The sequence below is a fragment of the Lolium rigidum genome, chromosome 4, assembly GCF_022539505.1.
Source record: "Lolium rigidum isolate FL_2022 chromosome 4, APGP_CSIRO_Lrig_0.1, whole genome shotgun sequence".
Classification (NCBI taxonomy): Eukaryota; Viridiplantae; Streptophyta; class Magnoliopsida; order Poales; family Poaceae; genus Lolium; species Lolium rigidum.
The window spans coordinates 138,182,470-138,253,250 of NC_061511.1; the positions used below are offsets into that span (position 1 = coordinate 138,182,470).

At 47.9% G+C, this 70,781-nt stretch overlaps 4 protein-coding genes and 2 long non-coding RNA genes across 11 annotated transcripts; 1 reads left to right on the forward strand and 5 right to left on the reverse strand.

The window, feature by feature from the left end:
• Positions 1-18,249: 18,249 nt before the first annotated feature.
• LOC124705777 lies at positions 18,250-19,995 on the reverse strand. Its single transcript, XR_007004161.1, has 4 exons — positions 19,890-19,995; positions 19,772-19,807; positions 19,512-19,645; positions 18,250-19,166 (listed from the first exon to the last, which is right to left on the reverse strand). It is a non-coding gene; the product is annotated as an uncharacterized LOC124705777 (long non-coding RNA).
• Positions 19,996-20,876: 881 nt separating this feature from the next.
• LOC124705776 lies at positions 20,877-24,389 on the reverse strand. Of its 5 annotated transcripts, XR_007004160.1 has the most exons (4): positions 22,709-24,389; positions 22,111-22,444; positions 21,952-22,012; positions 20,877-21,747 (listed from the first exon to the last, which is right to left on the reverse strand). It is a non-coding gene; the product is annotated as an uncharacterized LOC124705776 (long non-coding RNA). The 5 variants fall into 5 exon arrangements; XR_007004159.1 differs by having other exon boundaries at positions 20,877-22,012; XR_007004157.1 differs by having other exon boundaries at positions 21,952-22,444.
• A 3,620-nt stretch (positions 24,390-28,009) lies between these two features.
• On the forward strand, positions 28,010-44,867 carry LOC124649547. The gene is made up of 3 exons (XM_047189157.1): positions 28,010-28,228; positions 28,332-28,537; positions 44,543-44,867. Exons 1-3 carry the CDS (start codon positions 28,136-28,138, stop codon positions 44,793-44,795), a joined length of 552 nt encoding a protein of 183 aa, XP_047045113.1. The 5' UTR covers positions 28,010-28,135; the 3' UTR covers positions 44,796-44,867.
• Positions 44,868-50,742: 5,875 nt separating this feature from the next.
• On the reverse strand, positions 50,743-51,811 carry LOC124706229 (dof zinc finger protein DOF1.6-like). The gene is made up of 2 exons (XM_047237876.1): positions 51,299-51,811; positions 50,743-51,259 (listed from the first exon to the last, which is right to left on the reverse strand). The coding sequence occupies exons 1-2, from the start codon at positions 51,789-51,791 to the stop codon at positions 50,994-50,996; spliced, it is 759 nt and encodes a 252-aa protein (XP_047093832.1). The 5' UTR covers positions 51,792-51,811; the 3' UTR covers positions 50,743-50,993.
• Positions 51,812-57,163: 5,352 nt separating this feature from the next.
• On the reverse strand, positions 57,164-60,242 carry LOC124708440 (1-acyl-sn-glycerol-3-phosphate acyltransferase LPAT1, chloroplastic-like). The gene is made up of 6 exons (XM_047240120.1): positions 60,164-60,242; positions 59,890-60,066; positions 58,834-59,240; positions 58,427-58,528; positions 58,017-58,334; positions 57,164-57,407 (listed from the first exon to the last, which is right to left on the reverse strand). The coding sequence occupies exons 1-5, from the start codon at positions 60,240-60,242 to the stop codon at positions 58,107-58,109; spliced, it is 993 nt and encodes a 330-aa protein (XP_047096076.1). The 3' UTR covers positions 57,164-57,407; positions 58,017-58,106.
• Positions 60,243-62,137: 1,895 nt separating this feature from the next.
• On the reverse strand, positions 62,138-70,272 carry LOC124705779 (wings apart-like protein 1). Of its 2 annotated transcripts, none has more exons than XM_047237473.1 (13): positions 69,636-70,272; positions 68,406-68,505; positions 67,619-67,952; positions 67,249-67,361; positions 66,500-66,628; positions 66,295-66,388; positions 66,147-66,191; positions 65,294-65,955; positions 64,137-64,447; positions 63,840-63,978; positions 62,991-63,088; positions 62,822-62,903; positions 62,138-62,651 (listed from the first exon to the last, which is right to left on the reverse strand). In XM_047237473.1, the coding sequence occupies exons 1-13, from the start codon at positions 70,139-70,141 to the stop codon at positions 62,568-62,570; spliced, it is 2,697 nt and encodes an 898-aa protein (XP_047093429.1). In that variant the 5' UTR covers positions 70,142-70,272; the 3' UTR covers positions 62,138-62,567. The 2 variants fall into 2 exon arrangements, with proteins under 2 accessions (XP_047093429.1, XP_047093428.1); XM_047237472.1 differs by having other exon boundaries at positions 65,294-65,958.
• Between the last annotated feature and the right edge of the window lie 509 nt (positions 70,273-70,781).

Below are 70,781 nucleotides of genomic sequence, written 5' to 3' on the forward strand. Positions count from 1 at the left end.
GAACGTAGCCCATTTCAAGATGTAACCCAAGAATCTGCAAATGAAAATAATGGAGCAAAACAAGGCAATGGCAAGAAGCTGAGTTGGTATGCTCGATTGTCTCCTGAGGCAAAGCAAGAACACCTAAAGAAGTTGCGGATAGCTCGTGAACAAAAAAAAAATGCAGCTACAAGCATTGGTAAATTTATCATCTAATTTTATTATCTGATGCATCTATGTTGATCACTGACAATGCTCTTTTATCAGGAGAGCATACCACTTTCAAATATAGGACCATGCATCTTATTTATCATCTTATTTTATCATCTGCCGCATCTAGGTTGATCACTGAGCATGCTATTTTATCAGGAGAGCATACCCCTTTCAAAGACATGACAAACCGATATACTGATGAAAATGGAGAGCCGGTGCAAGGTATAAGACCATGCTCTCTTAAATTCACCGTTTTGTATTCACAATTACCATTGACCATGCTAAACTTACCACATCAGGAGGCATGCAAAACGGTGCGGCGAGCTTGGTTGACGGAGTTTCGCCATCGCCGATAATACAGGTGGTCTCTTGATCATCTAAACAAACAAAAAATTCTGGGAATATTGTCAGCTTTTATATGTTTTGACCTTCCTTGTCTCCTTCCCAATATTTCAACCAGATGAGGAGTCTACATCATGCATCTGATTCAACCAACTCGGAGCTTACCCCAATTACAAACAAAACCAGTGAACAGATGGGAGTTCTAGGCAGCAGTCAATTATCTGGAGAGAATAATACTTTCAAAGACCGGACAAAGATATATAATTATGACAAGCCAGAACTAGCACAAGGTAATTATGAGTGGACCATACCAGATTTAGATGCACCATTTTATATTTAGAATGACCATTGACTATGGAAAACTGAAAACATCAGGGAGCATCCAAAAAGGTCAAACATGTCCTGAGAACAATGCTTCGAGCTTTGTGGACATATTTTCACCATCTCTGATGCAGGTAGGTCAGAATAACAGTGATATGTCAAGTCTCTTTATAACATACTGTAACACTTACCTTCTTTGTCTTCTTCCCTGTATTCCTACTAGATGAGGGGTCAAGATGATGCATCTGAATATCCTCTCAGCGAGCTTACCCCGAGTTAGAGATCAAACCAACGAGTTGTTCAGATACAAATAACAGTGTCACGAAGCAAAGTTGGTACCGTCGATTGTCTGCGGAGAAGAAACAAGAATACCTGTTGAAGCAACGCAGATACCGCCAATTAAAAAAGATTTCACCCCTAAATTTTGGCAGTTTAGAAGAACCAAAACATCTTCCAGAGCAAGGTAATAAACATACTATCCAAATCTTTCTTTATAATAATAGTAAAGACTAGGATGTACTGCAATGAAACTAAATCAATAACCACGTGGGCATTCTTTTAGGTACGGCATGCTCTCACAAGATTGCGGCGAGCTTTGAGCACAGAGTTTCACCATCTCCGACTCACACTGAAAGTGACACAGATCGGGCAAGGCAGACACCTAACATATCACGTCGGAATATGCTCACACCTGATGAAAGAGACGTCATGAATGCCCAAAGAAGAGCCGACGAGCAAGAGTTAACTATTGATCAAAGGAATGCTAGCCAAAGAGCTCGAAGACAGAGGGATAGGACGACTTTACTAGCTAAGCGGAATGCAAAAGCCTTGGCTAAACGGAAGACCCCATGCGCTGAATCCATCGCAATGATGTGCCCACCTGGGGTATCCTCCATATCGACATATCCAGCTATACCAAACACATCACCCGCCATGGATGCAGACGATTCACCTCATTCCTCACCTTCAGCAGTCACACATAACTACGCCATGGAGACAGACGGTAATTATTCATCTTTGCTTCACTTCCTATTTTCCAGTCAACTACTTACCGGCACCATACTGTTGCAGGTGAATACCTTAGCAGGACATTTGACAATAACCTCATTCACGATGACTTGATCAACGACACACAGCAGACCAACGAGCAAGGTAAGGAGAGCAGATCTCATCGAAGGTCTCGAGAACGAGCAGAAAAAAAATGGGTGGAAGGGAACGAGACGCGAGAAAGTAGTGCACATCGAAGAGCAAACAGACAAAACATACCACATGGGGAGAGGCATGCACATCAGCAACGTTCTAATGCTCGGTTTGCAACTAAGCAGACCAGCCCATGCGCACAGTCAATAACAATGTCATGCCCCGATGCATCTACCTCGTCTGCAAACAGCCCTGTGCCAAACGGGCAATCATCACCTCATGAATCAGCATCGGCGAGCACACAAACTTACACCATTGGGACCGACGGTAACTTAGACGCATCTTTGTCAGATTATTATTTCTAAACATATTATATTAATTATTTTACTTACCGACTCAAATAAATTTTAAAGGTGACATGGAGACGTTCCTATCCAGGCTCATGGAGGATAATCCCACTCCAGGCGATCTCATGGATGATGAGTATTATCTATTCGCCGGTGAAGGTACACCTTCACGCCTATATATGTTCTTCTTTCCTCATTGCGTCGAGCTAACATATATTGCATAACTCAATAATGACAGAAGGTTCCGCCGCTGGTGACATGGACTTTGATGAACCAGAGTCAAACGTCAAGGACACCATCAACCTGGATCCTTTTGAATTTGTTTACTCAAACATGCCTGACAGCACGCACATCCTGAAGCATGCCGAGAACTGCGAACACTGCAAGGCCAAGAAATTCCAGTACGAGACTGGCGGTTTCTGCTGTCGAAATGGGCAAACCGAGTTGCTTGAACCGGAGCCTATACCGGAACTCATGAGGCTGTGGTCTAGCTCCGATGCGGACTCTCGTCATTTCCGTGATAGCATCCGGTTCTTCAACGGACACTTCTCCTTCACAACCCTTGGGCGATTCTCTCAACCAAAAATGACTATGTCGATGGTATAAACAAGACCATGATAGAACGTTTTAACGGCAAGGAGAAGATATACCACAGCTTCGACAGTGCAGAGGATGATCCGCATGGGTACTACGCTGAAGAGTTCTTGCACTCGCTAACTCCTAATGGGCTGCCCCCGCATGAGCTTAAGTTGAAGATAAATTGTCCCGTTATACTCCTTAGGAACATTGATCCTGCTAACGGACTATGTAACGGCACGAGGCTTGTCGTTCGAGGGTTCCAGAAGAACGCTATCGATGCGGAGATCGTGGTAGGACAACACACTGGGGAGAGGGTGTTCCTGCCTCGGATACCTCTCTGCCCGTCTGATGACGACATGTTCCCATTCAAATTCAAAAGGAAACAATTCCCGATCAGACTCAGCTTTTCCATGACGATTAACAAGGCGCAAGGGCAGACTATCCCTACTGTCGGTGTTTACCTACCAGAACCCGTATTCTCCCATGGCCAGCTGTATGTCGCGTTGTCTAGAGCAACTGCAAAGGTTAACATTAAGATCCTCGCCATCAAAGATAAGCGCAAGGGCAAGGAGATCGTCATAGGTCCATTAGGCAAAGGTAAAGACGAGGGCACCGACCAGAACAATAATTCCAACAAGCGAAAGATATCCGAGGACTTGGTAACGACCATGAAGAACATTGTCTACAAGGAATTCCTTACCACTTGAACACGTCAGAGACAATTTGATCATCTTAAATGATGAGGATTGTAGAGAACATCAGTACCGGCTTCTTGAAATCTGTAATGGTTATATGAACGTTTCATAGTTAACTGTCAATTTATCTATTTGAATAAAGCAGCTAAAGTTTATGGCTGGCAGTGTTGTTGCTGTCAACCTTCACCAGCTGCGTCGGTACAACGAATCCTCATCGGCAAGCATGGACGAGAGGTGCGCCGCCAAATCCCTGTACCATTAACGCCGCGCCCTCGAATTCGTCCGTCAGCGCCCCGCACCTAGGCCTTCCTCTCGGCCAGGTTACCGACAGCTGCCGCTGCGGCATAATGCGATAGGGGGGGGGGGGGTCTGCGGCAGCGCAGAGGAGCGGGCGCGTCTGGACCAGGGTGGGCGGGGTTCAGCGCGGGCTCCGGCGTGCAGGCGCCGAGCAGGCCGGGAGGAGGAAGGCCGCGCTGGCACCGGCGTGCAGGCGCCGCGCCGGCGAGGCGGACGACGGCCGCAAGTGCTCCGGCGTGCGGGCGCCGCACACGCGAGGCGGGTGACGGCCGCGCGGGCTCCGGCGTGCGTGCGCCGCGACACGCGAGGCGGGAGACGACCGCGCGGGCTCCGGCGTGCAGGGGCCGCGGTGCCGAGGCGGGAGACGGCAGCGCGGGCTCCGGCGTGCAGGGGCCGCGGTGGCGAGGCGGGAGACGGCGGCGCGGGCTCCGGCGTGCAGGGGCCGCGGTGGCGAGGCGGGAGACGTGTGCGGCGACGGGACGCGGGCTCGATGATTGGGTCGGCGGGGTTGAGGGAAAGGGAGGAAGAGGAGGACGGCCGGGCGGGCGGACGGGCTCAGCAGTGGTGGCGCGGAGGACTGCCGGCCGGGCGGGCTCAGGCGTGGCGGCGCACCTCTCGTCCGGGCGGCTAGAGGATTTGGGCAGGATGGGGACTGGGGAGGGAATACGATAGAGACAGTGAGAAGGGTTTTTTTGAAGAGATTGTCACATGTATACTTATCATTTATTTCAGCTATTTCCATTTTTCTAACTTTGTTATATGTTTTTTAGATCACATAAACACATGGAGACAACAAATCCTGACCGGATGATGTTTGACGGAAACAAAAGCTCACCGAATTTGACACATTCAAACGAGGTGCAATGAAAAATTATGTTTAAATGCATTTTTCATATTTCGGTATGTAGAGTTTTTATTTGATAATATGTTTCACCTTTGTAGATCATTGCCGGGGCCAAAACAGATATTATCGATACTCCGAAAGAACACACCGCCATAGGGACAGATCCAATGTTGGTAGAAGAGATAAAAAACTCATCGACTATTAAACAACCGAATAAGGTGATAGTCTTTATTTTCTACGCATGTTGTTTCCATATGCCAATGTTTTAAGTTTAATTTTGTTCCATAAATTTTGCACATAAAAATGTTCCACTTTCGCATGTCATGAACAATATAGATATGGATGTCATCCTTGTTCCAGAACAAGGTACCATCAAAGAGCCAAACACGATGTTTTTGGAAGAGACTTCACAGGCTTATACACAGTCAAAAGAGATGCATTCACGGCATAATAAGCCCAAGAAAGCAAACACACATGTTATACCTGAAGGTACTTAGTTTCGCTCGGTTGTCCTCATTTCCTTTATGCTTGATTATTTTTACCGAACTTATATATCATGGCAGACTACGTCTGCACCAGTGAAGATTTTGCTATTATTGAATCAATCATGTCTGCGCCTAAAGATACTAAGTTCGTCGACATTGGTGATTCTTTATTATCTAATGATGACTTGAGATGTCTTACACGTGATGATGCATTCTTGCCAGGCGACGTAAGTCAACAACACAAAGACCACTACTTACACATTATCTAAAATTGTCTTGAACTTAAATATCTTTTATGTGTTCGATTATAGGTTATAAATGCATATATTTATTGTATAAGCGTATGTGATCATCTGCGGGAGAGACCGGGTGGAAAGGTATATCTCGATACCACATTCGCAGCTGCCGTACTGAAAAAATCAGAACATCACCGTGCCATGAAACGGGTGCATCTTTATCTAAAGCATGACATGGTAAGAATTATGTGATCTCCCTATGGATCTCATTCATGTGTTTTGAATATGGTTGTTTCTTAGTATTATACAATATTTACTTCAGGTCTTATTTCCTATAAATATAAGTAAGACGCACTGGTATTTACTGGTCGTAAATGCAAAAAAGCGTGTGATACAAATATTGGACTCCCTTGGTGATTCAATAGGGCGGAGTGACATCAGTGGTTATGGTAAATACCTATTGATTTTGATTCGCTTTTTACATTATGTTTGCCTCAATATCTAATACATTTTGTCTCATATAAAAGTTGCAGGGACTTGAGAAGCATTTGAAAATCGCATCCCAAATGAAAGATTTTAACAAAGGTGATAGGTGGATGGATCTCAATGTCACAACATGGCCAGTAGTAGAATAATTTCAACAACGTATGCAAACTGATGGGCATGTTGACCTCTCTTTTTTAGATGGATGGGTTTATACGTGTACCAATGGTACAATTAATTTTATACATGTTCAAATGTATTTACGTTGATTTTTCTATATGAATTACTGAATTGGTGCCTAATAATCTTGTAGCGCATCGTGCGGGTTATTCATGCTTAATTATATGGAATATTGGACAGGTGATGTGTTGTCTGATCAGTTCACTCAGGTGTGTTATTATTTTTTAGGAAAACATTAGTAGCCGCTTACATTTTCAATAGTTGTCTTAAGGAGATGTTTTTAAATATCATATTTTGCAGAAGGATATGAAAGAATTTCGCCGAAAATTAATCGTTGTACTGGTGGAGTTTGAATTGAATAAGATAAAAGGAAAGCCAATATACTATAAACCTACCAATGAAAAAAATGTGTCTACTTCTGATTGTGTGATTGTGGAGGGTCCGAAGCAACTATACTTGAGTGATAAAGTCCACATCATACCCACAAACCCACGCAAGTTAGTTGACGAGCTTTTGCAACACATCATGGCGATTCAAGACCCCAAATTATTGGAGTAAGTAGTATGTTAAAAAAATACGATAATATGCATTGCTATTGTTTTATCATTTTTAACATTTTCGTGATAGGCAGGAATGGGTGCGGAGCTTCAAACCGTATCCAATAGGCTTGAGTCTTAAGAAAATCCAGGACATACTTAGGATGGACCAACATATGGACAATGACTGCTTCAACTTGGGAATTCGTATAGTGGCATGCGACGAGATCCTACAGATAGCAGAGACTGATGTGCACTACATGGATCTACGCTTTTGTGTAAGTTACTTCAATCTGGCATTTTCATTGTTGTCACTATGTTTCTAAACAGTTTTTTTTCTCAGGCGGCAATGGTGGATTCCGCACGAGGTAAAAAATACCGAGTAAAGCCAAATGTACAGTCCCTAGCAACATTGTTCAATAGTTGGCCTGGGATAGACTACAAAATCGCATCACGCAACTTGGTAAATATATTCACTTATCCAACGGTGTCACATTACATGTGTTTCTAATGGTTGTTCTTTTGAAGGTTTTTCTCCCTTATGCATCTGCGGGTCACTTTAACTTGTTCTCCATCGATAAGCATGAATGTACTGTGTCTGTTATTGATCCTTGGTCCATGCCGTCATCGTCGGAGGGTAAAATGGTTCGGTCGCATAAGATGAAATTGATCTTACAAAGAATTGCAATCTACCTAACCGACGTACTTGCATTAGCACAACTCTGGTTGGGATGCCGATATATTTTTCTGGCCACGCACGTCGCCAATCGATATTCCGCAAAGTTCAAGCATGTGAGTATCTCTAAAATAAAACCTATATGTTTTAATTTCTTCGGTAATTAAGATAATAACGAGTCATTTATCTACAGGAAAGCGTCTGGTTATTTCATTTTTTATATTATGTTCTCATGGAATGGTAAAAAGTTGGTTCATCCAATATGCACGGTGGGTACTTTACGCTACACTTTCTATTTTTTCACTAAAACTATACATGCTAATGACAAGTATTGTTGTGCAGAATATTATCGACCTGAGGAAGAATTTTTTGGTACGCTTGCTCAAGTACCATCAAAATGAAGCACTCGAAAATATTCCATACATTGTACAACATACTCTAAGGAGTATCGAGGAGAACATTTTTTTAATATAAAATAGTTAATTAGTGGAGTACTTATTGCATATTCAAACGATGTCAAATATATGGTTGTTAAATATATTTCAGACTGGTTAGAATCTTATAATTTTTTCTAAATATCTTGTGATTTTGATACACGTGATTTTTTACAACTATTGTATTGACACAATGTGAGAAAAAAAGAAGCCGTAGCAACGCACGAGCATTCAACTAGTTTTTCTAAAGTTTGGATCTTTTGATGGTATGGATCCAATTTTCCCTACCTTTTTTGGTGTGTCGTCGAGCAGGACTCTCAGGCTCCGCACCGTGAGTATCGTCTGTGTTCCCATTTGGGCCTGTTGTTTCCTGGGCCGCCGCATTCTCATTACCGCGCGCTACAAGAGGCCCTTTTTGGGCAACCGCTGGGCAATTCGATGTTTCGGAATTAGTATTTCGTGTGCTTTCATTTTTTTTCAAGCGAATACACTAGGTTTAATGCTTGAAAAATACTTACTACCTACTTCTCCACTGAACATTGAAATGTTTGGTTTTTTAACCGGTTTAAATTGTAATCAACCTAATTTAATGTAATTTTACCTTCTCACTTTTTTGCTTATGGCACAATTGAAGCAATGTGTTGGCAATTTGATGTATCAAAATAATGAAAAGTCGAAGATAATAATTGTGATGGCTTTGGAGGACCGGCTCCATGGAGCCTATTTTTGACTTTCTTGAAATAGACATTTTTAATATTCAAAAAGATTAAAATGTTACATATGTTGACAATGACGTATTCTACGGTCCCGCAAAATCATAATGCAAAATAATTAGTAGTCTGGCATACACAAAAATGACAAATAGTTTTACAAATCTGATGGTTTTGAATACACCCTAGAATACATAGTATTTCACATTTGTATTTTGCACACATAGGTAGAAGTCATCATTACCTACATCTAAGTTTTTTCGGATTTTTTTGAACTTTGAAATGTTGGGTAGTGAAGTTTACTTATGCTTGAGCCGGCTATACCAAACATGTTATAAAAATGTACTCCTTCTGAAATGAGATGTTTTAGATGGACAAGATACAGGCCGAAATAAGTTACCTACACATTGAAACACATCTAAGTATATACATTTTCCAAAAACCTAAAACATCCTATAATAATAAATAGAGGGAGTACAAAGGTTGTACTGAACATGATAGAGCTATTTATCTAGTATTAAAAAGCTAAAACATCCTACGATAATGCATGAAGGGAGTACAAAGGTTGATATTCTACTGAACTATTTATTTTGGAGAAAAAAAATCCTATAATAATTAACGAAGAGAGTACAAAGGGAGTACTGTACTACCGAGTTGCTTCTTCAAAGGAAAACGCTTCCAATCCACCGGGGGATACGGGCCCACCGCACCCTGCGTTATCCCTTTCTGACTATTTCTTCTCCACACGTTGTGCTTCACGATTTCTCCTCTGTCGCACATCCCGCCGAACTGCAAGGGCGCCTGCCGCAGTTCGCCGGCCGCCCATGCCCCTGTCGCTCGCCGCCGAAGCTCCGGCGCTCTTCCTCGGACGATTCCCCACCAACAAAGCCCCAATCGATGTGGCGCCATGGCCGCACCTGGGAGCTCACGTGCAGCCGCATCCCAGTCCTTCCTCTCTCACTACGGCCTCCTACCGCCGCCTTCCGCGCCGCCAGACATCTCGCTGCCCCCGCCATGGAGTGGGCGGCTGAGCTCGCCTGCAGCTCATCCTCCCATAGTCCCATACGTAGCAAGTCCTCCGGTCAGTGCTGGCCCCCTCGTTCCTGCCGTCCCTCCACCTCATCCCTGGTGTACCTCCACTCCCTGCGCTTATAATCCCGCACAAGACTATCGTTTTGCTGCTGGGATCTGGCGGTGCTGCCTGGGCCTTAGGGTGCGATTTACACAAAAATAACCCAAAACTGAAAGAAAAGCACAGACTAACCCTCCGGCGAAACTATTTCACCAATCTAACCCTTTTGTGTGGCGCCCCTCCCACGGGCGCCACACATGCCCATGTGGCTCCCCTCCGCCGGCGCCACACACCCAGCCCGACGTGGCGCCATCGACGCTGAGCTGGTGCGCCCATCCGACGTGGCAGCATGTGTGGCGCCCCTCCCAACGGCGCCACACATGCACTTGGAATCCCCCAAACATACTATGAGACAAATCCTCTGGGACTTAGCCGTTTTGCGAGGCTCGATGTGTGGCGCCGATGCCACGGGCGCCACACTAGCCTGTGTGGCGCCGATGCCACGGGCGCCACACATAGAGGCTCGCGAAAACGGCTAAGGACTTATCGTCCGGAGCCCCTGGATGTTTTCGACCCAATAGTTCATATAAGTTGGCATGTGTGGCGCCGATGCCACGGGCGCCACACTAGCACTTGTGGCGCCAGTGGGAAGGGCGCCACACATGGACTTGTGTTGAAAACATGAAAAATCCTACCAAACTCCAACAGTTACGAGTACAACATTGGACACAACAAGTATCAATTTCATGACATACACATATAACACTTCATAGGTCACATTGTAGCACGTAGATTCAAACAACAAGTAGCATTACAGACCATGGTTCGAAATGACATAGGGTTCACAAATCGATACTTATGAATATAGAGTTCACAACAACACGTAGCACATCCTAGTAGCGTCCTCGACGTGCCGTCCTCGTGGGCTGCTTCCGGACGGCCATCCTCTTCGTCCGCTGCCTTGGCTGTTGTTGCTGCTGCTCCTGCTGCTCCTCCTGCTGCTCCTGCTCCTCCTCCTCCTCCTCCTCCTCCTCATCTGAAGAGAACGGCTCGTCGTTCCTCATCCTCGACATAGCTGATCTCCGCGGCGGCCCGTCATCCTCCTCAGTGACAACCTTCTTTCCTCGGTTGACATAATCTTCCGGAGTGTACCGGTTTGGAGCCTTGCCCCTTGGCTTCAACTGGTAAGCTGACCGTGGGGCTTGCTTGGAGGTATGCTTTGGAAGTATGCCTTGACTCATAATTAGGTCGTCCTCAGGAATCTTCACAAACATGAACACATGAGATTACAAATGTTGAAATTAGTAAGTACATGTTTGACAGCAACAAAATAGTCCATACCTCCCGCTCTTCTGAAGAAGAAGATGTAGCGATTTCGCCTTCCCGGCAACCTAGCAAGCTGGCTAACCGCCGCATCTTTCGTGCAGTGTTCTGCGTCATGCCGTTAATGGTTACAAAGCCACCACATCATAGTACCGTACATTCAAAGTTGGTGATCATACCTTAATGAAATTTCGCCACGGTCCGACAGGCTTTTCATCTCTCCCGCTCTGCTCCCACATAACCTCGCACTCCTCAGCTGTTTTTTGGATCTCCTCCCGCTGTGACCAACATAGCATACACAATTTAAGCGAGCACATGGCAATCTAGATGATGTACTAGTTAGTGAGAGAATCCATTACCACGAAGTTCAGCTCGGAAGCAATAGAAGTCGATCTCCCTCTCGCGAGCAAAAGTGTCGTGTCTGGCTTTGCCCAACCTCATCGAACCGGATGGGGTCGTCCAAGATCTCCTCACGATACGCGCGCTTCACTAACTCGATACGCGTGTTCCGATGGAACCACTCGAGGTAGTTGTTGAAAGCGGTGAAGTCGTGAGGCACAATCCGCTCGTGGCCAGCATTCCGTGCCGCTTCCAAGCAGTGTTGGAACGCCGCGATGTGGCCGCTATGATGGACCGGCCAATTTGTGATCTTCCTCCGCCGCCGCCTATCAAGCCTCGCAAGAATCAACAAGTTAGTTTGTACCTCTTCTATCAAGAATCTTCCATCGCATGATTCCGTAGTTTACCTATGAAGCGCCTTGTCCGTGTCTTGCCACATTGGTGGGCACTCCGATACAGCCCAAACTGTCTCATCACTCTTTGCGGCTGGTGGTGTTCAACAAGCCACATGCATATGAGTGGGCAGCGCATACGCCAGAACCGCGCCTCCTCCGTGCACTTGTGGTTGAGGTCAGCCATCCCCGCGCCAATATGGTAGTAGCTACCATATGGCTCCCATTCCACCTGCAGCATACAAATATTTAGAACATGCCAGTAGAATCAATCAAAACTAGGATTGCAACTCCGCAGATGATCGGTTACCCGCTCAGCCGGTAAGAGTGTCCAACTCCGCAGTGTACTCGCCTCGTACATGACCATTGGATCGCTCGTCATCTCCGAGACATTGTCCCAAAGGTATGCCCAAGTGGGCTCCCGATCAGGAAAGTGAGGGTGATGAGGCCATGGCGTCTCGGTGAGTACCCCGGGACGCCCAACCGATAGGCGGTCCCAGCTCCATACGGAAAGTAGGAGCATGCATCCACCAATACCGCCGCTCCCAGTCCTGCGACAAGCTTCGTCCAACTGCGTACATAAGATATTTGGTTACTACTTTGTCTAGCACACTACTATAGGAAAATAGTACATAGAACAAATCATCACCTGCCGGTAGAGGTAGGCAAGTGCCGCTGTTCCCCAACTCCACCGGTCATCCAACACCGTAAGCGCCTTCAGCCAACACCAATGGGCCAGCTTCCCCCACCGTCGTGAAGGAGAGTCCTCGAAATCATGTACCATAAGTACACGCGGGCGTACGTCCTCCGAGTGTCCTCGTTGGCCTCTTCCGGGCATTCTCCAAAGTTAGTCCTGATCCATTCGAAAGACGCGCCGGCGGGAACTCTCTTCTTTGGTTATGTTGGCAGCGGAGGAGCTCTGCCAATAAGCGCCTCCATCTGCTGGCGCCACCCATCAGAAGTTGTGTTCATACACAGTGGCTCGCCCTGAATAGGTAGTGCAAGGATCATGGAAACATCCTGGAGAGTAGGGGCCATCTCGCCGGCCCTCAAGTGGAAGGTGTGAGTCTCCGTCCTCCACCGGTCGACAAGGGCGGTGAGTGCCGAGGGGTTCATGTGTGGCCCCCCACGGCTTACAAGGGATATGAACGGCATAAGACCGGTAGGCCGGATGAACTCCGTGTACCTCTCGTCATACGGTATATCCGTTGTGCCATGGTAACGAATCTTCAAAGGGTGAAGATCCGTTCCCCTCTCCGTCATATGAACAGCCCGGTGCATCCTGTCGTACTCTTCATCCAGAAGCCACACCATCCTACATGTTTACACAACCATATTATGAGTCATTCCGCTAACAAAAATGAGCAACACATACATGAGAGTTCATATCCAAATACATGAGTTATTCCATCACAAATAGTAGACATTTCAAGACATACATACATAGAATTTGAACACATACATAGCCATTTTATATCTACATAGCCAAATCTAGGGTTCATATCCAAATCCACCAACATATCCAAATCTAGGGTTCATATCCAAATCCACTAACATATCTAGGGTTCCTACACATACACATTCAACACTTACATAGCCATTTTATATCTACATAGCCAAATCTAGGGTTCATAGCCAAATCTAGGGTTCATATCCAAATCCACCAACATATCCAAATCTTGCTATTTTCAGAGCCAAATGCACTAACATATCAATGGTTCATATTTAAATCCACCAACATGAATTTCCATGTCTAGGGTTCATACCCAAATCTACCAAATCCACCAACAATAGTGGACGAATCAGAGGGAATCGAAGGGGAATACCTTGAGGAATGGAGGAGGAAGGACTTGGCCGGATAGATCTGACGATTCCTTGGTCGATTTGGTGGGGGGGCCGAAGGGGAGGCGGGCGGCGGCGGCGGTTGGGGAGGAGAAGCAGAGAGAAGAGAAAGAAGAAAGAGAGGGCCGGGCTGGGCGCGGGCGCCACACTTAAGTGGATGTGTGGCGTCCGTGGCATCGGCGCCACACAGGCTGGTGTGGCGCCCGTGGCGTCGGCGCCACACATCGAGCCTCGCAAAACGGCTAAGTCCCAGAGGATTTGTCTCACAGTATGTTTTGGGGGATTACAAGTGCATGTGTGGCGCCGTTGGGAGGGGCGCCACACATGCTGCCACGTCGGATGGGCGCACCAGCTCGGCGGCGAGGGGGCCACGTCGGCTGGGACAGTGGCGCCGGCAGGAGGGGAGCCACATGGGCATGTGTGGCGCCCGTTGGAGGGGCGCCACACAAAAGGGTTAGATTGGTGAAATAGTTTCGCCGGTGCTTTTCTTTCAGTTTTGGGTTATTTTTGTGCAAATCGCCGCCTTAGGGTGTCAAAGTGGGATCCCGGTGGGATATCATTTTGTACTATGTAGTTCAAATTTTGACATCAAAATTTGTACTAAAAAAAATCAAATTATACTACAAGTGGGACAAAAGTGGGATTCCACTTGACACCCTTACTGGGCCTTGTAGTGATGTTGTCGGCGTAGCTGCTACAAGCCCACGGCGGCGCTGCTACAGTTGGCCAGCGACGCTGCTACAAACGACAGGCCGCGCTACTACTGTCGACATGCCGTGCTGTACAAGCCCCCGGCAGCGCTGCTACAGTCGACATGCCGCGCTGCTACAATAGCCCGGAGGCGCTGCTACAATAGCCCAGCGGCCCTGCTACAAGCCCTGGCGGCGCTGCTACAGTAGCCCAGCGGCCTTGCTACAAGCTCCCGGTGGCGCCGCTACAATCGACATGCAGCGCTGCTACTATAGCCCAGCGGCTCTGCTACAAGCTACGAGTAGAGACAACAACGCTGCCAGCGGCAAGTCGCTGGGATACGCTGTCATTTTTTCTGTGAGAGATCGAAGAAGACGAGAAAATGGGGAGTGTATTTCCGTGGAGAAGATGGGACCAAATCGAATTTAATAATCGAAAGGAGGGGACGAAAACGACCTGAACTGGGTCCATCTAGTTGGAAATCGGGAAAGCAACTTTGACCGGTTCGCTTTGGTTGATCACACGCCATCGGACGGCTGAGGACCCTGGGGATAGGGGAATTTGATCCCCCGGGGGGACGCTCAGCGCTGCCCTTCTTCAAATTCCACTAGATTTAGATGTGCGCCTTGGCGCACGATCCCGTGAAGATCGTGCCAATGTACTTCATACAACGGCGATAAATATTAAGTGCTAACATGATAATACACTTCTTAGGTTTCACAAAACAATGTCGCTAGGATAGAATTAGGATAAATCACACGAAACTACAACCAGAGCAGCAAACCAAGTATACTAAATAGGCGAAATATCTTATAGAAGGATACTTATTGGTAGAACCATTGCGAAGTTCAAAAGTAGTAGCAGAAGGCAAACATATAAATATACAAATAGATGCAAAACTATGTGGAGCTCAATGCAGTGTGCAACCAAAATAAAGTAAAAAGCATAAGATCTATGCCTTATATTTTTTACTATGGTAGTGGGCTAAAGGCGCATCTGGGCATGTGGCCTCCATATTCCGCATTGACGAACAATATGTCAAACACTTTATATCGAGCTTAGAGAATAACACGGCAGAAATCAATGCAAATTCATTATTTAAGTAGCAAAACGTGTATACAGAAGTGACCTTTGTTACACAAAAATGGATTTTGTTATCCTCACTTTCTCCTTGATCTTTGCTTCATATTGATCCACTGGGAATCAAATTTTGAAACTGATATTTATCTGGCCTGCAAGGTGAGATTTGTAGATTATACAAAAAAAAAAATCCTAACAGGTGATATTTATATATTATAAAAGCTTCTCTTTTCCTGTAAAGTGATATTTGTAGATTATACAAAAGCTTCTAAATTTGTCTTACCATCAATACAGGGGAAATGTTGATATCCCGTAATAGCTTATAAGTTTCTAAATAGAAACATTCAGACAATATCCCGTAATAGCTTATAAGCTTCTAAACAGAAATGTTCAGACAACATCCTGTAATAGCTTATGAACTATAGACGATTTAGGGGTGCACCTTGGCACATGTCCCTCAACCTGCGGACTGATAGATGTATTGCAAACCACTATATTAATAGAGAGTACTTTTCGTCAACATATAAACATAATTACTGGAACCAGTGAAATACATCCAGACAGCAAAGCAGAAGAATGCACTACACATAAGTAGCGAAAAAAACGGTGCTTGGATGGTGATGCTTCTTCAGCATAGGTTCCATCATGACACTGGCCGGGATCCCAATGGTTTCCATCAAGCTTCAACCATAGAGTGGGCAAAATATTATTTTGGTGGACCTACACAGATGAAGGCAAAACAAATAAAGTAACAGAAAGGAGAATTCTACGATAGTAAACCATTGATAAACCTAGGATTGGCAAACAGCTATAACAAAGGAGAAGAATAAGCACACTATAATATCTCCAATCCTTTCTAGCCAGCACTATAATATAAAGGAAGCAAAGGGCTTGCATCATACATAACCCTATTTACGCAGAGAAACACCATGAGGCTACCTTAAAATAACTGGTACATAAAGGAGGATAACACTATAATATAAAGGAAGCAAAGGGCTTGCATCATACATAACCCTATTTACGCAGAGAAACACCATGAGGCTACTTAAAAAATAACTGGTAAAGAAAGGAGGGTAATACTACTGAACAACAACAATGAAGCATCCATATGAAGCAGACACATTAGACATTGTACATAATACACAATAAACAAATTGCGGCTACCTCCACATGTATCAGAACCGGAAGCAAGAACTTGAAAAGGAGGGAATACACAATAAACAAATTGCGGCTATCTCCACATGTATCAGAACCGGAAGCAAGAACTTCAAAAGGAGGGAATACACAATAAACAAACTGCGGTTATCTCCACCCAGCTTGACATCTGTAACACTAACCAGTAAAGAAGCATTATTACATTAGGTTCAGTTTTAGGCAAATGTGAATACAATAACCTTGATACCATCTAATCAACTCTGAACCTTTATGACACTGAAAAGGAAATCCTCCCTGTCTATATAGCCTGTTTTCAGCTACCAAATCTTTTGAAAGCTAGACATCTACTATTTATATTGAAACCATTGTACAATCTGGTAGGCATGTAAATCATCCACAACAGCGGGAAATTGGTAGAGTAATACAACTGATAGTTATTCAAAGCTGATATGAACCAAATGTAAAACCAAGCTAAAAGCTACTCATCCATTCTTGAATTGTGAAGGGCCCAACACCAAGGAATAGTGTGCTTAGGAAATAGTCGTTGGATCATCTGATTATGGAAAGACCAAAATAGAAGAAACAAATGTGGCCGTGGGATGAGATGGCAGAAGCAAAGAGCAGAAATATCATATAAAACATAACTTATTTGCTGCACTTTATAACAGAAATAAGATTTTTTAGGAAACGTAATACGTCTTTTTTGTGAGATCCCAACCCTCATTTCGACAACCATATGTGTACATCCAGAAAAGGCGAGCATGGCAATACCATGCCACAAATGAAGAACAAAATGGTCATTAGCTAGCTACTCGAAGCACAATGATTGATAATTCATGAAATTGTAAGCCATATGAAACTTCCTATTATTAATGGAAAATATGCAGATAAACAATGAAATTCAAAGACAAAAGAAAGCAAGTAAATTTACTTGTGGCAGTGATTAAACTTCCAGCAATAACTCAACAGGATGGGCATAGTAAAATAGCCCCTGATTTGTGTCTTCTTGCCAACACTTCAAAAATTCAGAGCCCTCCTCCAAAAATAGCCCCTGGAAGTTTTCGCACAAAAAAAAACGCTGGGTAGAACAAATAAAATCAAATATACACACTGATTTAGCTACTAATCTAACATCTTTATTCACCTAAATGAAAGTTATGCTTGGAGCTGCAGTTCTAAACCAAAATGTCAACAACTAAACTGAAGTCCAACATATGACCATCTGACCAAAACAGAAAGCACATCTGGATAGTTCTGACACTTGTTGGCTGCCACAAATACAAAAGTAGCAGGCTACCGATAAATACTAATAATAATGTCAAATATCCTCCAAACTTCTACGCCTTCAGCTGTAGAAGACAATATTCATCAGGTGATGGCCCATCATTTCTTTGAGGCGCTTCACCTTAGTGCAAAATAGAAGGTTCCACCTCCTTCCAAAGAAACATGTCACAACTTTATATAGATAGGATTGTATCTAGGCGCAAGACACATTCGTATCTAGACAAAGTTGCGACACGTTTTTTAAAACCAAGGGAGTAATATTCATTATTAGATGACACATGACAGAAGTTTCTTGTAAGCTTTATCACAAAAATAAAGGAAATGTGGAATTACAAAATCAAATGCTAACAAAGATCTATGAGGGCCTCAACAGAAGAAGCGAGCTCGTCTTCCAGCTCAGCCTGCTACTGCACTGTAGAAGGCAATATTCATCGAATGAATGAAATTCCTTGCAAGCTATACAACAAACAACGCAGAAAATCAGATTTTCTGAAACGAAATATTAACAAAATATATCAGTACGTCAACTGATGAAGCGAGCATTCCATCCAGTATATTGAAAAAGTATCCTACAATCTTGACATAAACTACTAAATACCAAAGAATGGTCTATTATCAGCAACTAAAATTCATAAATTTCCCACATAATTCTTTTCCCCCCACACTGAACCAGACATCGGTAGGTATAGTGCAAACATAGAAACATCGCAATTTGAGGAAAGGAGGCAAGGAATGAAGACTAAAACTGCAAATACACAATAAGGGGGCAAGAAAGAAAATTTCTGGAGAACACTTAAAACTCAATATCACTATGACAGACAAGAAATAACTCTTATTCAGTACCTTGATTCCATTACATGAGAACTATTTCTATCTATTAATTCCATACACTTTTTCCCTCCATTAATCTCTAAGACCCATCGTTAAGCACCCAGATACAATCAATAAAAGAATTAGATAAACCAAACGACATGACCCAAAGGGACTTTACCACAATGTTTCCTCAAACTATGTCACTTTTTCCATGCGGGCATGTTCAGACAGCTCATCATTGTGACTGGAATCTGCACACATCAGAGGACAACAAATTCATAGAAAAAATTACCTACACATTATAACTTAACTGATGAGAGAATGTAGATTATAAATAAAAACAGCATGAAGATTTCTATGCGTATAATGCCTTGAGGCCACCTATAACGTTAGCATATACATAAGAAAAACTAAACTCGAATAAGGCCTTGAGGCCACCTATATGAATTATCAACCATCATTTCAACACTCTGCGAAGATACAGGACGGCATTTACACAATAAATCTCACTGTAATGGTATAGCTATGCACATCTGAACAGAAATCTTTGTATACACATTAACAAATATAAATACCCTTGTAGTTTTACTTTCCAAATGTCAAATTCAAAGGCCTGCCAGCAGCTGCAATCTTAGTTTTCCGAGGGCCCTATGAGGTGAACTTGTCTCCATTTGTGCTTCTGCCACAAGATTTGCAGAAATGACTAATGAGCACATCAATGAGATATAGTCTATACAAAACCATTGTAAAATCAGGTAAATAATAAGGGAAGCCAAACTTAAGATAACATTTGTTCGTAACTGAATTATCTCAAAGCTCTCCTTTTTTTTGTCTAGCACAAAACTTTTAAGATTTAGACTGCAATTTCGTGAAACAGTTCAAATGTGGTTCAGCTACATCTTTCGCGTATTTGTCAGAGTAAATGCATTAATGCATACAATACAAATAATTAATCAACTTATTCCTGCAGGCTTCTCGAACAACCAAAAAAGACATGCAAAGACGATGCTCAAGTTTGACAAACCTTGGTCAACATCACAGGCCGCAGAAACAATGGGTCGGTGAGCCATTCAGCAAAAGTGATTACCCCAAGAACCTCCTTGTGAGGTGCATCATGGCCACGGCTGAGCTGAGCTTCCCCATGTCCTAGCGTGCAAACTGCCATAGGATGGTGGAGTGCTAATCTGAATCAATATTGGATATGAGCAAATAAAAGGAGAGCAGAAAATTAAGGGGCGTTGGACTAATGCAGATCATGGATGGGAACTCTGGGAAGATGTGTACCTAAACATGCCCTTTCTCTCTTATCTCGACCTGCATCTGCAAGATGTATCTCTTAGAAGAGAAAATGTGTGATGGGGACCTAAGCCCTGGCAGCAGTGAGATTGAGAGAGAGAGAAACCTGGGATCTTGTAGTCTTGCCGCTCCATCTCCCTCTTTGTGTCCTCATCCTGCTAGTTCTCACCGGCGGCAGTACGCCACCATCAACCCAACGCTGAGCACCACGAAGGTGAGCCCCTGGAAAGGCAAGAGGATGCAGGTGAGGGGCTCAGATCAACATAAATCTGATGAAAAAAACTAAAGAGTGACCCGAAGGAAGAATCAAAAAACGAAAATACAAAACATATCTAGGATGAAATAGAGCACAAGAACGACCAAATCTCAGGAAAAGCAAAGGAAATCTCAAAACAACCGAAATCAAGAACCAAAAGTGATGGAGGGAGAGGATTTTGGCATCGGGAGATGCGGCTGAGCCAGAGGCGTGAAGGGCGGCGAGGGAGGGCTCTTCCCGGCAATGCCGCATCTCGTGGCAGCAGCACGAGCGGGGCCGACGGCGGGTACGGGGACTGGGGAAGGCGCTGGTGGCGGCTGCCGGGATTGAGGGAGGGCGATTGGCGGTAGGGTTTCGGTACCCAGGCTGGTTTTGTCTCTCAGGCCTCACGTGACAGTGAAGCGCTTCCAATCGCAGCATGCCATGTGGCCCAAGGGCCAGCCCAGTCCGTGCGCGCCTAGTGGCATATCGTGGATAGCCTCTCCATGGCCCATGGGGTTGCAACGTTTATACCTTTAGATTGTTTACTAGGAAAAGTGCCTGTGCGTTGCACCGGACTTGTAAGAAACAAATATTCAAACGCTCTCATAAACCTTTCATGTTGACATTTCTCCAAGTTAGGCATCCCTTAATTGGTTAATCCCGATCGTGCTCACACTTAATTGATCAATAAGGGTGGCTAGCTAGTAGGAGAGCCTTTTTCTCTCTTACAGAATTGGAGAAGGCAGTATTTACAATCTCATAATCCAATCCACCTCCATATATTCCGTGGTAGTAAACCTTATGACAACAATCCAACAAGCAAAGTGTACATCTGGTAAACAAGAAAGACGCAAGTTTGTATGATGTAAAACAATGTATATTTCATTCCAATTTGACAATTCGTTTCCAACTTTGAAGCCTGATATTTGTATATCATACACCCTTTTTTTTAAATTATCTTTTCAGCCTCAGCAACTGTCAGTACTCCATCCTCCATCAGCTGAATTTTATCATTGGTCATTCTATCTCTAGTAGTTTCTTCTCATTAACCTTTAGCAATTTCAACCACTCGTACAATCTTGGAAAGAAAACTTCAGACCTCAAACACCATGCTTGAAAAACAATAAAGGGAACAGTCCAATTAGCATGAATCCTTTCCGCCCCACCATTACTAAACATTGGGTTCCAGGGAAATTCTAGTGAATATCAGCTTGTCTACTCCACTTGCCACAACTCTCCATACTGTTAGAAAATATAGCACATTTAGGCCACCTTCCAGCTTACATAGCATCCCTTGCTTGTAGCCCGAAGATTCTATGATGGCCCTGGATATAGCTGGTTTTTCTGAATGCTCCTGCCACTGCATATTGTTCTTCAGAAAATTCCAAGAGCAAGCATCAAATGCTATAAGATTAACAATAGAAATCTAATCAACCCATTCTAATCTAAATTTTCTCTGTTGATCTATCTCTTGCTGGAATACACACCTACGTTTGCGAAGTACATGTAGATTTTCCATTCCAAGAAAGAAACGCGTTCTCGCATCATTGTGTCAATGTGGATCCAATGAACCGAGCTGCACTAATGGACGCTTTTACTTCCATTAAAGCATTATCATCTGCCAGCGCAGTTAATACCTCTGCTTGTTGACACCTTGAAACATGGAACCGAGGAATTCTGATATTATAGGTGATGAAGCAGAACTCCTAATAATGGTAAACCAAGCCTGCAATAAAATCGTAGCATTCCAAGTAACAACTTGATCAGACATTTCCAATAAGTACACTGGGACCAACACACTATGTACCGTTTAGTTCATTATTATGGAGCTAAAATCTGACTAATCATATCCGCAGCCCACATTATCAATTCTTGCAGCAGTAGAATAATTGACCAATTCAGTTTAAGAGGAAGATGCCGAAATACCAACCCAAATATGCCACCATGCGCTTCAATTAGACGATAGACCAATCACTGGACAACCAAAGCTTCTGCATTGCAAAGCAGTACATCATATAAATTTATCCACAATCAAAGCCATAGAAACAACCGTGAAGCATAAAATCACTGGAGGACCAAATTTCATAACCTGTAATATCGCCCTAGCTTGTCGAATGGCCGGGAGCAGCCTGGCGGTGTTGTGGTGGTGTTAATTCACGGTTCGCCGAAGGGGGCAATGCATCCTCCAACACACACCCATGGACACTCCCCTGGGTACAAGACAGGGCGACACATGCATCACCACCTAGACAGAGCTCCCGGTCCGCACGGGTGCGCTTGGGCTCGACCGCAGCTGAGTCCATGATAATGTGTGACATCTAAATTTCACAATAACATGTGACATTCAAAATCCCGAAATCAGTGATGAATTAATGTACTCTGAGGGCTTCTTTCCATCTCAAATCTGACATACGTGCAAGCTCCTGGTTTTGCAAGAAATTAAGAACCAATATATAAGATCTTTTACTTAGTCAAACAAATGTACATGAGAAATTTTGAAATTTCCCTTGCCGACTGCTAACAAGACTTGTGTTCACAGAAATAATTTGGACTATCAATAGCATTCAGCAAAATCCACTCCACAAATTTGCCCCATAGCATAAAGGACCTCAGTACCTCACAGAAGCAGTACAACGAGCATGGATGAACCAAAGAGAATATCAGTACTTGTTGATAAACATATTCACCTGAGATCTTCAATATTCCTCGGACCCAATGTACGCCTTCATGGCGTCAATCGCTGTAGCGTCGAGGATGCGCTCATCCCTGCTGTACGCCTTCACGGCGTCAATCGCTGCAGCGTCGAGGATGCGCTCGTCCCTGCTGCTCCTCAGTTCTGGGCTGCAAACAGGAAGCAGGGATTTGTAAAACACTTATAGATTCCTCCATAGCAAATAGTTCAAGAGTGTTTGAGCATTTTACAGTAATTCTGTGCGTTCAGGTATGAAAGAAATAAGGAACATTGAGATACGATGCTCTGATGGTACTTTACAGTAAGGGGCATAGAAGAGTGAATCATTTTTGGTGGAGAAATCTTCTGTGGGAGATCAGCAGTAGCACTGTTAGATGGCATTGCAAGAAATTATATATTGGTGGTATTCCGAATGCACCAATTTAGTAATCGTGCACTGCAGTCAAACCGATTCGTTGGTAAAGGCAAGAGCGGCCGCGAGATGAACGTTCGCGAGGGTCGCGCACTTCACGACGCGGACGAAGGCGACCAATACCAATAGCCTTGGACAACGGCTAGAATAAGCTAAATTGTTATGGTTGTTCACAAATAAGAAAGTTTATAAGATAACTGCAAAAAACGAACAAAAAATGCATAGGTAGTGAGATGGATCAGGAACAATGTTCATTGCCTTTTTCGAAGCTCCAGTCATAAAGATAAAGATGTATTCACATAGCAGTCATCATAAATGATTGAAGTGTTACAAAAACCAAGTTTCCCAAAACTACCTTTGTGTCAAAGAAGAAAATAATTCGTTGGGTGTTTGAAAGCTAGTACCTGGCATCTGAACTATTAACTGTGACTTTACCCACAAGGTGTTTATTTAGTTCCATATCAAGCATTTAGCACCAGACCGATCTGTTGACCCTATTCAATCACAGAATACAGATGAACCCATATTGTAGAGCGTAACAAAACAGGGTGGAAATCTAAAAATCAGGGAGAATTTGCTGAGATTCAGAATAAAAAATGTGGTACAACAACTACGAGATTCAGAATCAAAACTTAAGCATTTTCATCCACTTCCAAATGCACACAAACACACAAATAAAAATCAGACTGTGAGCTGAGGCAATATAATTGGACTCCCACTCGTAGGCAGTGGCATTCCCATGAAGTGAATATAGTCAGTGAATTGTTTGTGGTAGTAGTACATCGGGAGAGATCTAGGGTGAGGGCAGGAAAGAGATATGGATGACCAAAGTGATGGGAGAGTACATATGTTGACAGGAAGAAGATTGGCATTTAGTTAATGACAGATATCAGGGCAAATGACTTATGCTCTCTAATAAGACAATGGTGTCAAGATAAAGGTGCATTAAAACCAAGTGAGATAAAATTAAACATTGTGGAAATTAACACCAACTGTCTGCTCCAGCTTGTGCTTCAAAACACTCCCAGCATAGTGAATAAAATTAACTTGATGTTACATTTGTGTGGAGATCACCAACGAAAGTTGATCCCCCTCCTACTCTATCGTTCTAGCTGTTGTTACTCGATACACAACACCATCTGGCCAAAAGTTGATTGAGATTATGCGATGAAGTCTGAACCCGGACTATCATGTGATCCTTTATTCAGATAAAAGAACTTGAACGGGCTGCAGCAAGTAAAGCAGATATGTAAATGCATCTCCCCTTTACCTCAGGATGCAGACGGACACGTCCGCGCCATCCGTCACGTCTGCGTACTAAGCCGTGTAGCTAATTTTCGGTGTCCGTGGAATCCGCGTAATCGCACTGAGCTGTTCACGGAGTCCGCCGGACAATACGGACATGCGCACACTAGCCAGCTTGTTTGATTAGGAGTAGTATACCCGGAAAAGTCCGGTTTGAACCTGTCCACTAGCTAGTTTGATGCACAGTTTGAAGTACATGCTCTATATTATCCCTGTTGCTCTTGGATGGCTAGGTGCGATGAGGCATGGAGCAACTTGGGTGCATAGTAGCCGTAGTATTTTGGGGTTATTGGCTAAAATGGTCTTGCACCCACGCGTCTTAAAAAGTGCCGACGAGTTTTGAGCCCAATAGAAGCACCGGCCCTTTTGCGAAGAGCGAGAATCGGACGCGCCGACACCTCCCGTCACAACGGTTTTCACAGGTGGGGCCGTCTTGGCAGCGACTCGAAGCGACAGGTCACATTAAAAATGACGCGTGTCGGGTGGTCGTCGGCGTCAATAGCTCAGTTCGAAAACTGAAGCGGTGACCACCCACCTCACCCACGCGCCTTCAATGCGCGTCCGCCGCCCCCAAGGAGGAGGACGTCGTGGGCTCGCCACCACTTCCGCCGGCGAAGAAGAGGTGGTGGGAGATGGAGGCGCAGACGCAGGCGGCCCTCCGTGGCGGCGACGACCCGGCGTCGCCGAAGGTATTCCCCGGGTAGCACTTCATCATCGGCCACTCCGTCGACGAGGACTACTGGCAGATCACGCTCACCCCGCGGCAGGCGACGGTGTTGTCCACCAAGGACCACGACGAGAACTTCGTCGACCTCGCCGATCCTTCTGAGCCGCCGGTGCCAAAGGAGGAGGACGACTAGTCCTTCAACTTCTCTGACGATGACGACGACGCAGACAACCTCGACTATAAAGGATGGGACAGCGGCGCCGTCGACCTAGAACTAGTTAAAGTCGCTGTCCATGCAGCCCTAGGCTAGTGCCTATCTAATATACACAGAATGATTGACAAAATTCATACTTCAGTACTCTGCCATAGACTATAAAGAAATAGAATAAACTCTTTGCATTATCTTCATTTTGTTGCAATTCACTGTATCAAATACAAACCAGAACTCAGTATGCAGTAGCTGAATTATTACTCGGTACAGTAATTCAGATGCAAAGCTCATACTTTCGCCATTCATTGTACTTTATCTACCTAAATGCCACCTACGCTAATCATCAACTTCTTTGATCAAGCTACACTAATCATCTGCTTCTTTGATCATACAAGATTCTTCTTCTTTGATCACCAGTTTCTTTGATAAAGCTACAAAATATAATTTGGTAAATGAGCATAGAACACTAGAAAATTCAACTAACTTTTAAGAATAAATGAGCAGATATCCTATTTACAGTGAACAAATGAGCAGATAACTAGTAGTTGAGCACTAAAAGAGAGCACTAGCATCAGATAGAACTGCTGTGGTGAGTTGTTACTGACTAATAAAGAGGATTAGAACTGTAATACATGCACACCAGATCCTATTTACAGTGTGTATTGACTGAACATGTGTCTCGTGTTGCATCCTTGAGCACTCAAACTGAAGAATAACCATGCATTAAAGCTCAGAATAAATATGGAAACAATCAAACAGTTTCAGTATGCAGCAGGGCATAAACATATTTTATGCAACTAACCTGGAACTACACAATGACACCTGACCATATTCTATGCAGCAGGGCATCACAAGCATAACATTTACTTACAGGTTCTTACCTGAACATTGCTTGGATCATAAGTTCATAACATGGAGTAGTATATATAATTTCCATAAACTGTAAGATCAATTTCCTTACACTTTCACTAACCAATAGGTACAAACAATACAGTATTCAGTCCTTGAAGAAACTGGTGCTTTTAAGCTATAAATATGCAGACGGCTTGAAAGATCAGAAACACAAACAAGGAAACTGGTGAGATTCTGTCACCATCCACGCCAATTTTCTTCTTAAACAAGGAAACTGGTGAGACGGATTGCAGTATAAACAATCTTGCTTAGTTTATACCAGAACAAGTAGGGCACGAGATTGTAGTTTCAGTAGGGCACGAGATTGCAGTTTCAGTAGAGCACGAGATTGCAGTTTCAGTAGAGCACGAGATTGCAAAGGGGGAGGAATCAGACCTGCTCCTTGCCCTCTAGGTTGGCGCCGATGCCGCCGCCCTCTCTCGTCGAATTCTTGTCAGTTTCCAACGCCGGGTTCTTCTCGTCCTCCGACGCCAGATTCTTGCCCCACTCCACCGCTGCATCTTCTATCCGTACCTCCACCTTGCTCGACATCTTGCTCAGCAGGCAGCGACGGGAAGCGCACCAAGGCCGAGGGCGCACGGGTCAAAGGATCATGGCGGATACGAGCGGGAAACCGGGCGGCGGCCGGCGTCCGGGCGCTCGGCGGCGAAGACCTTTTGAGAAATCCGACGAGCTCCTATCTAGGGTAGAGTGGAGGCACTGGGACAAGGGGGTGGAGGGCGGCAAGGAGCTGGGCGCAGGCTGCCGGCGAGGAGCGGGGCGCCGGCCCAGCGGTGGCGAACGGCGTGGCGGCGTGCGCCGTGCCCTATCGACGGGATGGAGAAGTGGAGGTACTTCGTTGGTGTTTCGATTTTTTTTTCCGGGAGAGACGAGATTAGCAGGCTCCGCGGATGGTGTCCGTGAGTCCGTGTGAAATACGCGGCCCATCCGCGAATCCGTTTGGCCTTTTTAACGGACACGGACATAAAGAGTCCACGGACATCCGTGTCCATTTGCAGCCTGACCCAGCCGGCTGGGGAGAGGCGTCTTGCTCACCGCGGCCTGCCGCACTGGTCGGCTCACATGGCTTGGGCAGCCATCCTCCGCGGATTAGGGTCCTCAACGCGACGCCGAAGAGGAGGAGGGTCCGGTCTACTCCCCACGCCACCAAGAGGACCGATCAAGGAATCCGAGACGCTCGATAAGCGGAGGCGCGTCCCGCCGCCTCGGATCTCGCCGTGTTGTTCCCTTCTTCCGCTCCGGCCTCCAACCCTTCTCCATCGGCGTTCCCCAACCGCCCCCGCCGCCGGGAGGACCGGTCGAGGAAGCCGATACGCTCGCGAACCGGCGGCGCATCCCGCCGCCGGGCGCCGAGCTGCGCCATCGCCTTGTTCCGCTGCGGCTTCCATCCCGCCGGCCGGAGGGCGCCGGCGGGCCGGCGAGGTCCCGGTCGGGCCGTCGCTAGACCGGGGGGCGCTGGCGGTCGATTGGGTTCTCCCGGGCGACGATTGCACGCGATGGCACCGCCGGTCGCGGGACGCAGCGGCTTTCCTCGAGATTGAAGCGCACGGGGGAGGAGGTGGATTGCGTTGTGCGATGGGCGGGGGAGAGAGAAGGGGGCAGGGTTTCCTGGTTGAGTAAACGAACTGATACGGTGGCAATTGTATGTATTATTCGGTTTGGTGGGAGGGTAAAATCGTCCAAAGAAATATTGGACGAAAATTTTGGCAGAAACCTTAGCTCCTTTATTATTAGGTATAGGTATAGATTTATGCTTGAGCCTGGCTAGACCAAAGGGCGAATTAAGACACCATTTCTGCCCGGGATCCTCTCCGCGTCTTCTCCTGCCCCGAAGCGCGACGCGACAGGAACACGCGCTAATCTGAAATTTCGGACCAAGCAATCGGTGAGCTTCGTGGCGCCAGCCAACCCCGCCATGGCCGGCTCCACCACGGTGCTGGCCGCCATCCTGCTCGTCGACCTCGTCGCCTTCGGCCTCGCCATCGGCGCCGAGCAGAGCCGCCCCACGGTACGCCCCGCCCGATCTGCCCCGATCCACCCCCTCTCCATCTCTCTAATAAGCTCTCCGCCCGACGCGGCTGTGCTGACGCTGCTGCTTTGCGCCGCCGCAGGCGAGCCTGGAGACGGACGCGAGGAACGAGTGGACCTACTGCCGCTACCACCCCGACGCGTCCACGGGGATGGGCGGCGCCGCGCTCGCGCTGCTGCTCGTGGGCCAGGTGGTGGCCGCCGCCGCCAGCCGCTGCTTCTGCTGCGGCGCCGCGCTCCGCCCCGGCGGCGCGCGCGGCTGCGCGCTCATGCTCTTCCTCTCCTCCTGGTTGGTGCTCTCGATCCATCCCCCCCAGCATCCTCCCTTCCCCAGTTCCTCTCTCCTCCCCTGCCTGCTCGCCGCGCCGCCTTGACTTCCACGTGACGCTGACGTGGGGGCCCCGCTAGTCGGAATCTTCACCTTTCTCGCTGTTGTTATTTAGTAGTACCATGTTTAGATTTCCAGAGGCGAAAAGGTCAGAGAGTCGGGCGTAGGAAAGCGTGTCGGAACAACAACTACACCCACCCCCTCCATGTTCTTGGCCAACCAAACCCCCATTGATCAGACAGGAATCCTCGCGGGGCTTTTGTGATGATTTATGCTTAAATTGAGGTTTTATAATCTTGTTAGTGCTCCAGTCACGTACGGCAACCTCTGGGGCCGTTTCAAGGAAAATGAAAGGTCCTTCTGGGAATTGGGACGATGTAGACGCAGTTAGGAGTACTTGCGTCGAGCTATTCAAGAAGTACATGTGCACATTGTGCTTTTCACATGTAAATCATGGTGGGATTTTGTGGAAGTTGCTAGTCATTACTCAGCAGGTGGCTGTTTTTGCGAGGACCGTTTAGTTACACCTAGACCTAGCTTTGTGCACTTCATTTAGACCACTTGACCAGCAAACCTTTTAACGGTTCCTAGGTGGCCCACGTTTTTGTCAAATCAAATTTTGATCAGCTTTTTTTGGGGGGGTTTGATCAGCTTGTAGAGTTCAGATGTGAATTTAGGGCCTGTTTGTATCGCAGAAATGGAAAATGTAGAAATAGAAAAGGAATGCAAGTGCAAAATAAAGGTGTGCAAAAGACACAAAAAAATACAGTAATAACCGCTTTCATAGAACAGAGGAATAATGTCTGAAGTCTCAACCCAAAGCATATGGGTCGGGTGTGGAAAAGAGGCTGGAGTGGGTGCCTTGGGCCATAGGAAATCAAAACGCAGGAATTTGTAGCACCATTCCTTTGATCCAAAGGACACGTGTATGAAAAAGAATCCAAAGGATTGGATTCCGATTGTGATAACCAAATTGAGATTTTGTTTAAACGTTTATTGTTTTGATAGGATATTCGGGGAGTGTCGGGGGGAAGACCCCGGGTAGGGCAATGGACGGTGAGCAGCCGGCTGGCCACTGGCCGGCTCGCGGCAAAGGCCGGCTGAGGAGCAGCCGGGCCGGCGCCGTGGCCGGCTGGTCCGGAAGCCGGCTGGCTCTAGGTCCTAGTCGGCCCGGCTACGGCCGCCAATGCCAGTAGCCGGGCCGGCTTCTACAAGCCATATCCGACCGGGGGTCCGTACCTCGGACCGACTCGAGGCCGGCGAGTCTTGCACCGGAAGGAACCGGGTTGGTGATCCGGGTTCCCAAAGTCCACGCCGACTTCATCTTCCGTAAGCGCGGGGCACCGTGGAGCAACGGTGCCACGCGCCGGACGGGCCATCATGGCTTACGACGCGCCGTACGAGGCTACGGTGGTCGACGGCGGCAGGGACGCTTCCTCTCCATACCGCCGACCGTGGCGGCCGGATGGGACGAGCCATGACGCCTCAACGGCTCCCGACGTCACCACCTCGGGAAGGAGCGGAAGCCGAAGCCGGCCAAGCCGGCTAGTAGACTATAGGGTCTTATATGTAAAGTGCTCGGTGCCTATATAAGCCGCACTACCCCTCTCGTGCGGGGAGGATCGATCATTTATCGCTTTCACCTACCTACGGAGCTGCCACCGTGAGAGAGACCATCGTCTCCCTTAGCCTCTCGGGGCCGGCCGGACACGGCTCTAGGAGCACCATTGTACTTGTGTGATATCATATACACTCTAGCAGGAGTAGAGGTTTTACCTCCACCGGAGGGCCTCGAACCCGGGTACGTCGCCGTGTCGCTCGTGCCCATACCCGCTTCCGGATACCGCCGTGAGATCTCTCGAGAGCCCCTTCGATTAGCCACCCTATGGCATATGCCGTGACGATACCACGACATTTGGCGCCCACCGTGGGGCCTTCGAGCATCCTCGGCCGGTGTCTTCATCCGGACGGGCCTCACCATCACCACCGGCGAGCGAGTCGCTTCGGGCTTGATCCGGAGATTCGGCTCCTCGGCTGCGTCGGCGACAACGCTCGGCCGCTTCGCCGACCGGCCCTTCCCGGCCGGCGGCGGCGTCATCTCCTTCGGCGGCCACGACGCGTCTGCGTCGCCACCGTCGCGCCCGCCGCGCTACCCGCGGCGGGTGTTGCGCTGCGCTAGCCCTCCTCCGCGAGCCGGCGGCAGCGCTCCCGCCCGGCCCCGCCGTCGTGCAAGTCATGATGGGCGGCAAGGAAGTCACCAAGAACCCGCGCACCCGCGGCCCCAACCTGGAGCGCAACGTCGACCCCAACGCCTCCGGCTCGGGCCCAAAGGCGCCACCACCACCGTCCCGGCCGGAGCAAGTCCGGGCAAAGCCGAGCACCCCGCTCACCACCGGCGCCGGCACCGACGCCGCCGCCGTCGAGGCAGACCCGGAGGCGCACCGCGTGCTCCTCCTCAAGCGGACCGAGGAGCTGGCTGCCGCTAAGCGCCAGTGGGACATCACCCGGCCGCGAGTACAACCGCGCCCACGGCCTCACCCCGGCGGCGACAACCCCGGTCGAGCCGGCCGGATCCGCCGCAGAGGCCGCGACCTAGGCGCCGAGATCGACCGCGACGGCGCGGACGAGCCGGCTCCATCCATGGAGCTGCCCATCTACAACACCCCCGACAAGAACATGCTCGCGGCCGAAGCCGCCGCGAGAAGAGCCGCACCGCCTCGAAGGCGAAGAGCTACGCCGCCGGACCGCGCGGGTGGCTGATTTGGTGAAGGCTGCCAACAGGCGGTCGAAAGACCTGTGTACGCCCGAGACCCTAGGGCTCCTCACGCTCGTGGTGCCGGGGACACGGCCGAATCCGCCTCCCGACGACCAAGCCGGCGCAACGACTCCCGCGCCACGCACGCAGCCTCAAGCCGGCCGAGCCACCAACCGGGCGGCGGCAGCAGCCGCGGCCGGGCCCCACCGAGCGGAACCGGGAGCAAGACTCCGAGCCTCGACGCCCACATCGGCCGGCTCCGAAGCCGGCCGGCGCTCGCCGGCCGGCCCACTCCCGGCCGGGCCCGCGCATCGAGCCCGCCGACGCGCGAGACCGCCTCGACCGGCTGATCGAATCCCGCATCGCGGAGAGGAGGCGCCGGCTTGCCCCAAGTGCTTCGGGCCCCGCATCGCCAACGAGCCCGTGCTCGACGGCTTCCGGCTCCCCGCGACACGCCCAAGTACGACGGCACCGCCAAGCCGGAGGACCGGCTCGCTGGACTACTCCACCGCAGTCGGCATCTCTCGGGGCAACAAGCGCCTGGGCTGTGCGCTACTCCCCCTCATGCTGCTCGGCTCCGCCCGCACGTGGCTCAACAACCCGCCGGCCGGCGAAGCATAAACGGCTGGCCGGACTTCGAGGCCGCCTTCATCGGCAACTTCACCGGCACCTATCGCCGGCCGGGTCGCCCTCAACGGCTTGAGATGTGCAAGCGGGGCCCGGACGAGACGGATCGCGCGTACCGACGCGCCGGTGCGAGATGCGCAACTCTTGCGAGGGCGTGCACGAGATGCAAGCCATCGGCTTCTTCATGGGAGGCTGCCGGCCCAACACCATGCTTGTGGCACAAGCTACGCCGCAGCGAGCCCAAGACGATGGCCGCCTTGATGGCCATCGCCGACAAGCACGCGCTGGGCGAGGAAGCCGGCAAGGCGCCGGCGACGTTTCACCGGCCCCGAGCAAGACGAGACAACAACAAGCCGGGCTGAGCACAAGCCGGCCGAGGGCGGCTCGCATGGCAGCCGGCGGGACAACTACCGCGGCAAGCGTCACGGCGACCAGCCGGACCGCCGGTACGGTTCCGCCCATGTGGCGGCCGTGTCGGACAACGCGGCAGGCGGCAGCCGCCGCCGGAAGCAAACGGACCGGCAATGGAAGCCGAAGTACACTTTCGAGCGAGATGCTCGACTCGCCGTGCAAGTACCACAGCGGCAAGAACCCCTCCAACCACACCACCCGCGACCGCCACTTCATGAAGCGGGCGACAAGCGGCGAACCCCTCCCCCTCCACCCCGCCTCCTCCGGCCGGCGGGCCGGGTGGTCAAGGCGGCGCAGAGAACGCCAACCTCGAGCACCACGAGGCTAACCAAGTGCACCATGGCCGATATCCGGCCGAAGATGCTACCTACATCATCTTCACCTCCGAGCCCGAGGACAAGACGAGCCGACGAGCCGTTCCCTCGAGGTCAACGCGGTCATACCGCCGGTCCCCCGATGACCTAAGCCGGTCGAAGCAGGCCATCACATTCGATCGCCGCGACACACCGGCTGTCCTGCCGAAGCCGGGCAGCTACGCCATGGTCCTCGACCCCACCATCGGCACGACTCGGCGCGGCGTGCGATTCTCGCGCGTCCTCATCGGCGGCGGCAGCAGCATCAAGATCCTCTACCGCGACACCGCCCGCAAGCCGGGCATCCGGGAGGCCGAGTTGCGCCCCACCCCACCGTCTTCCATGGCATCGTGCCGAGCCACTGCTGCCGGCCCGATCGGCCGGATCACGGCGGAGGTGATGTTCGGGAAGCCGGACCACTTCCGCACCGAGAGAATCGAGTTCGAGGTGGTGGACATCGTGAGTCCCTACCACGCGCTCTCGGGCAGGCCGGCCACGACCAAGTTCATGGCGGTGCCCCACTATGGGTACCTGAAGATGAAGCTGCCTGGCCCAAAGGGGTCATCACCATAGCCGGCGACTATCGCCGCTCCATGGGCTTGCGCCACGCGAGCTCCAAGATGGCCCGGACGCTGGTCATCGCCACCGAGAAGCGACTCATCCACGACGCCGTTGCCCTCGCCAAAGCCGCGCGAGACGGACATGCCGGCTGCGGGCAACCCGAGCTGGGACGACTCACTTCCGGCCGGCCGACAACACCAAGAAGATCTGCTTGGACCCGGCGCGGCCGGACAAGTACGTCACCATCGGTGCCGGCTTGAGCAAGAAATAGGAAAGCGAGCTCACCGGCTTCCTCCGTGAGAATCGGGACATCTTCGCATGGACTCCAAGAGACATGCCGGGTGTGCTGAGGGAGTTGGGCGAGCACCACCTCCACGTCCGGCCTGAAGCCAAGCCGGTGAAGCGGCCTCTCGGGCGCTTCGCCGAAGAACGAAGGAAGGCCATCGGTGAAGAAATCGCCGGCTCCTAGCTGCCGGCTTCATCATGGAAGTCTCGCACCCGGGCCTGGTTGGCGAACCCGGTCCTGGTCTTGAAGAAGAACGGCTCTCGGCGCATGTGTATCGACTACACCAGCTCGAACAAGGCGTGCCCGAAGGACCCCTTCCCCTGCCGCGCATAGATCAAGTCATAGACTCGATTGCCGAGTCGTGAATTGTTGTCTTTTCTAGATGCCTATTCGAGGCTACCACCGGATTCCTTTGAATCCGGATGATCAAATAAAGACTTCGTTCATTACCCCGTACGGGGCTTACGCTACACGACTATGCCATTCGGCTTGAAAAATGCGAGCGCCACCTACCAAAGGTGCATGCAAAAGTGTTTGCAGGATCAAATCGGCGAAATGTTCACGCATATGTGGATGATGTCGTTGTAAAAACCAAGGAGATGTCTACCCTCCTTGATGACTCGAGAGAAACCTTCACCAATCTGCGAAGATTCCGGATGAAGCTCAACCCGGCCAAGTGCACTTTCGGCGTGCCGGCCGGCCAACTCCCGGGCTACCTCGTCTCTCGGCGAGGAATCGAAGCCAACCCGAGAGAAGATCGGTGCCATTGAGAAGATGGAGCTGCCGCGGTGCCTCAAGGACGTCCGGAAGTTCGCCGGCTGTCTGGCTTCCTTGAGCCGCTTCGTCGGCCGGCTGGGGAGAAGGCACCGCCCTGTACTCGATTGATGAGGAAGGCGGACAAGTTCGTCCGGTCACCGCGAGCGGATGAAGCCTTCCGTGACTTAAAGCGCGTGCTCTCAACCGCGCCAATCCTTGCAACGCCGGGTTCAATGGAGCCGATGTTCGTTGTACATCGCAGCCACCAACCGAGTGGTTAGCGTTGTCTCAGTGGTGGAGCGCAAAGAAGCCGAAAACAGAGAGCAGCTGGTCCGGCGCCCGGTCTACTACCTCGGCGAAGTGCTCTCCCGATCGAAGCAAAACTACCCCCACTACCGAGAAGGTCACCTACGGTGTCTACATGGCAGCCAAGAAGCTCAAGCATTACTTCCAAGAACATCCCATCCGGGTGGTTGCCACGAGCGCCTCGGCGGAAATCATCGGCAGCAAGGATGCCAACGGCCGGGTTGCCAAGTGGGCCTCGGAGCTAGCCGCCCACACCATCCTCTACGAGCCACGCACAGCCATCAAGTCGCAGATCCTCGCGGACTTCTTCGTCGGCCGGGCCGAGATGCGTGCACTGCCGCCTGTGCCGGATTCCACACATTGGAAGATGCACTTCGACGGCTCGAAGATGCGCAACGGCTTGGGAGCCGGCATCGTCATCACCTCTCCCAAGGGAGACCGGGTCGGACTACGTCCTGCAGATCCACTTCGCCGCATCCAACAATGTGGCGGAGTATGAAGCGCTCATACATGGGCCGAGGCGGCCAAGGAGATTGGCGTGCGTCGCATACTTTGCTTCGGCGACTCCGACTTGGTTATACGGCAAGCATCCGGCGGCCGGGACGCGAAGGACGCCAACATGGCCTCATACCGCTTCCACGTCCGGCAGCTATCCGGCTTCTTCGACGGCTGCGAATTCCACCATGTGCCACGAGCAAACAACGAGGCGGCCGACGCCTTGTCCAAGATTGGCTCAACCCGGCAAGCCATTCGCCGGGTATCGCCTTGGCGGTTATCAAGAAGCCGTCCATCATACCGGTCACCGGATTCGGATTCAATATTCGTGCTCGGCCGACCCGGGGCTGCTCGGCCGAACCGGGGGCTTCATCGCCCAAGTCGGGGGCTAACAAACCGAACCCGCCGGCTACCATGCCGAACCCGGGGACTTCTCGGTCCAACCCGGGGGCTTCATCGCCACACTCGGGGGCTAGCAAGCCGAACCCGCCGGCTAGCAAGCCGAACCCGGCGACCATGCGATCAAAGCCGGAAGCTCCCACGCGGGAGACCCCGTTGGTCGGCGTATTCGAGATAAGATGCGTACCTTCATGGGCACAAGAATTCCTCTCCTACCTCACCGACGGTGTGCTTGCCCCGATGACAGAGTCCGGGCCGGGCAGATTGAGAGAAGGGCCAAGGCCTATACAATCATCAACCACGAGCTGTACAAACGCAGCGTAAGTGGGGTGCTCCGACGGTGCGTCGAGCCGGCCGAAGGGATTGAACTCCTAAGGGAAATCCATCGGGGTGAGTGCGGCCACCACGCCTCCTCCCGAGCCATAGTGGCCAAAGCCTTCCGGCACGGTTTTTGCGGCCGACTGCGCTCGGAGACGCGAAGAGGCGGTGAAGAAGTGCAACGGCTGCCAACGCTTCGCCAAGCAAAGGAACACGCCGGCTTCCGCCTTGAAGACCATCCCCATTACCTGGCCATTTGCCGTATGGGGCTTGGATATGGTGGGCCCATTCAAAACAGCCCGAGGCGGCATGACTCATCTCTTGGTGATGATTGACAAGTTCACTAAGTGGATCGAAGCCAAGCCAATCAAGAAGCTGGACGGCTCCACGGCCGTCACATTCCTCAAGGAAATAATCGTGAGATATGGCTACCCGCATAGCATCATCACCGACAATGGCAGCAACTTCGCCGAGGGCATCTTCAAACGCTCATCGCGGAGAGATGGGAATCCGGATGGACCTATCGTCCGTGGCGCACCCGGAAACCAACGGCCAAGTGGAGAAGGCTAACGGCTTGATCCTAGCCGGCATCCGGCCCTGGCTGGTAGAGCCGCTTGAGCGCTCGGCCAGCTGGCTGGATTGAAGAGCTGCCCAGCGTGCTTTGTGGAGCTCGCGCACAACGCCAAACCGCTCGGTCGGCTTCACACCCTTCTTCCTCGTATACGGAGCCGAAGCCGTCTCGCCGACCGATATCGAGCACGACGCGCCAAGGATCAAGCTCTACACGAAGGCCGAAGCCAAAGAAGCTCGCGAAGATGGAGTCGACCTGGTTGAAGAGGTCCGGCTGATGGCCGAGTCCGGGTCAACCGTATATCGACGAAAGCCTCCGTCGCTACCACGGCCGGAAGGTCAAGACCTTAGTATTCCGAGAAGGAGACCTAGTGCTCCGGCTGATCCAACGGACAGCCGGACAAGCATAAACTAGCATCCCCATGGGAGGGTCCCTTCATCGTGAGCAAGGCGGTAGGCAATGATTCCTACTATCTCATAGATGCCCAAGAGGCTAAGAAAAACAAGCCGGACAAGGTCGACGAGGAGACTAAACGTCCCCGGAATGTCGAGTTACTCCGCCCATTTTACACATGAGAACGAGGAATGTATGTATCCCTTGTATCCCTTTTGTGAGTTATGAAAAAGCTTGCGCCAAGAGCGCCGTTTCCGACAAGTTTTTCGCGTACTTTACCTTGTTTCGCCAATTGGCTTGAACCCTCTCACGCGGTCGGCTCGATAACTTGATCCGGTTTCCGACGGCCGGCTTCCGATCCAGGCTACGGACCGCAACCCGGCTGTCCGGCTGGCGGGAGTAAGGCCTAGGGAGCCGACACGCGAAAAACGACTAAGGGAAAGAGTAAAGCGAGTTGACTTGCAACTCTTCATAAAAGTGCCGGATTGCCGAATTCAGCTCGTTCGACCGAAATATCGTCGGCCTCACCTGGCCGGCCCGCTCTTGATCCGGCGACGGATCGCAAGTCGGACGTACGACCGGCAAGGGCACAGCCAAAGAGTGGGGCGGACGGGAAAAAGCGAACGAGTCGAAAGAAAGCAACTCGGTACACAAATGATTAACAAACACATTAAAGTGTGCCTTAATAAAAGGATAATAACATTGTCTTACATCTGCACCCGGCATCCCGGGGATTTAATAAATTGTCTTGGCAAAAGAACAACTGAAAAGCAGGAAATCTAAGCCGGAGGGGCATCAGTGGAGCCGGCTGCCGGGTCGTCCTCGGGCACGTCCTCCGCCTCCTCATCGTCCATATAATCTCCATCGGACGGAGGAGGGTTCGGGTCCGCGACGAAGAGGGTCTTGTCGACGAACTCGGCGATGGTGCTGGCTCGAGCAAGGCGGGCGGCCTTGAGATCGGCTGGGAGTTTGTCCTCCACGCCGGCTCGCCGGAACTCAAGCTGCCCCGAGTCCACCTCGTTGTACCGGGAGAGGACGAAGGACAGCCGCCATGTCGGCACCGCGCGCGTGGCCGACTCCTTCCGGCCGAGGAAACGGTCCGGCGCCCGCTCCATCGCAGAGATGAGGCCGGAGATATCTTGCGGCGCCGCCTCTTCGAGCCACGCGCATGGGCACCGGCTCTTCGGCCGCCTTCCGAAGCTCCCGTGCCGAGCTTGGTGATGGGCTCGACGCGGGCACCCATGGACGCCGCGATGGTCCTCCATGGAGAAATACTCCGAGCTGCCTTCGCCGGTCTCCCGCCTCCCGGAGTCGCGCGCGACGCCAACGGCTGTCAAAGCCGCCTCCGCGTCTCCGGGAAGGCCGCCGCAAGAAGAAGAAACATGTCGGGAGCTGTCAAAGCCGAAATAAGCTGAAAAATGCAAATTTTCGAAGTCCTAAATTAGGCTCGGCGGCAGCGGCAAGAACCGACCGCCCCCGGCCCGAAGATGGAGATTTCGAAGTACAAAGAAAAGCTCGGCGGCAGCCGGCAAGAACCGACGCCCCGACCGAAGATGGAGATTCCGAAGTTCCAAAGTAAGCTCGGCGGCACGCAAGAACCGACCGCCCCCAGCCCGAAGATGGAGATTTCGAAGTACAAAAGAAAAAAGCTCGGCGGCAGCAAGCAAGAACCGACCGCCCTGCCCGAAGATGGAGATTCCGAAGTTCCAAAGTAAGCTCGGCGAGCCGGCAAGAACCGATCGCCCTCAGCCCGAAGATGGAGATTTCGAAGTACAAAAGAAAAAGCTCGGCGGCAGCTCGACAAGAACCGATCGCCCTGACCCGAAGATGGAGATATCGAAAAAATCAAGTTTCGCGTCGGCTGCCAACCTAAGCCGGCAGCTCGACGCGCCGAAAGCCGGCAAAGGGAAAGGAACATAAAGATGCACTCACCCGCCAAGCCGCGATCAAGCGCGCCAAAATCGTCGGTCCGGCGTTTGGCGGTAGCCGTCGGCTCCGTGGACTTGGCGGTGACCTCCTCCGCAGCGCAAGCCGCCGCTTCTCCACCTCCGTCGGCCCGCCGGCTCGGATCATCCACCTTCTCCTTCTCCGCCGTCCCGAGGGAGTTGAGCTCGGTGAGGTGGTTCCGCTCCCGACAGGGCGCAGCCGCGTCGCCTCTGCTCGGCCCAGCTTAAGCTTGCGGGCGGCGGATCGGCCCGCCTCCTCGCTCACGCGCGACCGGTCGCGAGCGGCTCGGAGATCCGACTCCGGCTGCGGGACCTTGGCGGCTTCAACTGCGAGGCGGCCAGAAAGAAATGTCAGCCAACCAAGATTAGAAAGAAAACAAGACATCAAGTCGAAAGAAGCATAGAGCTTACCCTTGACGGCTTCCAGCTCGCGGGCCAAGTCGGCCCGATCCAGCTTGGCCTTGTGGTAGTGGGTCACGGCGCGGTTGTACAGAGCGGTGCGCCGATCCGCCACAGCCTAAGGAAAAAGAAAAAGTTAGTCGATCGAGCGAAACCCGTGCCGGCTCCAAGCAGCCGGCCCATGCCTCGGAGGGCTACCAGGATAATAATCAGATCAAAAAACAGTCGAAGCTTACCTTGTTGGCTTCCTCCACCTTGGCGACGTTAGCCGCGGCCTCGGTTGCCCTGGCCTTGAGATTGGCCTGCAGGCTGGAGAAGAACATCTCCACCGATGCTTGGCCGGGGTTCCCCTCCCGGCTGGTCACCTCGTAGGAGTCGGCGCGGAGCCACGCCTGCTCCATGGTGGCGGCCGAGCCGAGGCTGGAGTCGGAGGCGGACGGCACTCGAAGAAGAAGTGCGCCCTTGGCCACGTGCGGGCCTTGCGGTGACGCCGATGGGGTTCCCGTCCTCACCAACGCGTGCGAGTCGGCGCCCTCCGTGCGCGCCGGCTCGTCCCTTGCCGGCTCCTGCCTGGCCGGCTCCCCCATAGTCGGCTCCGGTGGTGTCGGCGCAGCCATCTCCGGCGCCTGAGGCGCCCCCTCCGGGCTCTCTTCCAGCACCACCACGCTCGGCCTGGCTCCGGCTTCGATCATGGGCGGCGCAGCCCTGCCGGCCCCGGCTCCGGTCGCAGGCGGTGCGGAACTGCCGGCTCCGGCTTCGGTCGACGGCGGCATTCCCGGCACCAGCCCCGGCAGCTTGGGCCCGGAGGACGAGTCCGGCCCGGGAACATGTCGTCCGGGCGTCGCCTGGCGAGTCGGCTCAACCCGCGTGCCGCGATCAGGCGCTGAGGCCAGCGGCACGGCGAAGGAAGGCGCCCCTGTGACAGGCGGCGGCGGTGTAGATGCGCGCGAGGAAGGCTGCGGCGTCTGCTCCCTCCTCTGGCGGGGAAGCGGCGACACAACGCGCGGAGCTTGCCGGGAGCCGCCGCCCTGGGCAAACTTGATAGGGGCCCTAGCCGGATAAACAGAGAGATAATAAGCATAAAAGTAAGGAAAGAAAAGGAATCAAACAAGAAAAGGAGAGAAAGAGCTCACCCGGCTTGCTCCGGGACCATCTTCGGCCGCCGCCGGCGCAGCTTCTTCGCTTCGCCTCCAAGGCGGCGGTGGAGCCGGCTCGCTCGTGCCCTTGGGCGCCGAAGTCGCCGTAGTGCTTGGCGGCCTCGTGCGCAGAGGCACGGCGGGGATGGGCCCCGTGCCGGACATCGCCGGCTCCTCCTCCTCCTCTTGCCGCTTCCGGTGAAGGGGCGGATTGTGCTCCCCCTGGCCGCCTAGATCAGGCGCCTGCGGCAGGTCGTCGTCGCCGGCATGTTCGCCGGCTTGGTCGGCCGGATCGACGTGATCCGGCGTCCACCTCTTCGTCGCCGTTCTGGCGCTCAAAAAGCTAGAAGGACAGAAAAAACATGAACATATGACAAACCGGAAGTCGGCAGAAGAAAAAGGAAGTCGGCCTCGCAGCCGCAAGCCGGAAAATGGCAAAGACATGAGACTTACCCGCGCCGGCGATGCTCCCTGTCGCAAGGCACCAGCCCGTAGCTCCAGCTCTCCGTTAGGTTCGCCTTGGTGATATGGTTCACCCGGCTGGCCACCTGGGCTTTGTTGAGCGGCGCCTTGGACGTCCGGTTCGGATCGAACCGGCCGGACATGTGCCCGATCTTGTGGGTGCGCATCTGGAGCGGCAGCACGCGGCGCTCGGCGATGGTGCAGAGGAGATCTTCGGCGGTCAGCCTGCCATCGGTGGTCGTCGCCAGGAAGTCCCAAAGCAGGTTCACCTCGGCGTTCGGATCCGTCGAGCCGGGCGTTGTGGCTCCAGTTGATCCGGCCGACTGGAGGAGCCGGGTTGAACTCCGGCAAGTTGATCCGGTCGACGAGCGCCCCGTCGTTGCGCACGTAGAAGAATGACATCTGCCAATTCTTCACCGAGTCGACGGTGGGGATTTTGGGGAAAGGCGTACCGGGCCGGGTGTAGATCGAGGCGGCGCCGCAGGCCCGCAAGCGGCCCTCGGTGGTTTGGGCCTTCAAGTAGAAGAGCCGGCTCCAGAAGTCGATGTCGGGCCACAGGCCGGCGTAAGCCTCCATGAACGCTACGAAGCAGCTCAAGAGGACGCACGCGTTGGCCGGCAGGTGATGCGGCTGAAGGCCGAAGTGGTCGAGGAATTGCCGGAAGAATGTCGAAGCCGGCAGGCCCAGCCCGCGGTCGAGGTGCGCGCCGAAAACGACGCGCTCGCCGGGCTCCGGCTTGGGCTCCAACTCCCCGCCGGGCGCCCGCGTGATCACCAACCGCGGGATCCGCCGGAGGCGCACCAGGCGCTCGATGTCGTCCTCGCGCATGTAGGAGCCCCTCCACGATCCGCTGGGAGACGCCATTGACGAGGTCGAGGAAGAAGATGACCAGGAGAGGCGGAACGGCGAGGAAGAGCCTTGCGACCGCGGCGGCGACAACGGCGGCTGAGGACGCTCCGTCGAGACGCGCGGCCCCGTGGCGCCGGATTGACGAAGTAACGGCGGCGGATCGGTGGAGGTTCGCCCGCCGGAGTTCGCCAGCGGGAGACGTTCGCCGGAGCAACAGCGAGCTCGAGCGCGCGGAGAGCGATGGAAGCAGGAACGCGAGGAGGAAGAGAATGGCAAGTGGCCGCCTCGATGCCTCCCCCACGGCATTTATAGCCTCCTGCCGCGGGCGGTTGGCTTCCAAGTGGCAGTCGTGGGCCACGTCCCCGGATTTACTGCGCCGTAACTCCGCCCACGTCCACAACGGTTATCAGAAAAGGCCACACCACGTCGCCCACTGCCGCACCGGATCCGGAGGGACATTGATGTGACCAGACGAACCGACAGCCAGGCCAGGCGTCAGACCGGTCAAGTCGGGCGCAGGACCCGAGGCGGCGGAGACCCCGGCGCGCGGCGAGCCGGAGCCGGACCAAAGTTCCACTCGAACCAAAATTCTTCAGCAAGGCGGAGGCGCCATCAAATCTTGCGAGAAAGCAAAAACTATACAAGTGTAAAAAGCGGCCGGCTGGGAGCAGCCGGCAGGAACGAGCCGGATGAGGGCGCAGCCGGCTGAATGAAAATTCTCAGTCGGCCCCTCCAAGTGCCGTCAAATATATTAAGAAGCCAGGAAAACCTGCCTAGGTCCTTCTAAACGCAGGACCTTGCCAGCTTCGGGGGCTAATGTCGGGGGGAAGACCCCGGGTAGGGCAATGGACGGTGAGCAGCCGGCTGGCCACTGGCCGGCTCGCGGCAAAGGCCGGCTGGCGCCGTGGCCGGCTGGTCCGGAAGCCGGCTGGCTCTAGGTCCTAGTCGGCCCGGCTACGGCCGCCAATGCTTGTAGCCGGGCCGGCTTCTACAAGCCATATCCGGCGGGGGTCTGTACCTCAGACCGACTCGAGGCTGGCGAGTCTTGCACTGGAAGGAACCGGGTTGGTGATCCGGGTTCCCAAAGTCCACGCTGACTTCATCTTCCGTAAAGCACGGGGCACTGTGGAGCAACAGTGCCACGCGCCGGACGGGCCATCATGGCTTACGACGCGCCGTACAGGCTACAGTGGCTGACGGCGACAGGGACGCTTCCTCTCCATACCGCTGACCGTGGCAGCCGGATGGGACAGGCCATGACGCCTCAACGGCTCCTGACGTCACCACCTCGGGAAGGAGCGGAAGCCGAAGCCGGCCAAGCCGGCTAGTAGACTATAGGGTCTTATATGTAAAGTGCCGGTGCCTATATAAGCCGCACTACCCCTCTCGTGCAGGGAGGATCGATCATTTACTGCTTTCACCTACCTACAGAGCTGCCCTGTGAGAGAGACCATCGTCTCCCTTAGCCTCTCAGGGCCAGCCGGACACAGCTCTAGGAGCACCATTGTATTGTGTGATATCATATACACTCTAGCAGGAGTAGAGGTTTTACCTCCACCGGAGGGCCTCGAACCTGGGTACGTCGCCGTGTCGCTCGTGCCCATACCCGCTTCCGGATACCGCCGTGAGATCTCTCAGGAGCCCCTTCGATTAGCCACCCTATGGCATATGCCGTGACGATACCACGACAGGGAGTTTTGAATATTTGTGACATTTATATAAATGATTGATTTGGCATATGCATTATCTATGGACTTGCACATGGGCGCATAATTACAGTACAGCTGTTAGTGTAGTGTAGCCTTCAGAAGATCAGAGGGGATCTGAGTCTGGTTAATGAAATGTTGGCAGCACTTGTTTAGTAATATGTTTAATTGGTTGTTGGAAATGGTCTTACGTTGTACACGTACCTTTGGTCATCAGACAGTTGGTTATCTTGAATTGCTTGTGATATGTTTTCTTTGGTCATTGTGAAGCCTTGACCTTTGTTGTATTTGCCACTTTATGGCCTTCGTGTTCTAATACAAAAATGCACTGATCGCCTACATATTTTGAGAAAAAATAGCTGAGATGATGTCAGATGATGACTCAATAACACACTCGGTCAATTACTCAAGGAGCATCTGTTGGTTAACACTACTTTAGGTTCCGGTTCTTATGTTTTGGACTACTCACTTGGCTCCTGGGATTACTTCTAGTAGAAAAAAAAGAGGCATTGCTCTGGCAGCTCTGGCTCCATTTGATTGCCTGCACGAAACCAATACTACCCATACAGCCTGTGGGGAGCGGCAGATTATTGACCCAGCCAAAAGTAGCCAGACTATTTTTTTCTGAAAGCTAATAATTTTTTGAATTCAGATTACATGCTGATAACAGCAAGTCGTTCAACCATGACTTCCACATTCGTCCAAATACTATTCAGCCTTCCACTGCTTCCTCCTCTATCCACAATAATTCTTGCGATTTTTGCTTTAGGGACCTACATGCATTGGTCCAGAAGAGGTCACATTGAGTGCTTGCAGATGACAAGACATCTTTTCAGTGTCCTGAGGATCTTTCGTCATAGCAATTGTAATTTACCCAGAGGATTTCCTGAAATGGAACATCGTTCCTTAGTTTCCAAATGCACCAGCATGCTGCAGCGCATTATGTCAAGATTCTGATCACTTATCCACCACCATGCCAATCTGCACAAGCTCAAAAAACTATCTCTCTCTCAAGGTTGTAGCCTTGTAGGGACTTTTGTTGTCATTAGATCAATGTTTGCATAATTACAACTGCTTTAACTGAACCTATCTTCCTATCGGTCACGAAAACTTTGAGTTCAGTTTATATATTTTTCAATGGATATTTGCTCATCCTTGAACACTCAATGTGGAAAACCATACAATTCATGCAGGTAGCAGAATGGACACTAACGGTTTTTTCAATTACTGTGAACAGGTTGACATTTCTCATTGCAGAGGCCTGCTTGCTGGCTGGGCTGGTGCAGTCCGCCTACCACACTGGTTACCGCACAGTGATATTTGAAAACCCACCGGACTGTGAAACGGTGCGGCGGGGCACATTCGGAGCCGGTGCGGCTTTTGCCCTGATCACTGGTGTGCTCACCGGGTCATACTACTACTGTTTCTCCAAGTCGCGGGGGTCCTACCAACGCCCGGAGGCTGCCATTGGCATGAGCCGGTTTCAGTGAATCTGCTGTAACACATTGGCGAACCATGTACTGCACTACTGCTGCAACATTTTTGATAGCCATGCTATTACATTTTATCTCTAAAGAGCACTAAGCTCCCAGGGTTCCGGGTGTCCCTGGTCGCTCTGCACGTCGCTTTCATGGGATGGGTCCTACTCGCGTGGTCGGTTCACTTCTGCTCTGAATTGCGTTCGTTTGACTAGAGCGAGTCCACCAGAGCCTCTCCTCCACCTCCCTCGACCACCAATGCCGCCGCCGCTCACAGACCAAGCTCCCGTGCCGAGTCCCCACTCGATTCTCTCGCCGATGCAGCCCTCCCGCGGCCTAAATCGCGCTGCCGCTCAAATCTAGCTGCTCCCCTACCACCGTGGGCGCGAACCCTAGCGCCTCTCCTTCCGACGGCCGGCGCAGGAAGACCGGGATGTGCCGAGGACGTACTGCTGGTTCCCTCCACGAGCCTGCTGCACCCCAGACCTGCTGCCTCCACGGCCTTCTGCAAACCCGGCAACTGGCGACCCGACCCAATCAGTCTAGGGCAAGGCAGCCCTGCTGCAGACTGCTCGCCGTAGAGCGCGAGTTCCAGGTCGTCAGAAGGTTCGATTTGAGGAATTCGTTTGTGTGCGGCAGGGAGGAAGCTAGGCCCAATTCCAGGGAGAACAACCTTGGTTTCTGCCGCCGTCGCCAACTCACGGGACGGGGACGCAGAAGCCCACGCCTCAGTATCCGGCAGAGACTGCAGAAGTGACCAACCACACCTGGGGAATTAGAGAGGTGGGTGGATTCCGTTGTATACCAGTCAATGTCGTCAGTGTCCACCGTGAAGGCAACAACTGTAGCGGCAGAGTTGGGTGCAAGTGCAACGCCGTTGATGTCTGGTTGTGGATGAGGCACATGCACATGTAGAGGCATTGAAGGCATAATGGAGCTGGGGAACGTCTCCAGATTCCCAAGGTTAGCATTCTCAAAACTTATCTCTACCTCTCCATATTTGGTACCAATTGACACTGCATAATGCCATGCTTAAAATTGATTTGAATGGTAAATTTGTCACCTAACAGTTGTCTAATTCGTGAACTAGAATTACGATTCAAACTGATATCAATTGTTGTGGAACTATCACTGTAGGAGGTGATTACTGAAAGGTAGATAAGGCCTCAACGAATTCTCTATTTGTCCGAGCAGCCATTGCTCTACAAAAATCCATTATACTGCAATTGGAAAGTTACTTCGGGTAATTGACTAATCTTGAATTCTGAAAAATTAGGAGGTGATTACTGAAGGTAGATAAAGTCTCAACAAATTCTCTATTTATATGCAGCCATTGCTCTAGGAAAATCCACTATACTACAATTAAAAAGTTATACTTGGGGTAATTAACTAATCTTGAAATCTTTTTGGTTTAATTTTTCAGTCATATGCATGTGTACATATGAGTGCGCTCACATTTCTTCAGTATTGCCAGTATAGAAGAAGAGGTTTGTTCTCTGGGTAATGTCGAGACTCAGCCACAATCATGAGCAGCGTCGGAGATACGATGCCTGGTGTGGGATAATGGCCTACATGCGAGTGATCTGAGAGGGCAATGGATGGCAGCCGACAGATATAGTCGATTTCTCTATTACGAATCTTGACACAACGCTGGTGCCACAATGTTGCTAGGTTTCTTATTACCTAGCGCCGCTGCCGGCGGTGATTCCAAATGAACATCAGATTTACCTATGGTTGTGATCGAAAGTTTACCGTTGCCAAATCATGCCTTTTTTCCTCGTGGAATCAACTACCGCTGCCACTGCAACGAGGCCTGCAATGCGGTTCTACGTTGCGCAACTCTAGATACTCCCTTGTCATTTTGAAAAAAAGGCACTCCCTTGTGGTGGTGAGTCTGCCACCGTTTAAAAATTCATCAACGTGCAGTAGATGCTACTTTTAGTTTGGAGCATACACATACTGCTTCGTGATGCAATAGGTTTTACTACAAAAAACATACCACGAGGTCATCTACCACAATGCAATGTTGCCGGGAAGAGGGGTGTGCATATATTTTTTTTAGAATACAGTGGTGTGCATATATAAGACCTACACCGCTCTGAATCTTGATTGATAATAATGCTAATTACGGACTACAACCTGATAATAAGTCATGAGATGGTATTTTTTAGGCTTGGCTTGAAATCTGTCAAAACTTAAAATTTCTCCTGGGATATATAAAAGCTATGGACATCAAAGAAGAAATGGTTGACTACATTTTTTGCATGTAAAGTTGCATTTCTTCGGGACCAATTAGACAAATTCAATTTGGAACAAGCTATCCATTTGATGTGTGACTCTTTTTTATACTTCCCACGTGTCTATCATCTTGAACGCCTTCTACATTATGAGTGTTTACGAAATTTAAGTTACCTTTGAGCGTTTAGTGATGCACCCGTGATGTGTTTAGCTTTTAATTAGGTGTTGAACATACATATATCCTCGCGTTTTAGAGTGTATGTTTGAGGTCTGGACTTTTGTCTGTTGCAATCAAAACAACATCAGGTAAACCTAAGTGAATTATACATTTCAGTCTGCACTAAACTCCACAATGGTAACAGTTTACACCACTACCAAAGCTATGGTCTATATTAATTATAAGATTGATCTGTGCTCACTTTATAACTGCATTTTTTTTGTAGTGGAGCACTTGTTCCTAAAAGGAAGACATGGGCCAAGATCATAACGAGTTCCTTTCACCGCTAACAAAATTTTATCATCGGAAAAGGTATAGTTTCATTCTAATAAGTGTGGGAACAATCAAATCACTAACCAGATTCTAAGGTTGATCTGATCATTTCATAACTAAAAATTTACTTCGGAAGGATTTGGGTGTGAGACCTGTTACATCCCTATTCATGCATATACATGCCATGTGTGCTCAGTTGCATTTTTAATAGACCTGTCGTAATTTCATAGATCAATATGGACCATTTCCCCGGTTTCAGTTTGTTGAAAAAAAAACCTATTTCGGTGCGGGAACCTACATTTTGTTGCGCCTTTGGTTGCATCTTCCGCGACAGGTGCTGGTTTACTCCTTTTGGGTAATGGTTTGTGTTCCATGCCATATATACATTGACCATTTACAAATTATGGGCCTGCAGTTTAGCCAAACAATAGTGTGGTTTAGTAAAGTAGGTAGTAAAAAGATGCCAAAAAAGAAATCAGTTTAGTTTAGAAATATTCTTTTTGAATGGCAGCAAAGTAAAGTTTTAAAGTCAGAAATACTCTATGTGAACCTCCTTAACATGTGAGTCACTCAGACAAAGAGTTTGTCTACTTTACCGAATTTTAATTTTTTGCATTATTTTTAGATATCCCAGACACATTCCGTTTAGTGCAACATAACAGTTTGTTGTCAGTTCATTATAATATGCGTAGATTATTGAAAAATATTTTCTATCAATTAGCTGTCCCATCCCAGGATAACTTTTTGACCTTCAAATTTGTCTGAAAGTTTTATGTTTGCGTAAATAGTTTTTTTCTATAGTATCACACCACCAATTACACAATAAACTTCATGGATGTTAATTTTATTTCTTAAAGTTGAGCTTGAATGTCCCTACAAAACAGAAGTTGAATTTTAGTGTGTCGGTGTTGCATGAACAGAATATACAGACTATAATACTTTGGAAAGAAGGCATAAGATTTCTTACCATGTTCGATTTTTACATATTGATACTTCATCATCTTTGAAAGAGATAGTACCTATCACAAGTTCATGACTCTTATTATAGTAAATCTGAAAATATCTGTTGTCTATTCTTCTGAAAAGACACTTGAATTACATCCAAACAAATAAGTATGTCACCTAATTAGAAAGTATGCCTAGCCTTTCCTTTTCCATTCCACCCTAGAGCATGAAAGTTGGAGCCATCAGATTTTTAATAAGCACAGGGATTTAGGATGCTATTAGTTCATCGTTTGTAAGTGGTAAATTACCTTCATGGTAATCGTCTATTGTCAGTTTCCTGGAAGAATTCCTTACATGTTACAATATAACACATTATATTGTCAGGTTTCAGATGTACTCCCTCCGTCTCAATGCTTTAGGCGTATAATTTTTTCCGGTTTTTCCTCAAAGCTTAAGGCGCGTGCGAGTAGAATTAGCAAACCTTCCTATTCTGCCATTATTGTGACAATGAGGTTGATTTCATCTTTGTCGATTTTTTGTTATGGAGTACTATACTTACTGTTATGGAACACAAAATAGCTTGGACATTATTGTGACAATGAGGTTGATTTCATCTTTGTCGATTTTTTGTGTATCAAGTAATTAAGGGCTATTGTGTAAAGTAGTAACATGAAGTTATGCATCTATTAAATCTGTCTCTGTAGCAAATATATTATGTGAAGAATCTATAAAAAGGGCGTGCTATAAGACCAAGCAACAGAAATCATAGATTTGCAAGCCATGGCCCATAAATACTAGAGGATTAAGGATCTTGTGGGACACAGACACGAACCATAGGTAGCCACAAAGGATCGACGTAGATGAAAAAAGAAATGTGCATTTCGGCTAGAGCCACAAAGATACCAGATCCTATTGCACCATCTAGCTAGATATAATAAACAACTGAAAAATCTAGCTAGATATACTGCAAACAGGGCACGGCAAAACAGTCCACAAAAGCCTTGGCATCGCTATTGTAGCAGGTGGCATCAACCTTACCTATGCGGTGGAGAGGCAATGGGCTGAAGCCAGGCATTCAGCTACAAATGGCAGTTAGAAATAAACTCTTCGACATAATTACTTTTTATGGGGTGCACAATGCACAGTAATGTGAATTCGTCATACAACTTCCTTTGCATTTTCCCTCTCCGTCGCCCTTCACTCAAAAGAAAATGGACCCATGATACATAACCAAAAAAGAAAATAAACCAACCAACATATAGAAAACCTTTAAAAGAATGCATGTTGTGGTAACGGCGCAGCAACGCGCGCATGGTCCTTCTAGTTTATATAGATTCTGCATATATGTATTCGATTGCTCAGGGAGACTGACCCTGTACCCACCATTGCCTTCGTTTCTTCTTTTTGTATGGTATAGAGAAGAGAAGCTACTTGAAAAGCTTTTAGAACTGTGATTCAATCTGTGAGGGAAATTCGCTGGACGTTTGTTTTGTATCGTGAGATTTCATTTTATTCTTGTAAGTTTATTTATCTTCTACTCCCTGAAAATTCAATTCGGCTCCCGGGTGCGTATGCTCCTTCTACCAAAAAATCATATTTCGAAATGTCGAAAAATTTGGATAAAAAATTCTACATGTACATCTCCATAATATACGTGCGTTCGTCAAGTTTCACGAAAAACCAATATTTTGTGTGGTCTATATAAAAAAGAGAAAGTTTATCTTGTGAAAAGCATTATTTTTAGCACTGAATTTTGTCTTTTTTACACCGGTCACATGATAAGTCGATTTTTTATGAAACGACTTTGTGAGCATGTAGCACGTGAAGATGTACGTGCGAACTTTTAGTTTCAATTTTTTTAAAAATTTAAAATATATGTAAGATGCATTTCAAAATATAGGAAGCATATGCACCCATGTTCTAAAAAACCGCTCTCCTCTACTCCCTCTGTACACTAATAGGAGATGTTTTAGATATTTTTGAAGTAGACTAAATACAACCAAAAGGAGTGAATCTACACATTAAAAGTAAACTAGATATAAACAAAAGTAGTGAACCTATAAGATGAGTAAAACGTCATACATTTCTGTAAGGAGGGAGTATAATTGGTTCTCCTCGGATTTGAGGTTTAGTCCTCGGAGTCAGAGTTACTAGGACATTTCTGTTATAAATGTAGATTATATGTGATTTAGGTTACATATACAGTGGACATTACATTTGATAGGTGAGTGGGAGGACCATGAAAATTACTTGAAATTGCAGAATATACACACTTATAGTAGAGTGAAAATAACCTCACAAACCTTGCACGGTCAAAGGGCAAACTCTTCATATAGTACGTACTACGTAGTACTTCATGTGTTCAGATATGCGCATATAATCACGCACATATAAATACTGATAATGTTACTAGTGGCAGACCCAATAACTTAGACTGTCATTTCTTCGCGTGGATCATCGACGTTGCGCCACTGGCAAGGCCGGGCAGCCGGAGGGACGGCGGAACCTGCCGTGCCTGAACTCTGAAGCTCACATACTTAGAAAGGCGCATCGAAACCGGACATGTCATCTTGCGCCTGCCACCCGCTCCAGAACTGCACTCCGGCGCCGCAGTTGGCATCTGCCGCCGGCGCCGTTCCTCCGACCGTGCCAACATCTTGGTCGCCGTGCGGTGCTGCCGTAGCAGCCGCCATTTGCTGCCACGCGCCCAGGTCGATGCTGTAGCCGCTGCTGCCCCCGCCGACGGCCGTGAAGCTGGCAGGCTGGAACAGCATCTGCCTTAGGACGTCGGCCGGGACGAACCCTTCGAGGGCGCCGGATCGGATGCCGCCCTGGACATGACCAGCTGCCGCCGCCGCCGCAGCGGAGGACGCCGTACCGGTGGCGGTGGCGGAAGGCGCCTTCGCGCCCCCCTTGTTGTTGCCTCCGCCGTTGCGCCTGTTCTTGCGGCCGCCGCCGACGGGCACGTCGCGGAGCGTGCCGCCCTCGGTCCAGTGTCGGCGGCACGCCCGGCAGAAGTAGCGCGGCTGCTTGCGGCTGTAGTTGTTGTAGTAGCAGAACTTGGTGTTGGCGGACCTGCACCGCGGGCACTGCCTGGGCGGCGGGCGCGGCAGCGGCGGGTGGCCCGCGTGCCTGCCGCCCTGCCTCACCCCCGCCGCCTCGACGTCCGCGCCGCCGAAGCCGTTGCCGCCGTATGGTCCGGCCAGAGCAGCACCGCACGAGAAGCCGCCTTGCGCTTGCGGCACGAGGGAGGAAGAAGGCGGCCTAGGGATCAGGTAAGAGAGGGGCGACGAAGCGGAAGAGGAAGAAGAGGCTGCCAGAAAGGGCGACGCCATGGCTGGCCGGACCGCGCGGGGAAGGCCAGGGAAGGAGCCTGCCGATGCTGGAGGCGGCGAGGGCGTCGAGGCGGGCGCGCTTGCTGCTGCGTGGGGAAGACGAAGAAGAAGACGAAGGCGAGGAAGAAGAGTTCCACGGTGAAGCTCTGTGCATGTCGGACCAGCTTGCGCGCCGCGGCCGTCTGCGTCGATCCGATCACCGGCTTGCTCTTGTTCAACGAAGAGCTGTGTGGGATGGTGAGACGTCGATCGAGCCGCCGGGGATGAAAATGGATGAACCGGAGCCGTCTCAGTGCTCGTGTTTGCGTTGGCTATATAGGGCGCGCGCGCGAGCTTGGATTAGGTAAGGAGAGGGAGGCGGCCTGGTTCCTTAATGGTTAAGGCCATAGTGGAGAGAGGGAACATAGATCTGTGCGCGCAGCGGGAAAGCTTTGCACCAAGCAGACGTACGTGTACTGACCGACGATCGCGCGCTTTTGGCGATTAAAGGTCAGGGCCTGGTGTTCGTCCAAAGATCAGGGCATCAAAGGAGCACACCTCGCGTGTGAAGTACTCGTTTTTTTAACGGTTTCAATCGATTAGTTTATATGCGAAATCATTCAGTTCCTTTATTTTGTTCTGCTTTCTAAAACCTCTTAATTTGTTGACTGAAAACAGAAAAGAAAAAAAGCAATCCTCGATTTCGCATAGAAATCAAATGAAGATTAAAATGGCAACTGCAAAGAAAATAAAAAGAATTGATTGATTTCACAAAATTAACAAAAAAAACTAAAATAATCAGATGAATGCAATTACACAATAGAACAACTAATATGTAACAGAGGGAGTAGTCAAGGATCGACGGATGTCACTAAAATGGTAAATCTTGTTCATCCGATTATTGCAGCATATACACCATGCACGTAGAACTTTTGTGCTATTGGAGCATTGTTATACCATTTTATTTCGTGGTTGTTCAAAAACAAACTCATATTACCATTTTGAAGACACGTTTGTAACAACCCCCCCCCCCCACCACCACCACCACCACCATCCAAAGTCGCAACAAATGTCAATATGTTGTTATGTTGTGATCCAAATTCATATAAAGACACCTAACTTCCGACGAGTGGAGTGCTCCGATCACTGAGAGACTTGGGCCCTTCGCCAGGAGGATTGGATCATCACCACCGTCTATATATACTTCTTGTAAGCCGCCTGGTAGCGTTCATTGCTTCATTGAAAACCCCACGGCGTTGTGTAAATACTTCCGATATAGTAAATTTATGATGGTTCGCGCCGTGGTTCCTTTCCACTCTTTGCTAGAGAGGTTTTACCACTTCAAAATCCGTGTGTCACATGTGTTAGTTTGATCTATTTCTTCCTCTTTAATCTTTTACCTTTTGGTTATTGTAACATCCATTATAGGAAAATCTCCAAATAAAAGTCAACACACATATCAAACAAGGGAGGACAAAGTTTGGAGATGCTCTCAAAAACATTTGCTACATTGAAGCAACCTTTGCAGCAAAAAGCGTAGGATCGTTGGTTAGCCAATTCAATAGCAAGCATGTAGTAGTTAGATATAAAGATTAACTACTTTATTTATTAATAATGTTCCACCTCTCATACTCACAAATTATTTTTAGCATGTGTTTCAGCTGGCTCTTAATTTACATGTACCAGGAGGGGACTTTCCTAGATGTTAATGTTCTCTTTAAAAAAATTGTGACGGGGACTCTCCTTCCATAATACTTCCTCCAACCCATAAAACTCTCGCTGAAATGAGTAAATAGACGCGCTAAAACATGGTAGATGCACATCGACAAGTATTATAAATCGGAGGGAGTATAGTTTCTATAAGGAAATGCAAATTTGACATTAATTGTAAATTTTTCATGTAAACTAGGCACCGGCACCTATGACTCGCACACTCAGTCGCGATTGCTAAACTGGGATGTACCATGCCTATAGTATAACCTGGTGTTGAATATTACCTACAAGGGAGAACAAAAACCTATCGAACAAACACTCAAATACACAACTGATTGATTTTTTTTTTTAGAGAAAAAGGGGCATGCCCCCGGTTCCAATATATTGAAACCAAACATCTCAATCTTACAGCATTTTTTCAGCAGTTTAAGACCTTACACATCAAACTCCTCGCAGGGGAAACTTACTTATTACAACACCAGACATCACACGAGAGAGCCAACCACATAGAACTAAACCACCAGAAGAACACAGGCAAAGTCACTGCCGCCCCATGACCTGAAAGCAAGCTCCATCTCCCACCAGGACCAGGTCGTTTGCATCCAGAGTTCTTGCCAAATCTTCCGCAGTCATTAGCATTGGGCCAACTCCTCTCGCATTGTTTCTGTCACAAACCTCCAGAGTAGTTCTTGCCTTCTTCTGTGGAATCACCCAGGATCCGGCCACAATAACATTGGTGGCAATCTGGCCACTCCTTCCAACCTGTTCATCAGGCCAATCAGCCCTTCTTTTTCCTCCTCTTTCAACAGAATTTTCCACTGAGCACAGTTGTTTAGCAAGCGTCTCCACAAAACCTGCATGCCAAACCATTGTACCCGATTGAACACATGGTCATTTCTGGTAATCCAGATAGCCCTCAAAACAGCAGCAAAAATCAAATTGCATTTTTTATATTTCTTTCTATTAGCCCACAAAGCAGCAACATCATGAACATTTGAAATATTCAACTTTAAACCCAGAGCACCTAAAACCTTTTCCCACATGTTAGCAGCAACAACATAATCAAAAAACAGATGTTGACATGACTCAATTTCATTACAAAACACACAAGTCAGATCATCAACATTTTGTCTTTTGACCAAATTATCTCTAGTGAGAAGCTTATTATGGGAAAGCAACCAAAGGAAGAAATGAATTTTTGGGGGCACTTTTATTTTCCAAACACAGTGAATGTCAATGGTTTGAATCCCACCAAAATTAACCACAGCATATAAGGACTTAACACTATAGACCCCATTTGTTGCCCATTTCCAAATCAAACAATCTTTAGAATCATTTAAACAAAGAGTTTGTGCAATTTGCTGAATCTCCAGCCATTGCAACATAAGCTTGTGGTCAAAACACCTTCTAAAAGTCATTTTCAGAGAAGTACCATCCCATAGATCAGCAATAGTCTTATTTTGCTCATTAAGTAGGAAATAAACTTCCCAGAATTGAATAGCTAGAGAGCAAGACCCAAACCAATGGTCTTCCCAGAACTTAATAGTTCTACCATTACCAACTTTCCACATATAACCCATCTTAGCAGCCTTGGCAGCCCAAAGCACCCCTTTCCAAAAGGGGGAGGCCCCATGATCAGAACAAGAGAAAATATTAGGGTTATTCACCTCATATTTGCTATCTACTATCTGTTTCCAGATTTTGTTATACAACTGATTGATTGATGATCTGCCGCAATAATGTCAAACACGGCCTAAAACTGATTGATCGGCGGCAGGCACTCGATAATCAAAAAAGCGCATCTCATTTACTTGCGGTAGAAGAAGAGGGGAGCATGGATGCAACCACTCCCACCACGGCGTGTATAATTTACTGGCATGGTGGCGGCCGACGGCGACGGAAACCGGCGAGGCGCTAGGTCGGTGCACAAAGTGCGCGCCTTTTAGACCTCCCGCCTCACGAGTGAGTAGGACTTGGAAAACGACGGCGAGTTTGTCTTTGTCCTGGCCTCGCGCGCGGCGCCGCCGGCGATGTAAGCCTTGCAGCAGGCTCTCATCTTAACCCTTAAGTCTTTCAGCCTACTCCACGACTTGCTTTGCATGCCTCTGTGGAGCCAATGCAGAGTAGGATCGGTGTCGATCCCTTCGTCGTCAGAAACAAGCTTAGATTAAGGCGAGTTGGGTGGTGGCCGGCTCGACTGGCCTAGCTAGCTAGTGGGGTGACAGTCGACACGTTTCGGCACACTGGTATGCCTACCAACGTTTGTCGCTCACTGGATATCCATGCATCTGATGTTCAAAATGTATCTTTTTTACATAGCAAGATGATCAAATATATTTTTTCGAGGATAGGATGCATCAATCAAGTAGAAGAAGAGGCCGGCGGCCAATACAACTCTATAAGGCTACAACCCCGGACCCAACACGATATATTCGCAAGCGGCTTACAATGCACCCTCTACCATGATCTGAAGATAGGACTCGCCTTGCTCAGCATCCTACCACAAGTGGGAAGGAGATGCAACACATGGTTTCAGGACCGCGGCACAACCAAGCAACACGCCACTGTAGCCCGACCTCAACACCAAGGCAATCCGGACCAACGTATCGTCTCTCTTGTGCCTAGAGGAGTCGGCAAGCCGAAGATAGGATCTTGATGAAGTTGGAAAAGATAGCGGCCAAACTGCCTCCGTCATGCCGTACATTATGCCCCGGAAGCCCATGCCCTAGGCAGCAACCAACACCGGCAGCGCCCGTGACACCTCGGAGAGGGAGAAGCAGGGAGGGGGGGGGGGGTCAGAGAGGGTCGCTGGGGCTCTCTCCTTTTTCACTGGATGATCAAACATTTATCCGAATGCACGCAATCCCATATTAAGTGATTTTGTAGGTTTTAGTTCCAAAAATATGACTACGTGCGTCTTAGCCTTTCTAAATAAAAGATGCAGCTTTTGTTTAGGGGTTTGTTTATGTACCAGTCGACTGAGATTTTGTCTCTGTCATCAAGTTGTACTTTTCTAGCAGGAAATTGAAATTGCACTTTTTTTTTGGAAACAATAAGTGCAACTTGAAGTACTTTTTTGTGGCTGATTGAGGCTTAAAAAATTTCGGTGGACTAAGACATTGCTAGCAAATCTGTTTAGACGTTGCTCGTGTTCCTGCAAGTTACATTCACCTTTCTAAAAGTAGGATGTCTACATTTTATTTTTTGCTACAAGTTAAACCTTTTAGAACTTAATCAACTATATATAGAAAAAGTGTCTGATATTTGTAACCTCAAATCTACTATAGTTAGAACCATCATAAAGTATATTTTCGTATCATGTTCATTTGGTATTATAGATGATGATATATTTTTCTATATAGTTAGTTAAACTTTTTAAAAAACTTTGATCAAAAAACAATAGGCATCTTATTTTTGTTGAGAAGGATGGAGTACATTGCTTTGATGTAATACCATTATTTTATCAATGTAATCATATCGTTGATAAGGAACATGCGAACATTGTGCAGCAGTCGCAGACAATGAAGCTTAACAGAGGACGCTGAGCAGAAAAAAAACACAACATCTAGTGATGCACTGTATGTCGTTCTGAAACGTGTCACTGCTCACTTTAAATTCTTGGCTGCTGAATATACACACATCGGAGTAAAAGAAAAGGGCATCTTAAGTACTTAAACATCTGAAAAGATATATGTGTCTTTGTTTCCTTTCCTTTCCGGTTTAAAGAATTTGACAACATCTGAATCAAGATGAGTCCGTGTCCACTTATACATCTTCGTAATGTCAAATACAGAACAGGGGCAAAAAAAGCGAAGTACATCAAAAAGCCTATTTTACAAGTCAGAACAGTACTGTCGAAAAAAATAAGTCAGAACAGCTAACGATCACAAGTCATTCTTATTCTCCTTCCAGCCTCTCTTCATTCTGCAACAAAATAACACCGGCATTCACTGTACTGATGAGCAAAGAACATGAAGCCAATATATGGTGTTCACGGATAACATTGCGAAGAGTACATAGTTGAACAAGCAAATCGGTGCATGCATGCAAATAAAATATTTCTGATTTGTAAATTATACAATGACATAAATAAGAAACTAAGATTACTATGAGTAGATTAAGCAGGAGAAATTCCAAATTTCTGTCAAGCCGATCTTGACTGTTATGATTTTTGCGGGAAGTGTTAAGTTAGTTAAAGTTTCTGCACAGACAAGGGCAGATCAGCTGGATTATTATTTTTAAGAAAATATGTATGAACATACTTCAAAGTCACCTCATATATCTAGTCTTATGCTCAGTCTCATGTCGTGATACTCGTGTCATAGCCTCTATGTGGCTGACACAGCAATTTCAAACCTCTAAATGTGGAACAGAAATTCAAATTGAAGGAGCTTTTCTCATAAAATTTGAAGTGCAAATACATCTTATGCGGTGATGCCATTACACTACATGAACTTATCAGTCAACATTCATATAAGTTACTATCAAGCTTCTCAAAATATCAAAGCCAGTAGATACTACTAGTACTGATACCTGTAAATAAATTGTAAACAATCTTTGCCTTGAGAACCTGGGCCTTGTACTAAGTTCTGTAATCCACTGGTATAAGCAAAATCAGCCACTTTAGTGCACTCCATAACCATGTAGAAGAAGAGTGTCCGCTATCACACTCCTTGCGTTGCTACATAATTTCTCTGCATTATCCCCTTCAACTGGACGGTGAATAATGACCTTTACTGAACCTGAATTAAGATTGCCTTCCATTCCAGGAGGCATCAGCTTCCCTGTCCCAAGAAGAGTAATAGGAACCACAGGAACGCCCGTCTTTGCTGCGACACTAAATGCTCCTCGCTGGGAATAATAATAAAACGCTGTTACTTCATGCAATTGGAAGGCAAGAGCATAATCGACATAAAAATATATCTCATTTTAGGAAACCTAACCTTAAATACACCTAGTTTTCCATCTTTACTTCGAGTGCCCTCCGGAAAGAAAAATACGGATGCTCCCCTTTTCACCAAATCCACACACCGTTTAAGACAATCCTGAATTCAACATGGAGTACAAAGTTAGCAAACAATACAGTAAAAGGAAGACACTGATACATACACATCAGATAACCAATTTTGTGTAGTTATATATTTTTTCAACATTGGCCTGAATGTATAAAACAGAACTATCCATTTCACACAAGACGCCGGAGTTGTGTTAACAAAAATAATAGGGCAAAGAATTACCCAACAACAATTTTTCCAGTGGCACACATAATCCAGCACTCTTATCAATTGCAAGATATTCTAGTAAATGGTAACGCCTGCTGAAAAAGGAAAGAATGAGGCCAAGGTCATACCAACTGGCTCCTGCTGTCCATACGCCGCAAAGGAATGACACCCAAGAGATACATTGCCCACCCAATAATTGGAATCATAAAGATACTGGTCTTGCTGATAAACTTGAAGCACCTTCCTAGAGTTAGAAGGGTATAGATATCCAAGAAGCTCTGATGGTTCGCAACATAGACAGCGGGGCTAGTATTTGGAGGTAGATTCTCCATTCCCTCGAATTCAAGCTTGTAGAACATGGAAATTGCCAAAGTAGCCCAAATCTTGGCAATGTAGTGCTGAGCTCTCCTGCGGTGTCGGTCAAATAAGAGCACAAGTGGATGAACCACGACCATGGCTATAAACAAGACGATCGCCGCGGCAGATGTCACCATGTAGAAGAAGACCCCTCTGATCCTCGAAGCCATTTGCAGGTCTGGTTAAATACACACACAGAAGTAAGCACAAAGAAATCTAGCTCTATGATTCTGTTTTAATTTTTCAAGGTACATGGTTTCAGACTAATTGTAGATTGGCTGGATATGATTTTCGTAATATGCCATATGTTCTAGTAAGTAGGGTGTGGTACTTCTTAAATCACATGAAACACGGCACTTGTATTTTCCGCTACAAGAAGTACTGGTATAAGTTGCTACAAGGTTTGCAAAAGGCTTAACAGCTGCCGGTTCTCCCTCTGAAATCAACCCAAAAAAATGCACCGACACCTTTAAGTACGCAGAAGTAAGCATTATATAAGTCAATAATCTATCACATGATACTTAAACAGAAAAAACAAAGTACGATATCTTCTGGTCCATAGCGAAGTGAAGGGTTGGCAGTTGCAACAATAGTTTGATTGCGTCACCCATTTACTAGTACCGAAAATCGTCTAGCTGGCGGAGCATTAGCAATGGGAAAAAAAGCATGTAGTTTCAGAGAATTTTTCTGCGCTCCATAAATTTCATACTGCCACCCGATGCAAATTATTTTGAAGCTAATATCCCCAATGAGGCGGGCGACACGACCACCTGCTTCAGGAGTTGAAAGCATTTCGCTAGCTCTAGAGAGGGGACGAGGCCGGAAACCTGGGAGCGCACGGGACGAATCGCCGGCAGCAGCAGCGGCGCCACCGGCGGCGACGTACGATCTCGAAGCCGCCCATCGCCCCCTCCCGTCCTGGATTACTCGCGGTCGCTGGTCCGGGCAGCGGAGCGCCAGGGACACCCGCCGCGGCCGGCCCTTGACGCCGCCGCCAGCCACCACTGCAGACGAGCGAGACAGAGACCAAAGCAGATAAGATTAGGATCGGCTAGCAGCATCGCGCGCGGGGCTAAGCGTCGACACGGGGCCGGGGCGTACCGTGCGCGGCGGAGGGGCCGGCGGCAATGGGCGGCGCGAAGGCCGTGGTGGCCGGCCTCGGCCAGAGGAGCGTCCCCATGTACGGACGCGCTGCGAGGGCGGTAACGATCGGCGAATCGGTAGAGAGGCGGGCAGCGAGACGGCGGAGGCGGAGGCGGAGGCGGGGCGGGGACGTCTTGTCAGATCCGCGAGGCGCTAATCATTCGGGAGGGCTCCGGCGAGGCGGGGCGCAGCGTGTGCGGTGGCGCGCACGTGGCGAACATAACATGGGGTATTTCGGGTTGGACTAGAGGATCCGGAGGTGGGGGACGGACAAAGCTCAGCTCTCCCGTTGAGTGGATAAAATCGAAGGTGGACTAGACTCGGCGAGCCGGCGGCCGGCGGCGGTTTGTTTCGTCGGTGCTTCCGATGTTCCCTTTTTGCACGTTTTGTGGTCTGTTCCTTTCTAATCTTGTTACGCCGAGTCAGAGCAATGTGGAAATATTAGTGTGCATTAGGTCTAAACGGATAGGGTAATTTATGTGTCAAAATTGGCTCCGAATTCATTCTAAGATATCTACATCTGATTCTAAAAAAAATCGGCGGATAAGAATATCTGATTTTAAAATGCGGAATGTGGTATAGCAAATAGCATGAGAATATGGATTAACCAGAATTTAATTAGGATAATACGAAGATTTTAAATCGGATAATCCGATTTTTAAGCCAAAAGCCAAAGCCAATCTCACAGGGCTAGTAGTTATTCAGTACAGGCGAGCATGTTTTAGCTTTAAATATCTACCAATACTTAAGTTTTAGCGTGTTGTGTCTCTTTTTCTTAAGTACACAAGATTAAAAATTTAAACCCCTCTCAAGATTTGTAAGAACTATAACTATCTTCAATGAAAGCATATACATGCCTACTTTTGTTTTCGGTCCGAGTCCGTCACATTTTCGATTCGAATCCGTAGTACGGTATATCCACATTCGGATCCGAATCTGCTCAATATCCGCGTCCATCCAAATTAATGAAAAATATATTTATAAAAGATATGATACAAGAAAATTCCAATCCGCTTACACCTCTAACGTGCCTCATTCTTTCTTTCTTTTTTACCCATTTTGAGGTTGCTAATACTCTGAGTAGTGCATTGTGCTAGCCTAAGCGTGTTTCCGTTTGATTCAAAGAATATGTAAGAAAATTTGTAGGATTAAAATCATCCAGGAAATTTTCCTATGATGGTTATTTAATTTTTAGGATTGGGTGCATAGAAAAATCTAAGAAATCTTTGCACTAGATTTCATAGAAAATCTAACATCCACCCATACCTCTTTTTAAAAATCCTTTATTTTTTATGGTAGAATCAAACAAAGTTTGGTTCATATGAATTTCGGTAAGATTGATATGGCCATGGCATTACAATCCTGTATTTTTGCTATTTCTACTTTTTTTTTTCCTATCCTGGGAATGACTGGTTACTCTGCTGAGTTGTGATTCCTTTCTATAAAAAAAATTTGGTGTATAGAAGAGCTTGTAAAAGAGCACATTTGGTAAAGCACATGCAGATGAATCTGCTTTTGCAATGACTTTATTCTTCTCTTTCATCTTGCAGTTTTGGAATGAAAAACACGTCCATTTGTGACTTAATTAAGAGGCAAGATGGCAGCCAAACAATCACCTTGATGCCAAAGAGAATTATACGGCCTATACTCAACTTGTACTCCGTCGTGACTAGGAAGCAATATCCTCTCCCAAAACAGATCACTTGCAAACTAAGTAATGGTTGACCATGTTTTTATAAAAAATCATTACCTTGTACAATACAAAATCAATATCGTTACATACATCATGAAATATATTTTTATATGATGTCTACATAATATTGTAGTTGTTGATAGCTTTTCTAAATTTTGATTGAACTTCACTGAGTTTGACAAAAAAAATGTCTTATTCATTGGAACAGAGGGAGTACAAACCAAAATGAATATTGTCTATTGTCATAAAAGCAGAAACCATAATGGCATGGAGACAGCAAATTCTATTATAATCAGATTTAGGCATCTGTGGTCACTGTTGGTACTAGTACAGATTACAATATTTGTGGAACAGCCGAATAACCAAAACAGTACACACACTACATTCCCTATGATGTTATGTTACATTCAATTAAATGGCCTAAGAGAACTACCACAGTACATGATTGGAGAGCTGGGAAGAAGGAACGCACAAAACAGAGGAGGAGCAACAACAACAGGGGACAAAAGAAAAATAGCAAAAGAATGACACCATGGTTAGCTCCCAAGCCCACTGCAGGTCAGTCAGTCAGTCAGACTCCACCCATCTGCAGCGCCCCTGGGGACGAGGAGGAACACTTGTGTATGCCTTAGCTGCAAAGTCAGTCTGTACAAATACACCTTCACCATTCTATCCTAGTTTGCATTTGTTGATAACTTCTGTAACAGCTGAATGCGTTTCATCTGTCATCATATTAAGCTGCAGATGAAACGCCTGCAGGAAACAAAACATGGTGGTTAGCAGGCAATCTTACAGTGCAAGCACACACGTAGTCGCATATAAATCAAAACATGTGCGAAAATGCCGAGAGAGAATAAATCGAGCTTTCTAAGTACAAATTACATAGATGATTAAGGTTAACATCTACAGGACACGAGACATACCACAAATTTCTCTAGCGCAGGCACAAGAACTTTTAAGCTGTTATTTGGAAGGCAGCTGGAAATGGCTCCTCGAACCTTCATGCTGTTGCAGCAGACAGACAAGTTCAGAAGTTAAAACACCATTGAGGCCTGGACCATAATGAAACATTAGAAACTACAGATCACCAACCTTTCTATCGAAAGAAAACCAAGCAGGAGGGCGGCATAGGCCTCCACGATCATCATTTCAGCTTCTCGTGCTCCTTGCATCAAAGACTCTTCATCATCCTGCTTGTTTATAAGGGGCAGTTAATCAAATGATCTATAGAAAACAACACAATATGCTTGCTAGTCGCTAAGTAGAAAGGTTCTGATACTACATCTGAAGTCATACACTGCATTCAAATCAAAGATCCACCAAAATGCTAATGACAGGATTTACTGAATTATGGTTTGAAATGGAATGACTATGTCTATGCATGGTCGTTTTAGTCAACTAACTGGATTTGAAAGCCCATAACGATAATCATATGAGTGAGCTAGACAAAACTGACAATGGGCACTAAATGGCAGTCGGGCATGAATGGCATTATACAAAACTCTCTCCATTCTAAAATGTAAGGCATATAATTTTCATCAAAAGTAAAAGTTTTCTAAGTTTGACCAAGTTTACAGAAATCAATATCTAAAATACGAAATCAATATATCCACCATGAAATATATTTTTATAGTGTATTTACTCAATATTGTACATGTTAATAGTTTTCTATGCATTTGAACAAACTTAGAAAACTTTGAACTTTAAAAAAATGTATACGCCTTGTATGTTGGAATGGAGAGAGTATGCATTAGTTTACACTTCATGAATTATTTTCAAAACTAAGTGTTCACTATGCTGCTGACCTATGCCGTCAAACAAATGGTACTTTGAAAACAAAGGGCAGGTAATAAACATCTAGCTTTACCTTGTTAATTGTTTGAATGTATAAAATAGCTTTACTGTGTTTGAATGTATAGAAAAATTTAACGTCGAAATTACCGGTGATATAGGTGCAGAAGCTTCCGCGGAACCTTGACTTCCTAAGAAAATTGAACAGAGGAGTGGTATAACATCCCTCTGTGCATTTTCACTCCGTGAGGGTAGATCAACAGAAACACGGGCAGATGCAAGCCGTACCCTGTAGCCAGGTCATGAAAGAAGAGTCATTTAGGACTAGAAATGTCATCATTCATTAGTTGGGATACATAACTGCAGCCCCTGACCCCAATGAACTGGCAGAACAGTAACCCCAGGCATGAATCGAACAAATGGAAAGGAAGAAAGTAATGAGCTTACCTATTAAGGCTATCTTTCTCCACGAGATTTACAAGCAAGCCCAATATGGCAACCAGAAAATCAAGCTCGTGATCTCGCAGTTGCATAGCTTTAACTTGGCGTGCTTTGTTGTCCTCGGAATAGGTCAGGTCTTGTCCAAGCTCAACATCTCGGTCAGAGGACACTCGTTCTTTCGTTTCATAGTTCTTGTCCATGGAGAAATCAAATGAAGGGAAATGCTTGATGATCAAGGAGGCCATGGTGTTAAGTCCACCACATGATGCAATATGTTCACAACCAGATGGGTTGTCATTTGCTAAGTTCATAAGAACCTTCCAGAAAAACAAAGGAAAATCAGATATATGTCATTGCAAAACACAAAATAACCTTTTCTATCATAAAAATACAATCCGTCAGCTGTGAAAATGTTTCACCAGTGCCCAGCAAATAGAAGGAGCAACTGGGACTAGACCATGTAGACTATAGTATTATTTTTTTAATGATAAGATAAAGGTGGACACAATCTTTCATCAAATATCCTAGTAAGGAGCAGAAAATGATAAAGACAGACTACAATTATTCTAGAAGATCTCACATATACTGTCACCAAATGCAATATAATGGCACACATGCCTAGGCCTACAGTCAGCGCAAGCTTGAGACAAGATCAAAAACTAGCTTAGGCATAGACTTACAAAATAGCTTATCGTCACACTTAATATTTAATAACGAAACATACCCTTAATGTGACTATAAGCTTACAGAAGCATGGTCAGTTTAATAAGCTTATTGCATTTTTTAACAGCCTTTAGTAAATAAGCCTGAGGCAGCTTAAAATCAACTAGAGCAATGCCAAGTTAAGTTAAACAGTCAACACAAATTGAACTGACTTCAGCATCAGACTCAGCCCACTGCTCGAGCGTGCATGATATAAAGCAGATATAATGGCGTATTTGTCTTGATATTCCTTTCTTTAACTTCCAACCAAGATGCCACACATCCAGTTTAACAAACAGTAAGTATGTGGTATATATAATAGTGAAAGTCCCCTCAGTGCATGCAATTATATAACTTCACACATGGAACAAATTTGCTAAAAGGTTTAACAAAATATACTAAACACTCGCAAATGAACTTCCATTTCCAGGTGTCAGCCGACAAAAATAATACAAGCTTACCTTAATTGATGCCAGAAGGCATTCTTCCAAAAGACTGGACTCATCATCAACATTAGAAGGGGATGTTGAACCCAATTGATGATTATCTTCAGGTTGACAGGATTCCTGAGTTCCAATGGCCGCAATCTCACAATCTTCTGATAGTTTCTCATTTGCTGATTTTGCTTGACGTCCCTGGGATGATTTCTTTTTTGAACCAAATAGCCCCCAATTTAAAGGCTCCTGGTCAACATCATCAAATGCAAAAGGATCACTACCACCGCCAGTGCTCAAATCACTGTTGCCATTTTCAGATAGACGCCTTCGTTTTGCCACTTCTCTGGAGGTTCCATCAGAATTCGGTCCTGTTATAGAAACCCATCCACTTGACCCTCTAACAGGGTTGGCTTTACCACGATCCTTTCTTATATTGAGCTTCATACCAACACCATTGCTGTGCTTTTCACCTAATGAACCACTTGATACCCTGTTACTTGAAATAGACTGGGAACAATCGAGCGTCATTTGTGACAGGCCAACATCACTACTAGAAGATATAGAAATATGAGAAACATCTGCTTTGGCAGATGCGCAATTTTGGCGTTTCAGGTTCAGCGAAAGGTCATTTATCTTTGAGTTCTTGCACTTGTCAGTACCATTCAACGAAATTGCACCCTTGTTGTCTGCTGCACAATACAAATTCGAACATTAAACCATATTAAACATTTTTCTATGTCAACAGAAGTTGACCAGCATACTTTAGTGTATAGGGTACAGTTGTGCACATGCACGATAGCCTAAGTGCCCTTGAAATTTATTGCTCCACCCAAAGGATACTTTGGGTCATAGATATAATCTTTGTCAGATTTTTTACCTGTGCTGCTCGAAGCAATGGAAGAATTTTGAAGGAGAGACAGAACTGCAGTGAAGGAGAATAGCCATGAGATCGGAAATTATCAAAGTGTGCGTTGAACATTACATTACACGGGAATAGAAAAATATTGAAATATCAGCAAAATTACCTGATAATGATTCAATAATATTGATAATGACACCAACAAGAGAAAGTGGGGAGCCTCTAGGACTCAGTCTTCTACTCATGCTAAGCAAGTGGACCTGCAAGGATCAGAAGGAGCCGGGAGCAAATTAAGCAGTAGGACATGGTAATACACACGGCGCAGAACTGACAAGTATAATAAACTGAACTTACAAGATATCGAAAATTACCTTGTTATCGTAACTTAAAAATGTTGCATTCTCTAAAATCTTCAAACATTTCAAGAGGAGCGCAGCACTTTCCAAAGATGTTCCTTCTTTTATGTCCAAGGACAGAATGGAGGCATCCTTCACAATTCTCTGATAAACAAGATTTCACAGCAGTCAGCACAAACATATTACCAAAGCATCCATTTAACTGAAGCAGTGTCATATGAAAAGCATTTTGTATGCAAAATGGGCAAAACGGTATTGCAAATAATTCACTATGGGAATAAACAATATACAGATCAGGACCCCCAGGCAATAATCTACACGGATAAGAAATATGACAAATGGCTTCAATTTACTTAAGTCTCAAAGAAAGGCAAGTGTTGGTAGAAACTGCAGCATTCAACAGATCGCAATGTCTCTATGCCAAGTTATCACGTAATCATTAGAGGTTCAAAATTCAAAAAAAGTATTGCTTGGCATGGCAGTGTATCCAGCACGTTATTCATGAACCGCTGCAAGGCTTCATTTAGGATCAACAATTTTCATTTGGAGAAAAATTCCACAGTATAATTCTGTGCACTAGCGAAGTTCTAATGTACAGCTTCAAGAATGTCGGAGCTTAAAATGTACATGTTACAAAGCATGCAACCATCTTTCAGCATTGTAACAGAATAACAATGACAGTGTTGTTTATGTAAGCTTTTGCCCAAGGACAATTTACCATAAAACACATTGACGAAATGAACAAAACATAAACAAGATCTTACCTCCAGTGCCGAATGACAATCTATCATAACATCAAAAATATTATCAAGACCACCTGACACCCTTAATGTTTCTTTAAAATCTCCTCCAACTCTAGACACCTTGTCAGAAGTCTCTGAAAAGATAAATATTTGAAAATGAGAAATATTTTGGTCATGATAACAAAAAGTTACTGCTAGTACATATGGACTCAAACTATGCAAAACGGATGTACTCGGAATTGAAAATCAAAAGCAATTGAATCAAGGGCTAGGCAAATTCCTGAAGTTGTGAACATGCAATGCTTAACTTGTGAATTGATAGCGCATTTGGTTTGCAAATGCTACAATGGCAGTCATAATCATGATGAAGAAATTGATTAAAAAACCTTACCCTCTAATGCAACACCAGACAAGCATGCCTTTTCCATTGTCAACAAAGCAAGCCATTTTGAACATAATTGCGGCCTTGATGTTCTCCTGTCATCCTTGCCAAGTGGCTTGATTTCCTTACAACCTAAGAGGATTTCTTCAACTTTTGAAATGATATCCTCTGAACTGGAATCAGAATCCTTATTTGAGCCATTGAGCATTGTAACTTTACTGATTCCAAGAAGTTTGGAACCTATAGATGGTGCTTTGGCATCAATGGCATCCACTGGAGGGTTTAATAATTTAAGAAGAAACTGGATACAGGATTCTGAATCTAGCAAATGATTGTCTTGTACCTGAATAACAGGAAAGGGTAAGATTGGTCATAAGGAAAACTGAAGCTAAAGGAATGATCATCAGAACTCAGAAGTACTAAAGACAGCAACTTTTGGGGAAAAAAGTCACATTCAACGAGCAATATTTGTTAAATTTCAAATTAAATAATTGAAAATCTGATTACAAATAACCACACTAGCTGGACTTTTGAATTATATCAAGTTCACTGTCAATAAGTATGAAAAATAATGCATAGTGTTGCTAAAATTATTTTACTTTATCACACATTAATATCGAGAAAGAACATGAAAGCTTCTCCTAGAAAAACAATGTAAAAACACAGAAAATAAATTCGTCACAACATGATATCTTAGTGATTTGTGAGAATAGAATACTCTATATACATAGCACTGCAAGCAGCATGTACAGCATATCATCTACCATCTGGTGGTTCGGGATTAAGAGGTACTCACATCACTTGCCAAAACAAATAAAAGAGCTGCTGCTGCAACACCGAGGGGAGGATCATCGATGTTCAGAACCAAAACATTATCGATAATTTGCTGCACCAATCTACAGGACATTAAGAAAAAGGCACTTGTGAGTAAAAACTAACACAGGAAACATGTAAGATTTAAGGAAGAAAAACGAAATGGAACACTGTTGTCTGTAAAATTGTGGTATTGATTTTGGCACTTGGAGATGTACTGAAATTCAACTGAATACTAAAGATAAATATACATGCCTGATTACATATAAAAATAATTTATTCCCTGAGAATTTATTTTGACCGATCTTATCCATCTACAGATGTAGCAATGGGTAAAACTGTTGCTAGAATACAGCAAGTCATACATCCTCGCTTGTTTTGCTAAACTGCCAAAGCAGAACATACGCAGTTCAAATAATAAAATCTGCCTGTTCAGTAATCAGTACATATATGTTCAATTAACCTTATGCATCTTGTAAACCATGATTTCGAATGCCAATTGCCAATTAGGATAGAAACAGAAAACATCCTACATCATCAACTTATGCAAATCATGGCAGTATACACTAGACTTAGAATGCTCGTCGAGCGTCCAAATGTTTGTATAATACTGGGTTAAGGAGTGGATCGTTGGTGTTTTCCCCAGCTCAAATAGGTAGCAACTCCACGTATTTACTGGAGTAATGCACTGTTGGTTTGAAAAGTGAAGACCTTCTTGGACAGAGGAGAAATGGCAAGTTTGAGTTGAAAGAACAGCCTTTACACCAAGAATCTTGTACAGAAATATCCATAGGCCCAGGCAATCCTAATTCAATAAGATATTTTTGTAGGCATTTCCAATCACTCACGAAGCAGCCTGCTAGAAATGCAAGTACCTAAGCGCCCACTCCTTACACCCAGTTGTAAAAATCATGTCAGAAGCACAACATGGTGATAACTGGTCTACAGGGTGATTCTCCTCGTCTGCAAGCTCTTGATTCTACATGACCTTCAGTAACCCTAAAACAGAGCGCGCTGGTGGTTTGAAGGCCAAAGGTGGTTTCTTTGCAAGATAAGCCCCAATTCTTGACTCTTAATCGTACAAAATCGGAATCTTTGGACCCACAGGAATCCCCAATTTCGTAACCCTAATACGATGTCAAGATTGCCCCCGAACAAGAAAAGAAGAGCAAGAACCCAATTGCTGAGCGCAAGAAGAGAGCGGCGTACTGACCCCTGAGCCCGGAGGGTGCGTCTGTGCGCGGCGGAGGCGCAGATCCCTAGCAAGCTGAGCATGCTTGCGCGGCGCACCCGCCTGGGCGCGGTGGGCCGCATCCCGTCGAGCGCGAAATTGACCTCGTCGACGCTCTCCATCATCTCCCCGTACTCCTCGGCCTCCATGAGCGTGGCGGTGGCGGCCGGCTCGGGGTCCGCGCGCGCCCCTTTTCTTGCCCCCCTCCCGCGCCGCCGCGGGCCCTCTAGCAGCAGGGAGGGCGGCGGCGGCGGGTGCGTGGGCGGGTCCTCGTCGAAGTCCCACATGGAGGAGGACTCCTGCGACGCCGGGAAGGGCTGCGAGGAGGAGGAGCCCAGCAGCGGGAGCTCGTCGTCGTTCCCATCCCCGCCGTCGAAGTCGAAGGCGTCCTGCGAGGACGAGAGCCCGCGCTGCTCCCCTCCGGCGCCGGCGCCGCCGTCGGAGGAGAAGGAGGAGCGGGATCTGCGGCTGTAGGTGCGCACGATCATGGCGACTGGCCGCTGGTGGTGCTGCTGCGAGCTGCGGCTCCGCGCATACGGGGTGGAGAGAGAGAGAGAGATTTGGGCCTAGTCTGGTTTTCGAACGTTTTGCTGTGTGCGCTGCGCCGGGTTGCGGCTGGCTGATCCGGATTTGGGGATTTTTTTTCACTTTGTTCTGAGACGGGACTGGAACTGGAGCTGGGGATTTGGGAGAGGAGGTATTTCCTTCGGGAATGCGGTGGGGGGCCTCGCTGGAGGGTGGGCCCCCGGTGGTTTGTACTAGTACGTTTTGCCCTTTTGCTCCCTGGGTCACAGCATCTCCAGCCGCCTCCCCCAAAGCGCGCCGGATCAAAAAAAAAAAAACGTTCTTAGCCGCGTGTTCCAAAGTCTCTTTTTGTGCGACGCGGTTCGATATGGTGTCCGGTGCCCCGAGTTCGTTCTCGCTACACAGGAGTCGCTCCGGGCACGCCGGATACAGCGAAAAGTGAGGCGAGGAGAGGCGGGACCGACGCGTCAGCGGCACATTGAAGTTTACCCTAACTGTCGCCTACCTCACGGCGGAAGTTATTGGCACGCAGCGACAATGCAGTTCCCGCAGAGTGAAGCGTCTCATCGCACCTAGCTCTGTGTGCCGGCGTTAATGAGCGTC

Bases quoted from the DNA above. Each gene is read 5' to 3' on its own strand.
- LOC124649547 (XM_047189157.1), top strand. From the start codon at position 28,136: ATGGCCGGCTCCACCACGGTGCTGGCCGCCATCCTGCTCGTCGACCTC. The intron at 28,229-28,331 runs GTACGCCCCGCC...GCGCCGCCGCAG, and splicing joins CCGAGCAGAGCCGCCCCACG to GCGAGCCTGGAGACGGACGC. The intron at 28,538-44,542 runs GTTGGTGCTCTC...TACTGTGAACAG, and splicing joins ATGCTCTTCCTCTCCTCCTG to GTTGACATTTCTCATTGCAG.
- LOC124706229 (XM_047237876.1), bottom strand. From the start codon at position 51,791: ATGGCGTCGCCCTTTCTGGCAGCCTCTTCTTCCTCTTCCGCTTCGTCG. The intron at 51,260-51,298 runs GTCATGTCCAGG...GCGCCCTCGAAG, and splicing joins TGCGGCGGCGGCGGCAGCTG to GGTTCGTCCCGGCCGACGTC.
- LOC124708440 (XM_047240120.1), bottom strand. From the start codon at position 60,242: ATGGGGACGCTCCTCTGGCCGAGGCCGGCCACCACGGCCTTCGCGCCG. The intron at 60,067-60,163 runs GTACGCCCCGGC...GCTCGTCTGCAG, and splicing joins CGGCCCCTCCGCCGCGCACG to TGGTGGCTGGCGGCGGCGTC. The intron at 58,335-58,426 runs GTTAGGTTTCCT...TATTATTCCCAG, and splicing joins GAAAACTAGGTGTATTTAAG to CGAGGAGCATTTAGTGTCGC.
- LOC124705779 (XM_047237472.1), bottom strand. From the start codon at position 70,141: ATGATCGTGCGCACCTACAGCCGCAGATCCCGCTCCTCCTTCTCCTCC. The intron at 66,192-66,294 runs GTAATTTTGCTG...CCTTCACTGCAG, and splicing joins TATTATTGAATCATTATCAG to TTCTGTCTCTCCTTCAAAAT. The intron at 64,448-65,293 runs GTAAGCTTGTAT...TTTTTCTGGAAG, and splicing joins GCCTTCTGGCATCAATTAAG to GTTCTTATGAACTTAGCAAA.